Below are 72,089 nucleotides of genomic sequence, written 5' to 3'. Positions count from 1 at the left end.
AGAAAAAAGAAAGGGCAAGCAAACAGGAAAGGCAGCCTCAGTTAGCTTCGTGTATTGCAATTGTTTTCTTACCGTGAAATACCCAAGCCGCTCGAATGCAGGAATCGCTAATCATATTTTATTTGACCGCAACGTCGGACAATAAGGCATTAACAGACAGAATTCACAAGGAAGTCAACGCTGAGTTGTACAAGATGGCAGTGGTCAAACTGGTTTTTATATAATCTTTGTTCAACGTTCACAAAGGGATCGCCGTATGATTGACTTAGGCCTAAAAGAGATGAAAGAATTTTCTACGGGGAGTTATCGCACTGGTTTTGGTCAGACACTTTTGGCTCTTGCTGAATCACTTTGGCAGTTTCATAGCATACATACATACATACATACATACATACATACATACATACATACATACATACATACATACATACATACATACATACATACATACATACATACATACATACATACATACATACATACATACATACATACATACATACGTGGGCTTGTAATACGCTAGTTTCCCTTCTTTTTACGGTATTCCTCAATATTATTCGACACAACGCAAAAGATGCGACACCCATCACAGGCCCGAGAATATTGCAAACCAACGGCCCCCCAGATTGTCGTCCCATCGGCTCGATGTCCATATGGTCGCTTTTCTACCAGAAAACTCGCCTTCATGCATAGCATTCGTCGCTAGCGTTTTCCGCTAAACATTACGGTTACATAAGCTGCAGTTGCCGAGAAGCGTGAGAAGCTCTCAGGGATCTTTGAATGCCATTGTGTTCCACTCTTAAAAGTGAATGCTTCAGCGTCCACAACGATTCTGCAAGTGAAAATTGGACAAGATATCCCTGTCGAATATTAATTCATAACTAATTCGCTAACTACGCCACGCACAGTAAATATTAATATTAATTACGGACGTACTCACCTTTTTCAGCCCTGAGTCGTTCACTGCAATAAGTAATTGACTTGTTGAAGTTGTTGTCGTTCGCTCAGTGTCTTTGTTTCTGATTGGGCTTCGTCTTCATGCGGCATTGAATCAATACATAACCGCGGCTTAATTACGCCAATTAGGATTGTTTCATGTTGTTAAAATTTGCTAATAAAATCTTTAAGTGTTTTATTATTTTAATTTCAAACCTTATCTCCCTATCTGTTCTGACTCGCATACGATGACCACTTAGAGAGACAAAAATGAGTGTGATGTTCATTATTGTAAACCTTGTCGCATAATTACGCCAATTAAAAATGTTTCTATTCATCGAAAATATGCATCTCATATTTTCCGACCTTCAAAAGGTTTCATGGCGAATATTACCTCCTTGCCTCTTGCCGTTTGCCTATGAAAAACAACCGAAGGTTGTCAAAATCAGCATGACGTTGCTTTACTTTAATATAAACCAGGTTTCTGAAGAATTTAATGCTTATCCCAGCATTATTTTTATGCTCGATGTTAATGCAAACAATATGTTTTTATTTACAACCGTCTAAATAGGGCCTGCTATACTTATTACCAGGACGAATTCTTCCTCGACCGCGAAGTCTTTATTCTGAGAAACCCGTATGGGTTTCCTTTCTATCCGCGTGCTACATTCGGGTGGATGGCCAATTTTTCCCTTTCGTGATACTTCCTCCACCTTGCGGGATTCCGCAGAACTGATTTGCCGTAATTAACACATATTGACGCATGCAAAAGAAGAAGAGAGAAACAGATACCGAGCACTAAACTTAGTATGAGCTTCAATAACAATTTCATTAAACTAGGACAAATATTTCGCTCAACTTTTGAGAGAAGTGAAATATAAAATGTCGTTTCAGTGTTAATGAGCTTCATGGTGTATGAAGACACAAGTCCCGGCGCGAACCGAACAACGGGCTGCTTTACCTCAGCAGGCGTGCAAAAAGAAAAAGAAAAAAAGTGAAAGAGAACATTGGGATGTCGACGCTCTACGACTTTAACCAGCGACCTTTTTCACTGCGCCCCGAGCCGCGCGGCAAGGCGTCATTGCGAAACGGCCGCAGACATTTGCCGCCCGGTTTGTCTTAATTTGTCCTCTGCTGCACATCTCGTCGGCCAGTCCGCTTTGACACTCCGAACTCGCTCGCTTACCGAAGCAACACTCCGGGGTGCCGTACCTGATCGTCTTTGTTCCTTCCGTCGCTGCCGTATGCACACCTTTCAGTGTGCCTCGACGATGCTGCTGTGTTCAGTTGCCCACACTGTCTTCTTGCTGATCTTTCCAGACCTGAGTACACAAGAGCAAGCATTGCTCTAACAGCATCAGGCTCAACGTGGCGTTGCACCAACTACTTCAAATACAAACTTCCTTCGTACGGAAGAAAAAAAGGCGACAGGACATTGCGCTGCTTACAACCATTCAAATTTATTGCTCGCACAGCAATTCAAAGTAAGAGGCGATAGGGGGAAACAGGCAAATCTGCGCGTATTTGTTCCTTCCGTGTGAATTGTGCGCTGTGTAAGGCTTATCCTCGGGGAAGAAAGATTTCACCAACCAGCCCAAGCAGCTACTGTGTTGCAAACTTCAGTTATTGAAGTCGTCGGTTTGTTCAGTGGGCAATCGCTGAGGACTTGCAGCGCGCTTTGTGTGATTGCGTCGATATTCATCGGGCTGTCAACCTCTGAAGGATGCGTTGTATTTGCGCCTTGACTGTGTCACCTAATAGTGCGGGACATTCGTGGCAGGCGGCGAAAAACTGCTTGAGCACTGCCTGCAACGAAAGCGTTTCTGTTAGCTCTGAGAACTGCGGATCTTAGCAGGACTTTCTTCTCAGTTCGAGTGGATGCGTTTCTGTAGGTGTATGTGCTGCCGTTCGTATGTTTGTCTGATGCCTGTGCTTATCGTAACTTCCATCTAATGCCTGGAGCAGCATGCCAGGCCATCGGCATGGCATAGATATTCAGCCTATCATTAAAGACCGCATCTCTCTACCTCGCTTGTTCGTGTGTGTCGCTTGCTCAAACTTTACACTTGGAAGCCTGAAACCATGGCAATTACCTCAGGTGTCGGTACCTCACACTCTACCTACTCTCCTACCCTTCTTTAATGCTAGTAGCGGTCCTTGGGAACTTCATCCAAAATGCTGCATGTTGCTCTCTATGTATCTATGTATGTCCATATCTAACCTGTTTCTCGCCAACTTGGGTCCGCGGGTAGTCCATGTTAAATCGGTAGAGCAAAGGGCTGATGCGCTGGCAGAACATGGTTCCAAAGGAAGCATCGGACCAACTTAGGTCACTGGGCATGTAACGCTACGTATGTGGTGCTCTTCAATGAACCTCTTCGATGCCAGTTTCAGGCATTGCTTGTCACTGGATATGTGCCGCCTTTTCATAATAATCCCTACATAAAACATATCATCGACAATTACCCAGGTATCATGAAATATATTTCTAATACCATTACAGTCGGCAACCATCTCTAAAGGCCGAATACCCCGCCAATTCTTGTTTCGTTTAGATGACAATAAAAGAACGAAATTTAGTCACCTCACAGTGGTTGCGGCTGGTCTTTCTTGCCCTGAAATGAGAGAATGGGGAGGTGAACAATATAGGGAGGTCTAACTCCTGGGCTAGTTTTTCTTTGATAACAGAGTATGTGTTGACGTTTTTTTAGCGCGTTCGTCTCCATTTTTATACGTACCTTTCTTTAGCGATAGTCCTGCTCAACAAAATGACGCTTGTATTAAAGGAAGAAATGATATACAATAACAAAAATATCAAGCAAAACACACGTAACAAGAATAAAAAGTGCCCACGCGTGGACTGTCTTTTGCGAGCAAAGAAACACTTGCGGGACAGGTTGAAGAACATACTTGCAGGATAAGTATGAGGAACAGCTATGTCACTGCTAGATTACAGGAACGCGACTTTGACGTAAAGAGATAAACAGTTAAAAGCACACAACCTCAACGCCTGACAGAAATTTCCGAGCAATATTAAACTCGATGATAACAAAATCATGTCTGGCCTGCACCATCATCGCCACAGCCTGTTCCCAAATTGACAGGATGAAAATACCGCAAAACAAAAGCTTTTGCACCTGAATAATTCGCTCGGGAAATAATAACGAAGCAGTGAAACACGACGTAACGACATTGGGCCCCCCGATAACTACCTTTAAAGAAGCGGCTCTGTAAAGCGACAGGGATCGGCAAACATTTCAGCTCACTGTCAAAACTGTCTAACTATGCAACGTCTGAAGGATTACGCACGTTAACTTTTATAGAGAGAGTTTGTGAGAGAGGATTTGAAACATTTACGGAGGTATTGTGAGGAAATAATCTTGCAGATTAAACTACATACTTCCAATGTAAGCATTCCCCTGAGCCAAAAGCATACAGCATATAAGTACAAAACAATATCGCCAGCCTTGCAAGAGCGCGCTAAAAAAAAAAAAAAGCTTTTCTGCGATATGAGAAGAGAAGAATACCGTGCAGTTATAAACATTAATTAACGAGAAATTATAGAAACAGGAAGCGAGAACGAATTATCTCACGCTGCGCACATTCCCTATTTTCAAGTTTTCAGTATTATTTCCAAACATGACGTTACATTCTACTGAGAAGACCGAAACTGGGCAAGCGTCAATCATTAAGCCCGGCTCACTTTTGAGGCTGCAGCTTAATCTCCGAAATGGTAAATAATGTAGTACTAACTTGGCCGTCGTTTAGCTTAAGGCGTTACTGTAAACATAAGAGATAAATAGTACTCAGTTCTTACTGTTCACAAAAAGAAGTGTCTAAAAGAGATGAGCAGTTAATTTTTCTTTAGCAGAAAATGAGGCGGGAGTAATGAAAGCGCAGATATTTTCCAAATATTCTGACAGCGAAGCTGTAACTTTATTTTGCTTTTTCTCGCACCACGTTATATCTGAAAAAGCAAGCAATAAATAACGCGCACCTTAGAAAAAGATATACGCGCCAAATACAACTTCAGTTAGTAATTTAAATATTCACGAGGTAATAATCATGTAGTGATTACAATGTAAATTTTTGGTCGACAGTTGTGGTGACCGATTGGTGGGAGAGTTTGAGAGAAGATCGTTGATTGATACTTCAGTAACTAAAATTAACTAATACAGGTGCTTTAAGAACATGCTGCACTTGCGAAATTCAAGCCATTCACTGTTCAAGACACGTACAGTTGGTATATAAGCGACATCAAGTTCAAACTCGTCATTTCCATACTGGCGGGAGCATTTCACTGGTGGCGGGCTCAAACACTAGCGCTAGGTTATCTTCAAATATTGTTCGTGTGAAGCTCAAGGAGCAGCCCAGTTTTAATGATTGTCGCTTTCAATGACGCACGCTGGAAGAAGACATATTTTCATTGCGACAGACACCACCTGGTTGGAACAGGCCCAACTTCAAAAATACGCGACTGCATTCCCTGGACCCCGAATTAAGTCTCCAGGCACCATAAGGACAGCCCCGAAGCGAGGCGATCCTCTTATGCAGGCTATGGTTCAATGGGGCGTTCACCAATGCCTACGCTTTCCTCATAAGAATGGCCGACACCACAGCTTGTGGCCACTGTGGTGAACAGGAAACCATCTCCTATATTTTGTGCCAATGTTCACAGTATTGTGCACTGATATGTTCACTACTTTCGTGCTGGAAAAGTTCGACGACCAAACTCTGTCAGAAGAGACAATCCTACAACGAAGACATGACTTCATATCTTGCCAGAAGGCTGTTAAAGCCTTGTGATTTTTGCAATCTACGGGACTCTGTGAACCACTTCGTACTCCTTTTTCTTTATGTCTGTGTCTTCGCCTCCTTCTCCTTTTACTTTCTTTCTAAACCCATTTTTTCTCGCCCCACGTGCAGGGTAGCAGAAGGGAAATTTGCTTCTGGATAACCTCCTTGACTTTCTCTCCCACCTTAAAAAATAATTTCGTACACTTCAGAGCATTCAGGCCCAAGCTCTGAGGATATGTCTTGAATTACCACGCAGTACGTGAACGGCTAAAGCTATTGCAGTTGTTGACGATTATTCAATCACGACGCACATCGTCGTCGAGACAATGCGTGCACATGTCAGGCACACTGCCCGGACCCCTTGCCGCCACCTCGCCAAACTCACCTTGGAAAGACCCCACACGTCATCTAGCACAACTGTCGGTGCATATCGTGCCTCGCTTACATCGGGGTACACACCTGCGGCCAAGTCGGTGTCTTCTCCATGGTGTTAGTGCCATCCTCAAGCACACATGAAAATTCCAGCATTTCAGAAAAAGTCAGATCTACTACCGTCTGCACTAAAACGATTGAGCTTACTCATGTTGTACGAGAAATACAGTAGCCATGTACACATCTATATTGGCGGATCAACCACATCGACCAGTTCTGGGGTTACTGTGCTTACACCGACAAGAGGAGTAACACTGAGATTCAAGACATCGCATGTCGCAACATCCACGGCTGCAGAACTCGCGGCTCTGCGCAGTGCGCTTCAATTTATTGACACAGAGAGTCCTGGTACATGGGCGGTGTTTCCGACTATAGAGACCGGCTTTACACAGCATGCAGTCAATTCTGAAACGAGGAGCTCACGAACAGCTAAGCTACGAAATCGTCAAACTTCATCACGACGTCAAATACAAAGGCCACGAAATTATTTTCCAGTGGCTACCCGGCTATTGCGAGATCAGTGGAAATGATCAAGCAGATAAAGCTAATCGAGAGTCACATCAAGAACAACACAGCGTTCCCGTTCTTCTTCCCAGGACAGACGCTGCAAGCAGCTTCATCACCTGGGACACAAGCTCTCTTTAAGAAAAGTGGAACAACCCAAACATAAGCCACACCAGGTTGCACGGACTGAACCCTTCGCTCCAACTCCGACCTCAACCCGGGCGTCACCCACACGAGGCGTCGCTTCTATACTGGCTGTGGTTTGGAGTCGGTTTCACGTAAGCGCACACTACTTGAATTGGAAGGACAGACAGTGCTGCATGCGACGTCTGCGGCGTGGAAGAGAAAATGGAACATTTATTGTGCCAATTTCACCAGCGTCAGTCGGAAAGGCAAACATTATGCAATTGTGACGACTGGACGATTGGCCGTTGTCCGTGCAGATGCTACTTGAAGACCGTCCCCTTCACTCCACGAAGCTGTGAAGGCACTTTTATCTTTCTTGAGGGCTACTGGCCTACGTGAATGCCTCTGACTTACTCAGGCCCTTCGCGTGCGTGCGCGAGCTCACACCGGTCTTCCTCCCTTTCCCCTTCCTCTCTCTATCTCACATTTATATTCCCTGTTTCCCCCGTTCTGCAGAGTAGGTTAGTCAACCATATGCATTTCTGGTTAATATCCCTGCCTTTTCTCTTTAGTTCCTCCTCTCTGTCGATGTATTGTTCCTCCTCAGACTCCTGTATTCACTCCCGACATACTTGGGGGTTTTTACCGCGCGCCCAATGCGCTACACGGGGGCGTTCTTGCATTTCGCAATGTGGCTGCTGTGGCCGGGATTCAATCCCGTTTCCTCGAGATTAATAGAGCAAGGCCAAAGCGTACTATGCCAGAACGGCATGTGACGAGATTGACAGCCATTCATAGCAGCAGAGACAAGCTATAGCTTTACTGAGGGAAGAGGCAATATGCAAGGAGGTTCGTTCCACACACGTTCCCTTTGTACATGGAACATTTTTTAATGTTTTCCATCTTCGTGGCCGATCGCACGCGGAACGAGATTGCTAGTGCACGGTGTAGTGTTTCGCACTCAGCTCAGAATTCTTTAAGAGTACTAGGATTCACGGTGAAAAATGATGAACAGCTACATTAAAAACGAATAGTAGTAAAGTGCTGTTCGAGCAATGTTTTGCTCTCTGGTTGGTCTTGGCGGAAATAACGTCATCGCAAATTTTGTTCAGCCCGATATGTTCTCGCGCACTCCTAGCGAACTTTTATTCCCGTCGGGGATGTACCAGCCATTTATCACGCCTCTTCTTCGCTACCGCTTGGAACATGCAGCTCGTTTTTGCCACTTGATTGCTTTCGCGCGACGATCGCGGACTGGTTTTCGTTTAGGGAAAATTTTCGACAGTATGCAAATTGACGACTGCAAGAAGTGCAAGAAATACGAGTGAGCTCAGAGATGGATGAGGATAGCTATAGGGGCTTGTTGGTACGGCATATCTAGCGCTGTGTGCGTCAGATGCGCCTTTACGTTATCGTTATTCAGCTTGCGCTACAACAAAATAAGATGGAGGGAATGAAGGAAGGAGAGTGACGTGCAAAAAAGAAAAAAACGTTGATGAAAAAAATAAGAACGGAAATGATGAATAAGTGAAGTAATAAATGACGAACGTAACAAGAACGAACGAATAAAGAAACAACGAACCATCAGCTGAATTATATATGTAACAGAAAGACGCAGGTGTTTGTTAGCAGCGAAGCTTCGCTGGCACACTTAACAGCGTGAAGGGGAGAGTAGCTCACACAGTGTAGCAATAAAGATAGGCTGGAGTACAGGGCACAGAATTAAGGCGCAGGGGGCGAGCTGCGCTCGTAATACTCCGGAACAAATAACCGGCCATTTATATGGACGTCACGAGAAGCGCGTTCTCCAGCGTTTTTCTCTTTCTTCGCAACCGCCCGTTTTGCGTCTTGTTCAATACGTCCCTACTTTCAGCAAACTGCGGCGTAATGTTCGGAAGAAGAGTTGCTCAATCGCCTAACGATCTTCGCCGTACCATTCCCTCCCCGCCCCCGTTATTCCCTCCCGACACACCACCCGTGTAGCAAGGCCTTCAGAAAAAAGTATTATATATGTATATATATATATATATATATATATATATATATATATATATATATATATATATATATATATTCGGAGAAGTAATGTGTGCCCGTTCCGTCTGAGGCACAGTTTTACGGCCCCTGCAGTCGTTTATTCACGCACGCGACGTTCCATATGCACGAGGATAAATTTTGTTGGACAGGCACATTTCCCTCTCGTGCTGTATTGCAGAGAGGGCGGTTCCGTGGGAAAAGGAGAAAGTTCGCGTTATTTGCCGGCGGGCCGGAATCGCTATTACGCTGGGAGAACGAACGTCGGCCTGGTAACAATTCTTTCAAAATACAAGCAAGGCTGGCCTGCGGCAGATATGAACGTCATCTTTGCATGCGCGCATGAACGCCTGCTTATGTGTGCTGCTTGTTGATTAAATCATACTTAAACATGGAAAAACGGGCAACCAAAAAGCGCTTTCAGTGCACGAGCATAAAAAATAAAAAGTCGAGCACGTAAGAAATATCGCAAGAGGTGTAAAAACGAATTAGCCGAACAAGAAAAAGTAGGAGGGAAGGAACAATACGACAAGTAATTCGTGTTAATGCCCCTTTTTCAGGTTAAAACTAGGTAGACTATAGGCACGTTTGGAGTGCGCGATAGTATAGTCTATGATATGCGCGTGTGTTTGGCGTGTGATCTTGTGTGTGTGTACGCACCTTAGACAGCATGAAACAGAACACTCAGATTACCTTCTAGAGGCCCTAGTTTACTAGATATTCGTCTCAGAAATGTGTTCTATGAGAGTAGCTGTTCAACGCAAAAGCCGGCTGTTACATATTAACCTGCCAGATACGAGTACACATATCACAAGGCATCGTTGCTTGAAATCCAAGTTGGTGTTCTCTCTCATATTGCTCACGAATATACATAAGCGCGCGTTACTGCTTTACGCTATTCACATGTATTTAGGAGCTGGATATTTTCCTGATTAAACACCACGCTGCGCTTGGGCCATTTTATGCAACTGTACATAAATCCATAAAAAAACAACGTTATTTATGTTCACATCCCACCAACTCCACTCCCCTGGTAATAATCGTATCCAGGTTAGCACTTCCTGCCGTTACTTGGGTGTGGAACTTGATTATATCAACTTTTTTCAATGAATAGCTAAATCAAACAAAATGCGAAGTTCGGAGTAAGCACGCTTTCAAAGGTACGTTATGTATTTTGCTGAAAAGCATTTTGTCTTCATACTTTTCTTTCATGTTTTCTTTCTTTCATTCATTCATTAGTCGACTATAACATGTGGTAATATGCTGCGCTGTTGACGATCGCATCCTTTATTCGAACATCGCTGGTTATCATGGCCAAGAGGAACTTAAGAGTACTTTTTTAGGTTCTGCAAACAAATGAAGGGAGGGGGGGGGGGGTAGTGAAACTTGAAAAATGTGAATTTTTTCCAGAAGACCGTTCTTCTGACTCTTCGATCACAGCACACAAAAAGTGACAGGGACCGACGGAGTAGACGCCACAAAGCGCTGTAGCAAAGTCGTCCTGAGCAAAGTCGTCCTGAGCAAAGTCGTATGAGCTTCCCTAGCAAAAAGGGTCCTTTTAATTTCACCGATACCAACGAAGAATGCAATCAAATATCTTGCAGCGGCTTTCACTTCCAGCTGGATCATAGGAAGCCAGCAAACACTGACACCAAACACCATATATATATATATATATATATATATATATATATATATATATATATATATATATATATATATATATATATATATATATTACATGGGGGAAATTACTTGTGCTTAGTGAATGAAATAAAGAAACGATGAATTAATGGAAATGAAAGTGGAGGAACAACCAACTTGCCGCAGGTGGGGAACGATTCCACAACCTCCGCATTTCGCGTGCGATGCTCCACTAATTGAGCTACCGCGGCGCCGTTTGCCCATCCACTTTCTTGGGTATTTATGTTTCATAGCAGAACCCCGGGAGTGTTAGCCAGCGCCACCACTCACAAACCTTTGCGGCGGAAATAAATATGTAACACAAGCCCAACACGGTTACGTTGCATCCTCTCAGCAGGGGAATGCAGCACTCGCCGTCGAACCCCCTGCCCCCGTAGCTTCGCACGTCGGCCCTCGTTTCTCACTTGGCGAGTCTCCGAGGCCGTAGTGTATGGTTCCGAGGCCTACCACGCAATGCGCTAGGCCCCAGGCGAGCCTCCTCCATCGCCGTCTCGACCGCTGCGTTTATCGTATTGAAAAATTGATATACGATGCTAAAATCTAGCAGTTATAATTTTCTGTCGCACTTGAAGACCGTGCCGATTAATATTAGAAGGTTTACAACGATAGACTGGCGAATTGCCTCTGTGCAATCACTTCGCGATGGAGTGTCATTAGCCGTGAATTAGACACGCTTGAGATGGCTTTGGAGGCCATGGAGGCATTGCGGAATCAGGGTGTAGACGAGCCGTATGTAAAAATACTGAAAGATATCTATAGCGGCTCCACAGCCACTGTACTCCTCCATAAAGTAAGCAACAAAATCCCAATAAAGAAAGGCGTCAGGCAGGGAGATACGATCTCTCCAATGCTATTCACAGCGTGTTTACAGGAGGTATTCAGAGACCTGGATTGGGAAGAATTGGGGATAAGAGTAAATGGAGAATACCTTAGTAACTTGCGCTTCGCTGATGATATTGCCTTGCTTAGTAACTCAGGGGACCAACTGCAATGCATGCTCACTGATCTGGAGAGGCAGAGCAGAAGGGTGGGACTAAAAATGAATCTGCAGAAAACTAAAGTAATGTTTAACAGTCTCGGAAGGGAACAGCAGTTTACGATAGGTAGCGAGGCACTGGAAGTGGTAAGAGAATACATCTACTTAGGACAGGTAGTGACTGCTGATCCAGATCATGAGAGTGAAATAATCAGAAGAATAAGAATGGGCTGGGGTGCGTTTGGCAGGCATTCGCAGATCATGAACAGCAGGTTGCCATTATCCCTCAAGAGAAAAGTGTATAACAGCTGTGTCTTACCAGTACTCACGTACGGGGCAGAAACCTGGAGGCTTACGAAAAGGGTTCTACTTAAATTGAGGACGACGCAACGAGCTATGGAAAGAAAAATGATAGGTGTAACGTTAAGGGATAAGAAAAGAGCAGATTGGGTGAGGGAACAAACGCGCGTTAATGACATCTTAGTTGAAATCAAGAAAAAGAAATGGGCATGGGCAGGACATGTAATGAGGAGGGAAGATAACCGATGGTCATTAAGGGTTACGGACTGGATTCCGAGGGAAGGGAAGCGTAGCAGGGGGCGACAGAAAGTTAGGTGGGCAGATGAGATTAGGAAGTTTGGAGGGTCAACATGGCCACAATTAGTACATGACCGGGGTAGTTGGAGAAGTATGGGAGAGGCCTTTGCCCTGCAGTGGGCGTAATCAGGCTGATGATGATGATGATGATGATGATGAGATGGCTACTTCATTTATACAAAGGCCAGCAGTCTCGTGCGACTGGATCAATGCTGATGGCATTTATTTAATGGTTTTTTTTTTTTTTTTGCGGGAAACTCATCTCAGAGGCCAAATATACGCGTGAGCCCGCACGGGTTCATCATGACTCATAGCATGAGTCGAGGAACGAAAGGCGCAAACCTCATCGATATAATGCACGCAATTACAGCCGAGTGGGGAGTTGGATCTAATGCGTGGATCAATCAGTGAATGGAATTTCGTCGCCTTGCGCAGGATAATATGCGGCGAGATTATAAGGCTGTACTGCATGGGCCATTACGGGCGCTGGGCATAAGTAGAAAGCAGGATTCGGAGCAAGTGGTGGTACATACCAATGATTTTGTCGACAATCTGTGCCAGTGATTAACAACTGCAGCATTCTGTCGTACGAGGTCGTGGGTTCGAGTCCTGGTCCCAGCGCCCTCAATCCGATGCGCAGCGAACACAAGAACACTTCTGTGGTGCATATGAATGCGCGTTAATTCCCTAAATGGCACAGTAACAACGAGAAAAACGGGCGAAAACTGAGGGGCCCGATTTTTGCTGGTCAGAGTCATATGAAGTGAACGAATAGGAAGCCAAGGATAAGGAAAATCGTTTGGTGATTTATTTGCAATGTATATAAATGATAAGGGAAAGTGAAGTGAAAAGGGACGAAAGAAACAACTTGCTGTCGGTTCGATAATTAGTAACAGTAATAATTCACCCAGTGAAAGAGTTTTGATTGTTTTACGTTTTTCTTTGTTACTCTCGAACGTACATTAAGCGTAAATTGAAATCAGTCGAAAGCGAAATGGAGGAAATGCAGGGCCGCCCGAAATCCACGTAGCATTACGTACCTTTCACTTCCGCAGTGAAGCGTCATGCTTGCAGCCAGTGTAGACACTATAACGCCACAGTTCCCTCTCGTAATATTTGGGATAGATATTTACACTGGAGTGTAAGTGCCCGTGTACGGGCATATGTTTGTGCACTGTCCTGCTTTGATCTATTCCTCATGTTATTTTTCTATAGCCGTTACACAATTAAATGTCGTACAAAAGCTGGCGACCGAAGTTGCCACCATTTGTAACCCCGTCGATTAAAGAAAAGAAATAATGAAATATACTTTATTACTGAAAAACAACTTAATCTTCTGGAAGAAGCTTCATAGCTCGGGCACCCGGTGTAAGCTAGCAGGCTGAAACGATGTCAGCGCAGCCGCGGCCAGTAATCATTCACCCCCTTTTCCGTAGGCGCGCCGCTTCGTATACAGGAAGACAGATAACCTTGAAGTGCGCTTCACGTCTCGCGCGCGTTCCAGCTGTGCATGCCCCCCCTCCCCTTCCCCCCCGTCCGGGGCATCGACGGCTAGCGTACCACCGGCCCTGTACCGCTGGCTGTGACCACATGACGGCGACGGGGTGTAATTGAGCGTCCACGTGGTGTCTGCTGGAAACGAGCTTGGCGCGGAGTTCTCGCGGGTTTCTCGGGGGGCGTCGCATCGCCGACACTCCGGCTGGCGCGAGTCGTCCGGAAACCGCGGTACGCGCGCGGGGGGACCATGGCGCCGAGCCGGCTTTCGCGGTTCGTCGTCCCCGCAGTCGTGGCCTCGGTTCTGGCTCTTGGCGAGGGCCGAGAAGGCGTCGACCGGCTGGTGCCGAAGACCTCGCGAGTCTACACCGGTCGAGATCCCGACATTACGGACATTGTGAGTGTCGCGGTAACGTGTTCGGATATATCACCGCGACACAGTGACGGCTGCATTCATTACCGGTAGCAGTAGTAGCGCAACTAGCAGCAGTAGTAGTAGCTGCAAGTTGGCGTGACTGGCATCAGTATTACTTGATAGCATTATTCTAGCAATACTACTGATGGTACCCGTAATAATAATAATAATAATAATAATAATAATAATAATAATAATAGTAGTAGTAGTAGTAGTAGTAGTAGTAGTAGTAGTAGTAGTAGTAGTAGTAGTAGTAGTAGTAGTAGTAGTAGTAGTAGTAGTAATAATAAAATAGCGGGAGCAGTATCACAGTACTACTTGTACAATTATTCTAGCAAATGCAGCAATAGTATTGGTAGTGCTGCTACTCTTCATCATCTTCCTGCCGAAGCCGTTCCCAACTCCAGTCGTGCATTTTTCAAGACATTAATCACAAACATTCCCACTGGAAATGTCCATCCTCCATTTAGACCTCTGAATGGGGTAATCGAATGGACAACAAAAATAAATAAATGAATATATAATAAATAAATAGTAGTACTGGTTTCAAAAGTAGAAGACAATAATAACTCCGTGGAGGATCCATAAAAAAATAAAGTGAGAGTGTAAGAATTAGTATCAGTAATACTTTGATAGCTTTAAATACAATTGGTAGTAGTGCTTGTAGCAGTAGTAGCAGTAGTCGTAGCAGCATTAGCAGCCGTAGAAGCCTTACGCAGCAGTTAGTAGCAGTCTTGGTGGCGATGATGTCAGTGTTAAAAGTAATATACAGAACTGGTCGACTTGGTTTCGACGCATATTTGTCTGTGTATTCGATTGTGCTTGAACCCCCTAAAGCTACGCGTTACTAGTAGTAGTAGTTAGTCGTGATGGTGGGTGGTAGATGGTTAGTCGTTATGGTGATGGTAACATATTAGTATTTACCAAACCCAGAACATGGAAGGACACTAAGGAAAAACCAGAATGCGCGTATCAGGATTTAGCAAATCGTCGTCGCCACTTTAGAAAAAAAAATAAATCTCTCTGCTATTCAATAAAGCACAACGACTGCGCATCAAGCGCACCATAACTCACCTGTACCCAGGTGGGCATGTGCGCAGCTGTTCTCACTCAAACACAAATCCGACTCGGTTTGACAGAACGGAACCCACTCAAGGAACAGTAAGAATGAAGTGGTAACCATTTAATAAAAAAAAAGCGAGTGAGTTTGCACAGCGGGCACTTGGACACTGAGTCCAATTTCACTGATGTAATGAATATCTGTTTCCAGTTTTCCGATATTATTTTTCCCTTATAAGTTTATTAATTTGCCTCCCGCTTTGTTTCTTCGTAACAGGATAATAGGCATAACTCTACCATCAAGAACGACGCACTCACGCTCGCAAAACATCGATTGGTGGACCTAACTTTCATCTAACGTCTTTTTATCATTATCATTATTATTATAGCTTCACACAAAAGTACTTACCACTATGTTGTGCCGTATTGCAGAACGAGATTTCGTAAAGCTATTAGACGCCTGCCGAATAGTCGGGCCTAGTTATGCGAACCTCGTCTTGGCTTTCTCAACCATCACAACAAAGCTGAAATGTCACCGCCACGACAAAACCATCATGACATTGCAGTTTGATGAAAATTACGTTACACATATCTGTAAGCAACATGCAGTTTATTCAAGCAGTGGCATGGCGATAAAGTATACCACACCATGGCAACGTTAGCCATTCGCTGATAGCATTTCCCAGGATCTCATTATGTAATAAACAGGCAAAAAAGCAAATAAACAAACAAAAACCTGCTGGCAGAGTTTAATAGGTTTTGTGAATATGTTTACAATATTGAAATTCTAGAATAACTATGCAACAACAGGTGCTTGTTTTATGCTCTACAGATTTTTTAAATATAATTCGTGCCGGATAGCACAAATATAATCCTCGAACTGTGCTTAAAGAGGCAGGCATTACTTTCACAATCAATCAAACTGCATGTCTGAATAACTAACAAAGGGTCACTAAACAAAATTTAGGCACAGTCGAGCACCTTTATAACTAAGGCCTCCACAACGAAATAACCTGTATAACGAAGATTATAACACGTATCCTGTCCCGGTTTTATTGTGAGCTGTGCGGTACATCACGTTTACAACGAAGTTACTTGTATAGCGAATCCTTTCAGAGGAATGAATGAATTCTGGGGTTTTACATGTCAAAGCCACCATTTGATTATGAGACACGCTGTAGTGGAAGACTCCTGATAAATTTTGACAAATAGGAGATCTTTGACGCGTCCCCAATGCGTGGGACACGGGCTGATTTCGGAGGCCTCAGGCACTTTGTCATAAAGGCGTTTGGTGGTAATTACATAACAAAACATTGCAATTTGCATATCTTCGCTGGTGACATTGCAGAGCATGTCGAGTTGGAACCAATCCTGAGGATGGCACCGGTTTCGAGACATGCGCTGTCGAACTTGCGGCAGAAGTACATTGTTGATACACTTATTTTTTTTAAAGGCGATTTTATTCATTCAATCACAAAAATAAATGGAACGCCAAGGAATTTCATTGCACACTTCTGCTGTTTATATCTTTAAACTGATGTAATCATGAGAATTCCTTCCAAGTGGATAAGCCTTGCGAAAATACCGGCTACAACTCGTAAATTGCAACAGGTGCCGTTAAGATTGTTTAGTGAACTTTTCTTAATTAGTCAAACATTCATTTCGACTTCTCATCTGGCTCTTCAAGTAACCCAGCTCAAAGACTAGAATTGCGCTGTCTGCCACACGCGATTATACTAGCCTAAAAGAAAGCAGCCATATGGAAGTGCGCATTATGGCAGAAATTAAACCCGATTCAAAAGTAACTAGGATAACTTAAAAGTTTCAATTGTTCCGTGCGAAATTCACGAACTACGTACAGCCACTTCTAAGTTCCACCAGGCGGCACATTCTTGGCGAATCGCTGCTTTCTTGGCAAATTTTAATTACATTCATAGGTGCTCGTGACACTTACTCGACCCCTGTGCATATGGTATAAGAAATATCACCTGCAAAAGAACATTTCTACAACATACGGCATGTGAGGCTAGGCACGCATAATCAGTTTTCTCCAATAGCTGCCAGTTGTTTTTCTACGCGAATAAACACTTGCGAAATGTTTGTGCTATTAGGCCGCAAGCTGCAGTCGTTTCTATATATACTGCGACCGTAAAGGCGCTCTTTGTTGGTGTCGAAACATCTCTGTCAACCTGAACCCGATGTAAATGCCGTAACGTGGAAACCGGTAACCACCTCCTGCAGGAGACCCTCGTGAGGCGCAAGGGCTACCCGTTTGAACGTCACCGTGTCGTCACCGACGATGGTTACATCATCGAGATGCACCGAATACCCTGGGGCAGGATGGGCAAGCCGACCGGTTGGCCACCGAAGAGACAGCCCATCCTGCTCATGAGCGGCCTGCTCGGAGATTCCTCGAACTACGTGCTCGATTTTCCGGACCAGTCGCTCGGTGAGCTCGGTGACAGTCAAGTCTTGTTAATTTTATTTGCCTGATACGGACGGACGGACGGACGGACGAGCATTCAACAAACATTTAACAAACAAAACAAACAGATGTCCGCCGCAGTTCATTTCTGTTTTATGTACTAGAGATATCACACTTTGGTACTTACCCGCGGTAGCAATGGTTAGGTCGGTTTCAATGCTGACACACTTACTGCTTCCACTTCAAGAATAACACGCGCCCAAGTTAAGTAACAAAGCTAGGCTAGTCGGTTACACCGCAGTTTTGGGCACCACGGCTCATTATTGTGGCAACTGATGGGTCTGGGAACTGCCTGGAGCGATATTAATGATTCAAATATGAACCTTGTGTTCACAAATGTACCTCACCTCGAAGAGCGGAGCACAACGCCACCCCTCGACTAAAGAAAATACTGAGCTTCGATAACTCTCCTTGGCAATTCCAACGACCAGGATCGAATTGCTTGAGAAACCTCCATTAATTTCAGTGCACTAGGTCGCACGCTGCAGTCGTTCCTATATATACTATGACTGTAGAGGCGATCTTTGTTGGTGACGTCATGAGGTCTTGGTTACAAAAATAATATCAGGAATCGTCTTAGGGTGTTATTTCAGCACGGTTACCACTCCGGTCGAGAGATAAAGTTGCCATTCTATTTCTCGACTAGTATCACCGGTGCAGTACAGTCCCTGCCGGCCGTTTCCCCCTTTCCGTGGTAGCCAACTGCGCTCAGCCTGGTCAACCTCCTTTATTTCCCCTTACTACTACTCTTTTTCTCTCACATCTCTCTGTGTACAGACAGTGGATAGATAGCTTTCCTGTGCTTTCTTCTTAAGTTTCATTCTCTAGGGTATTTCCAAACACCTGCCAGGTGCAAATGGCATACCTACAATTTATCGTCATAACTATCGAGTCAAGGCGCAGTGACGAATGGAGGTACGTTCAAGAGTGCGTGGGTCAGTGAGACGGAGAAGTGTTCAAAGACCCCTGTAATAATCGAAGAGATAAAAACATATGTGTCAACGACTGTTTTGTCTGTGGGGCTGTCAAAGAAACAGCTGCGTTATTCCCGGTATACAATGTATATGCCTCGTGCTTAAGTGACAACGTTCTGAAGCTTGGCCGAACAGCGTTAGGAAGCGGGCGAAACGGAGAACGACACACACTTGAACTCCGACGTTCCCGTTGTCGTGTCTTCTGTGCTATTTGTTCTACGGGAGGTTTCGTCCACTAGCGCCGAAGTTTTCTGGCCCGTAAGGCTGCAGCAACAAGAGGGGCGCGGGGACGTCTCAAAATTTGGAAATCAGCTTACCTACGGCACTCATTAAATAATGCCGTTAGAATTTCCAGGTGCAAGGAACAAAAGGACAGCACCGTGTTCTATATCAATAATTTGTTACAGAGGTTTTTTTCCTTCCCTTCGGTAGAATTCATATATCCAGGACTGGCGGTGTCAATGTGACAGAATATGAATATATACTAGTCTGAAGACTCATAACTACACTGTCATCATAGTAATTATCGTGGCCGTCATAGCATCATCGTGATTGTCACCGATATCATAAAGAAGCATCATTATGCGATGACGGTGCTCCGAGACACGCGATAACTGGTCATCAGCCAGCGTTGCGACGCCATCTATTAGGCCATAGCATCGCGCAGAACCCAGGAACTCGGATTGAGCAAAGTGAGCAGGAAAATAAATGCTCTTGCATTTAAAGTTCACCTTGGCGTACCACATCCCGAACTCGTTACGACGCAGGGTTCGTACTCGCGGACCAGCAGTACGACGTTTGGATCGGCAACGTCCGCGGAAACTCGTACGGCAAGGCGCACGTAAACCTCAAGGTCCGCTCGAAGGCGTTCTGGAACTTCTCGTGAGTCACTCTGATTACATAATTTCGTCGCAACCCGCAATCGTACTTTTTCTCATATATTTTTTTTTCGCGTCTGGCAACAGTTTGACGTAATGCGCCTTGATGACAGGCAGCCCTTATGTACGCGAACATGTGGAAATAGCCAGAAGCAAGGCTGCGTGCAACATCACTGTCAGTAACGCCCATAGCATTGCAGCAGACAAAACAACAAGATACGCCCACCGACGGTTGGCGCGTTTGCTTATCGTCTTGCGTTCCGAAAAAAAGAAATCACAGTTATTGGGACAAGAACACTTCGTGCATAATATTAGGTATTTACACATATTTGTATAACAAAGACAAAAATATTACTGTAATAAAGTAAGATGCTACGGCGAAAATATATGCAGCGAATATTGTTGACACTTCTCGACTGAGACAAGGATGCCTCAGTAAAAAGTTGCACAAGAATGCTAATGTCAGAGGCTGATGACGCTATGAACGCATTGCGTGGTGTCGCCGCGCATAACGAACAAATGTTCGGATAAAAAAACGAAGTCACTTTGGTGAACATTTTCTAACGGCGTAAATAAAAAAAATATATATATAAATTATGGGGTTTTACGTGCCAAAACCACTTTCTGATTATGAGGCACGCCGTAGTGGAGGACTCCGGAAATTTCGACCGCCTGGGGTTCTTTAACGTGCACCTAAATCTAAGTACACGGGTGTTTTCGCATTTCGCCTCCATCGAAATGCGGCCGCCATGGCCGGGATTCGATCCCGCGACCTCGTGCTCAGCAGCCTAACACGGCGTAAAGGGGGGACGACGCAAATAATAGCGAACGTTGGTTCGGCAAAGCTGACGTGAGGCCCACTTGCCTTGGTAGCATCACTCCGCCTGTTTTCGGTAAGCAGATACGACAACCTCTCCTGATAAGACAGAAAAGGATAAGATCACGATGAAGCGTGGTGCAACTTGCATTTGCCTTTTATATTTATATGTTCATGGGTATATAGGACTGTGTGCTGTGGATTTCTGACCCTATGACGTGTTTTTTTTTTTTGGTTCTTACGCATATTCCTATGTTGTTGTTTCCGCTATGCGAAAAGGAGTATCCATCACCATTATTAGGCGACTACCGTCTCCTTTCTTTACTTAAATAAAAAAAAGGGGGGGGGGGGCATCTCGTCATTCAAGAGACGAAGAAAGAACCAGTGGCACACAGGTAAACTGGCTAACGTACGTGAAAAAATACCTGCCTTGAGATATATTTCACCCTAAGCGACACCTCAACGAATCGCAGTTAGTATCGCTGTCAGTATCCATCGGGTGCGTTCACTCATTACAGGCGCTCTTCCCAATAAAATCAGTTCGAAATCACTATTAGAAGATTAGAAGTAGCTGGTCACTCCGTTAAGTGTTTACTCCCTTTGAATGATTTTAATGGCTCGCTCCCTTACGCTCTCACGTGAATTCGCGCGCAGCTTTCACGAACACGCCGTGTTGGACCTTCCGGCGCAGATTGACTACGTGCTTCGCGCCACGGAGCGGCAGGATGTTCCTTACGTGGGCGTCTCACAGGGTACGCTCGTACTCTTCACCATGCTCTCCGAGAGACCTGAGTACAACCGAAAGGCGAGTGAAAATGCAGTCTTGCGTGTCTCATTTCTGTGTCGCGGGGAAGTGCTCAAATGCAGTCCGTATACCCGAGGCCCGCACCAATATCAGCCCAAAAGTGCTCTTCCACTTCTCCTACGCCAAGCGCGTACCGTCGCAGCGCATAAACTCGCTGCGGTGTCCCAGTGGCCATGACGTGGCGCTGCCAAGCTTGAGGTCGCGGGTTCGATTCCGGCAAGGGGGCGTTATGCATAAACGACCGTGTACTGTGCATTGAGCGCACGTTAAAGAACCTCAGGCAGTCAAAACTAATCCGGAGCTTCCCACTACGGCGTGCCTCATAATCAGATCGCGGTTTTTGCATCTAAAACGCCTAAATTTAATTAGTTATTCTAATTTAGTCATAACATGTCAACAAGCGTAACAGAGAAACTCGAATTTCCTCGTTCTACATCTTGTGACTTTAACGCGATAGTATTTTTGGCTTATCCTATATTTCGATGATTATTTATCGACATCACTTTTTGTTAGAGCCACGTCCACGCAGTGATAAGTTGGGTCGAGAGTAGTATAGTCCGGCACACCTGACGCACACCCATGCAACTACCACCGATGTGCCTGTCACGTGCCTTTGTATGTCGCATCGCTTCGAAGGCCCCCCGCCTCCTCCGTCTTCCACGCTCCTCTACTCTGAGCTCTCCGGGTGCTCTGTGGAGGACATACCTTCTTACATCGCCGAAGGCCAAATGGGTGGTGTCCGAAACATGGTGTCTACAACGTGTTTCCGGTTCTGCAATTGCTTCCGACGCAAACAGTTCACAAAAAGTTCACTTTCGAGATCTCTTTCTGTTACTCAGAGTCAGCGGTCACTGGTTGATAGATTTTGACACCACCTCTTTTCATCTTACAATGTTATCGTTTTAAAACCCTTGAGAGGGCACGTATCGTGCGTTGGTGTCAGTATCTACTCACCTATGCCTTTGAATCCATTGTCTCCGAGATGTACCCGCCTTATTTCGCACCGCCAGCAAGAGTGAAAGCCCAGAGTGCGTTGTTATAACGGTATGTATCAAAGGAATGTAAGAGTCACGTTGACAAGAATATCGATGCGCGAAATATAAGAATGCACTGACCAGGTGGCAACTGAACTCAGTCACATCAACCGCTGCGCAGGTGAAGGCATTCGCCGGGTTGGCACCGTTCAACAAGCTGACGCACGTGGAAATCGTCGCATTGACAGCGTTCACGCCGTACGCCGAGAAGTACTTGGTAGGCAAAGGTCTCATATTTCTGCGTAATACACTAAAACTAACTGAAGGACGAATAATAAATAACAATTTTCCATCAATCTCTTATTGAACTTTAGCCTCTTTTTCATTGCATATTAGTGGTTTTATTATGTATTAGTATATTAGTGCGGTAAAATTCGTGTTTTTGCATGCCTACCTTTTTTCTACTAACTCTTTTTTACTCTTAGACGGATAATTCTTCTTCATCATAGTCATCATCATCATCATAATTTATTGACCCTTAAGGGCCCCTGTTGGGGTATTACATAAGGGGGGAGCATACATAAGAAAAATAAACGCACAAACAGTCATGACTGAAGTAGGAAACAATGACAATAACATTCATAAGGGGTAAAGAAGGTGTAATCAAATGAATGTCAAACACAAAAAGTAATAACCAATGCTCTAAAAAAATGTGATGTAGTAAAAATAAGTCACATCCATTAAGCATCAATACTCAGAAAGTTCGTTAGTATGTTTCGAAACTTGGTAGGATTACGTCCGATTACTACTGTTACGTTTCGCCTACAACGCGCGGTAATGCCGGCGCGGATGCAACGGACGCCGGGGCTTCGTTCAAAGCGGCGGACATTTTGGCCCGTTCGACGCCGCCGCAACGCCTCCCCGCCAAGCGTGTCCAGGCGTGTTTCAGTGCCACGTGTCTTCGTGTGTGCGTGTGTGTGTGTGTGCCCACGGTTGTCAATGCGCGGCAGCCGGGGAGCGGAGCTCCCCAAGTGAGGTGCCAGGAGGTCTGTCCGTCGGCGGGTTGGCGATGCGTCACTACACTCGGCTCAACATGTCTCTCGGCTCGACCGTGCGCGCCGTCGCGTGGGCTCATGCTCCGCCGTCGCGTGGGCTCATCCCGTGACCTTCCTTCTGGCCCGCGACGCCGAGTATAAGAGCAGCTGCCCCCGGACGCCAGGAGAGGCTCCGATTTCTTCTGTTGAGTTACGTGCTCTCCCGTCTCTCCACGTCGGTCGACCTGACCGGCCGCTCTTTTGCTATGTTAGAATAAACAAGTTGTTCTGTTACCAGTCTACTCATGCTTTGCCGGGACCTTCGGATGCTTCCAGTGCCCCAGGCCGCCAGGCCAACGCTACCCTTGGGGCTTGCGACCCATTCGCAATAACGGGCGTCAGCACCGAGTCCCCAACACTACGCGGTCCGGTAAACTACTATTCCATTCTGCAATAACTACCGGCAAGAAACAGCTGTTGAAGGATTTAGTCGAGCCGTGAAGACGTAGAATACTGAGGGTGTTTGAGAGACAGCGTGAAGTAGGGTTGGGTGGCAAAAGAAGAGTGTCGCGTAAATGCGGGAAATTGTAATAGAGCTTTTGAAAGAGGCATAAGCGTGAGATTTTTCGGCGATGTGCTAATGATTGAATGTGGAGGGATGATTTGATGTTTCTAACACTTAGCCGATAGTCGTACTGGGATGTAATAAACTGGGATGCGCGATTTTGGACGGCTTCCAGTAGCTCAACAAGGTACGCTTGATGGGGATTCCATATTGCCGACGCAACAAGGTTGTTTTTTTCATCCTCAGATTTTTTCGGCTCCCCAAAACCGGTCCCTGCTTACTCCTTGTCTTCTGACAAAACAAGGCAGATCATATTAAAAACACGCTTGAAACTGTTTAAAAGCGAACGTTCTTTTGCCTCTTCCCTCGACTTTCTGACTGTTGCTGCTGCTATAGCTGCTGCCTGCTGGCTGCTGGCTGCCGCCTTGCCGATTAGTTTTTGACAAATAGCTGGGTCGTACAGAAAGTAATGTCGTCACCACGCCGTCATGGTCGTACCATTGCCATCCCTGCATGCTGGCTCCTGGACTCAATCTGAGACGATTGGCCGGTACCGGGTACAGAACAAACAAACACCGAGTGTAGTGCCAATCGAAGTGGTCCTTGCCGAATGCGCGAGTCATAGTGAAAGTGAGGTCGGTCTAATTGACTGGTATAAAACACATTTCAAACAAACACACACACGCAAGCACATAAAAAAAAAAAGCTCAGTGCCCTTCCACCGTAAAGGAAAGAAACAAAATAGGAGAGGGCTTGACGTCACGTTTTTGAAGCCGGAAATGCAGCCATGTTGGTGTGCCATCTCTTGTTGCCCCTCCAATCAGCTCGCCGGAGCAGTTCGGCGCGAACTTTGAACTTGCATTGGTACAAGCTGCCGGAAGTGTGTGCTCCTGAAGCGCGTCAGAACAAAGCCTACGAAACTTCTGTAGCAGCTTTAGTGAAGCAGACGCGTTCCTGTGCTTTTCCGTTGCACATTGAAGAAGTTGACGAAGACCCGCGCCGTGATTACTTGAGTATGTCTGTTGCTGGCTGACACTCGCACTCACAGACCCAAAACACAGCTTTCAAGCTTACACACCACGCTAAGGCAGCTTGTCTCGCGAACAGAACATGCTGCGAGGAAGACACGTGCCGAAAAAAACTTTTTTTCGGCCATTCCCTGTGACAACCATTCCACTCTGTGAAGATAGAATGGCAGCGAAAGGTGACGACAGTCAAAGCTCTCAAATGAAAAGCAATGTACTTTCGCTGCCATTCCATCTTATCAGAGTGGAATGGTCGTCATTTCTTTAACTGAATCTTGTGGTACTTGTGTAGCGGACTCTTCATCAGGTAGCCGAGTCACACCTTGATGTTCGTCTTCTTCACGAGACCCATTCTGTAGGTCGGCTTGGCGAGCAGTCGCCTCTTCACATGCATTTCGATGGCTATGTCGTCGTCGATGTGCCTCGGAAGACTCTGCATGGTCTGCTGAACGTCGATGGGCACGTTCACGGCTTGCGCCTTGATTCCCTACTGTCCCCGGCCGTGACGAGCCTGATGCACATGGACGGGATCCGCAGTGCAATCAGGCGTTCCACTACGGCGTTCAGTTTCAGCAGATACTCCGGAATGCGAGGGTACACGTATCCGTTCGCGATCGAGTACTGGGACACCACACCTTTCAGCAGAGATTCCTTGCACGTCCCGCACACCTTGAAGTCGGCCACGTCACCTGGAACGCCTGGAAACATACGGGACAGTACCTGTAGCGCACGGTCCCAATTAGTCACGTCTCGTACATTTCCGATCCTCGTCAGGTTGTTCTCGAACCACAGATAGTAGCACAGTCTGCAAGTGAATCCGAAATGTTTATCAAGATAATCTCATCGTAACTTGGCATCCGGCCGTACTTTTGAAGTCGTTCACTCGGTCCATCCGGTACCTCTGCCGCCGTATTGCGTTGCGAGTCTGGCGTCGTTGCTCGTTCGGTGGTGCCCAAGCTCGCGAATGTCGTCTTCGTTCAGCATCGCGCGAACGTTCTTCGTCACTGCCAATTTAGTTTAACATTTTACAACAAAGATTTGTTTGATGGATTAATTACTTGATCGATTCATTCATTCATTCATTCATTCATTCATTTTTGTTGGCTTGTACGAAACGATAGGCGTGAGAGGTGCCCTGTCCTTTCTGCAGCGCTGTGTAGGCCTTGGTGTTGTTTCAGTGGACGAATAAGGCGAACGCTGCGACCCGTTGCGCAGACGAGCGGCCACGAAGCGTTCCTGTCGGAAGTGCTGCCGCGGGGCGCCTTCTACATGCCGTGGGCCAGCAAATTCTGCGCGCTCCCCACGCGAGCGATCTGCTCGCTGATCGGCGACATAGTCGGCGACCTCGGGAGCAAGTACATGAACGAGGTGCGAGCGAGGGCGTGTTTTCACTGCGTGCAGATGAATCGCCAAAGGAAGATGGGCGTGAGCGTGGACAGGCACGCGTAGAAGAGCTAAATTCCTTGTAAATGTCACTGGGCGATACGACAAGATCACGAACACGGGGACGGCCTAACATCTTGAGCGAGAGAGATAGAGAGACGGGGAAAGAGAGGGGGGGGAGGGACCATCACAGCATCCGAAACCTCGCACTGCTTCATGTTACGAGGAGGAATGAGACGCCAAACGCCGGGGTGCTTCTGAAGTAGCTGCTAGCCTGGTGTCTGCCCACCTGCATTTCCAAAGGCCCATACAGTGATGGTCCCGTGTTTTTTTCTTTTAAAGTTATTTTGGCCAGCCCTGTGTGCATGATTGCGTAATTGTGCTTATTGGGCCCAATGATATTTAATTGCAATTTAGCATTTCTACGTGTTGGTCCTGCTGGTCCCTGTCTTAATTTCTCTCTTAAACTTTATTTAATACCGGAATACCAGTCCGCTCAATTTCTATACTCTTCCCACTTCCCTTCGCTCAGCATGCAAATTCATGCCTCAACCCACCCCGCTGCCCCTCGATCACCCTACCCCCTTGTATCCTAAATTTGATTCCCTCATGCTGCTTGTAATGCCTGTAAGGCATAATAACCCGCCCTACTGCACTCATGCGTGCAGAACAAAACATGGCCAAGAAAGTGAAGCAGCAGGGAAAAGAATGTTACAATAAAAAAAACCTTGGTGCGAATCAGAATGCGTGTCTACAAGGAGAGGAGATCAACGGTTTGCAGCTTTAAACAAGAGCACAACACTTTGAGTGAGCCTGCTCCGATTGAACTTACTGTTTAGTTGCGAGTAGTGCCTGTCGTATATTTGTCTTTCGTCCTCGTACAAGAGATTGGGAGAGGAAAAATAAAACATAGAAAAATGTCTGCCTTTGAAAACATGGTTTCGAGAAAAGTGTTCTTTTTTTATTTGACGGTGCTATCTAATTATTTTTAAGGTGCATCGAAATGTGGACTATGCCTTCGCTTAACTTTTTTTTTTCACTTCAAGCCGCCTAGTAGCAACTAACACAACTGTCGTATTTTTATAAGCAGTTTTTGAATAAATTAGGTTTTGTTAGGCGTGTTGGGCTTTTAGCTCTTGTGCCCTCCTTAAACAGAATTTAAGAAAAGCGTGACGTCAGTTTCAAAGTGATGAAGACGCGCGCGACTGTTTGCCCCACACAGGCTAAAAGAAATGCGGCAAAGCATTCTGCGTATTCCTAACCTAACCTAACTTAACCTACCAAAGTTTTCTGCAGTCGACGTTTAGCAGAAGACGCCCAAGTAGTGTAAAGAGATTTCATTAGTATAAGCTAAACTACTAGGTTCCGCATCCGTTTAAATTGTTTACGCGAGATTGCTAGCTGCGGGTCTCAGTATGTATAACCGCTCGTGAGTTTCGGCCCGATGTGGAACGAATAAAAGAGCTCTATTTTGATTATTCCGTTCCAGAAACCCCTCTTTTTCAGTGGAGTCGATGGTGCTTGACAACAAATATTCTCGCTCTGGTGGAATGCCATAAAGCAACTAGAGTTCTAACGAATTGGTTGAGATGAAACAGAGCTTCCTGATGCCTGAACCGAAATGTTTTGAAACATAAAACTTGAATAGCGACCACAACTGTTGCGCTGTCTACCGCATTTACTCGAAAAGAGATCGGTCACGAATATAGGTCGACCCTTATATATTGAAGTCACTGAGAAAGAAATGTATTTCGAATGTAGGTCGACGATATCCTATTAGAAAAACGGAGAACTTTGGAACATGGCATATCCTTATTTACCATAAGCTCGCTAGTCGACGCCCAAGCTACATCCTCGTTGGAACTGCCAGAGAATAAGCCGTCCTCTTCGAATGCCTCGCAGGCGTCCTTGGCACGCCAAGCGACGTCGTCCTCGGTGCTGTCGAGTGCATAGGTTATGCAGCCTTTTTTTAAGCCAGTCAGGATAATCTTTAGACTGGCCTTAGGGCGGGCGCGATGGAGGAACTTCGTTCGCTCTTAAGTCGAAATGATTTGTTCATGAATATAGGTCGGTAGTTCATTTAGCGTAACAAATTTAAAAAATATATGATAAGAGAGCTCAATATATATTCGAATAAATACGGTAGCCTCGGTCGCAGCACTGTTGTAGAAGACAGAGCTAGCTCTACTACCTTGTGTATTTATCAGAATGCGAGTTCTGTTGGCAGAACTCGCGAACTGTTGGCTGAATAATTCATTGCTAACCTCGAACATGTGAGCTTAGAGTTTCTCAATAAATGGAGGCAGCGCACCTGCAGCCAAGTGTCTGTCAGGTTTCTTCATCGCACTACATTACCGTGAAACCACGCGTAAGCAATGGGTGCGGTGAAGCGACGTAGCAGACTTTCTTGTACTGTAGCAGGAACATCCGACCTCGTCTCTACCCATCTGTCGCACACCGTTGGTAGTGTCTGCTTCATTTCCCGTCCTAATAATGAGGAGGAGGAGTAGATTTTAATGAAGAGGAAGGAGGAGAGGTCGGCCTGGAGAGCGTGCCTCTAGCCTGCTACTCCTCGCTAGGGAAAGGGGAAGTGGGAAATACAGGGAAAGGTAGGGGGCGGGTGATTATGTTATGGTACAATGAGATACTATATACACGTTGTCCTATATACGGATGCGCACTGTAGACGCAATACACGTAAGAGCAATCTTGCCCATACAAAAAGTAATCTTGTCACAAAAAGTTATTGCGCAAACACATTTCGCACTAACTGCACGTCTCACAGCTTCTAGAGGCGATCGTCTAAACCAGACTCACTTAAAAAGTTCAAAACCTAATAATGATGATAACGTTGCACCTCGCAGACGAGGCTTCCTGTCTACCTGCATTTCATGCCTGGAGGTACGTCCACCAAGAACATCGTTCACTTTGCTCAGGTACGCGTAAAAGGCAGAAATACGGGAAAATTAAAAGAAAGCGTGAATGCCAAGAGTGCGATCCCGCCCAATTAACGCCTTTGAAGCAGAGAGCGGATGAAGCCTTATGACGTGTGACTTTCTTGGTCCTTTCACCCAGCTGGTGGCTTCTGCGAGACCTCAGAAGTTCGACTATGGGCCTCGAAGGAACATGCTTATCTACGGTCAGGTAAGACTCAAAGAGGATGTGTACAGGGAAGTGAACCACACTCACGTCCGGTTTGCTACGCTACACCAGCAGGAGAATACACAGATGAAAAAAAAAGGTAATGTGGAGAACAAGAAATGAGGCAGACACTCATCTAGGAGTGGTCTAACTATGCGTAAGCATTGTGCCACTTGTTCATCTCCACGCAGCCCGGTGTCATTATCAATGTTATGAAACTGGATCTGGCCAGTACAAAGGACCAGCGCTGCGGCGACACAAACTGGTGAAGACGGTGGTGCAAGGAGCGTTGATGACGCAAGCAAAGTACTGCAGGTGAAGGCGCTAGGTACGCTGATGACGTTCTGATCATTTATAAGCCGTTATCGCTGTTTAGCGCCTTTTCCATTCGCGTCGAACCATTGACCAAGCGTACTCTGGCGGTGGCTTCGTATGGCACCACCGCGCAAACCGCTCCTTGAAAGCGATATGCGATGCCGACAAAGAGTGCCGATGACGGATAGATGCGCGCGCTGTGTTCTCGCCGCTTACTTAGCGTAGAAGAAAAATGCGTGAGCCCGTATCTTGAAAGCGATCTGCGAAAGTGGCAGAGTGAGGCGTGAGCTGAAGGCTCCGTGAGCGTTGTGTTCTCGCCGCTTCGTTGGCGTTGAGGCGAGAGGCACCACCAATGCGACTTCGCTCGCTGCTGAGGGCGCTATCTTGAAAGAGGTCCTCTTACGGGACGGACCGACGTAGGGACGGACAATTTTCTTGTTTGGTAAGCACAGAAATGCTTACGCATTTAAAATAGCATTAGTTACTTCAGTCGACAAATCTCTGTGATTGTTTATAGACTTGGTATGGTCAGGTAAGGGTTTGCGCAAAAGCTTACCCGTATGGAAGCTATGCAAGCAGGTCTGACATTGCTAACGGAATCAGCGCGAACTGAACGTAAGGTTTTTGTTTGCTATTAGGACTACAAAAACAATATGATGTTCTTTTGTTGGATTTACGACTGCAACAACACGACATTCGTTTGTTTGCGTTAGCTCTACAAGAACAATACGACATTCGCGTGTACGCATACCATAGCGTTCTTATGGCACAGGGAGCATGAACCTCAATAAACGCGAATGCATATGCAATGTTTGTTCTTATTCTCTTTCTTTTCTTTTGTATTGTGTGTGCGTGCGGCTTTGTTTTATTGTTGTTCTTATTGAGACGTCGTATTTTCTGGAGTGTCGGTGGAATTGTACGCGTTCTGTAAAAGGAAAGAGGCAGCTGCAGTTTCTCAATTGGTGCCGCTGGCCGGCTCACACTTAGTTTTGACAGTTACTAATCAACAACACATAACAACGAAACAGCGCAAGGTCCTTAAACAGAAAGGGACACGTGTGGACAGACACATCACCTGCACATGTCCATGCATGTCAGCTTTTTTTCGAGGTTGTGGCGCCGGTTCACCGTTAACGTAAACTATTTTTTACTGTTTTCGCTGAAGGTAGAAGTGTTGAAAGAATCAAACTTCAGAAAGAGCGGCAGCGAGCGGTTCAGGAGAAAGCTGGAGCCAAGAGCCCTCGCAGCGGCGATTAAGTGACTCGTGTATGCTCAGCCCCGATACAGTACAGTGTACTGATGTATGCGTTAGCGATAAATTTGGTACAGCATACCCATAACGCGCCAAAGACAGGAACCGCAAGACGAGAGCCACGTCTGCTAAATTTAATTTGGTGGTCTATCAACGCATAACAAGGCGCAACCTATTATCGCATGACATCGCCGCTGTTTTTGTGTTTCTATTCTAGCGTAACACGCAACAATATTACCCATGGGTAGCGACAGTGCGATTGCAGAAACTATCAGAAAGATTGAATGGAAAAATTGAAGACTTCATTTAAATAACTTGTGCCCAGAAAGCAAGGAACACCGAGTCGTGTAAAGTCATGTGGCAAGAAAGATGTGTGTTCCAGGTAGCCGTGCAGTTTATTTTCACTGAAGTAGCGTGTTGAGTTGGGCTGATTGGCACGGGACGGAACATAAAGGAAACCGCGCTAAAAACAGCACGGTGACGAAATGAAGCGCCGCGTTTGTCCGCTCTCGTGAAACATCCTGTTTTTAGCACTGTTTCCTTCGAGTTAAACCACACTAATAAAGCGTCATCGTCAGTTCCAGAGCGATCGTTGACGCTTGCGAAGTTTCGAAATTGTGCAACACATTTCAGGTGGCGCGTGCAATGTTATTGAATTCGGCCGTCTCGCAATCGTGATCGGTCGACAACGCTCGTGCAGTTTTCGGTACAACAAGCGCATCTTGTGTGAGAACGACAACGTAAGAGCGATAATTATGTCAAAGCAATTCCCAGCAAAAGTTAAAACAGCATAATCTGGCAATATAACACAAACCACTATTATACAGCGAAGCCACGAGGGGCGCTGGCTAACACTCCTAGAGCTAATTTTGTACTTATACACGAATACCCAACAGAGCGAATGGGAGGACGGCTGCCGTGGTCAGGGGGTCGAACCAAAATCTGTCCGGATTTGGTTGGGGCTCTGGCTCAATCTTTTTGCTTCGGTTCAGGTTCAGCTCCGGAGAGAAAATCGTAATGGTTCGAACCGGTTCGGAGCTTCCTGAACCGGTTCATTCGGGTTCAAACAGGTTCGAAGAAGAAAAGAAAGCGTTCACGTGCCTCCTATTGTAAAAAACGCGCGATGTTATCGGAGAAACATTTAACTTCCCCTGGCTACTAGCTGTGTGAAACTACCGCAGACCGTTTTCTTTTTCACGGGCATTAACTTAAAAATTGTCACGAGGATGGTGGGCCTTTACAGTTGCGTTTAGAAGTCGGAACTTGTACATTCAGGGGGGTTCGTGGCACCCTGTGTGCCTATGCAGCGATTTACCGTGCGACATGTGTGTGCATCTTTTGAAAGATCTTTCTGCCTCCCCTTACCCCTTGCCCAGTGCATGGCAGCAAACTGGATATCTACCTTCCGGTTAACCTCCCTGCCTTTGTCATCTCTTTTAAATATATATATATATATATATATATATATATATATATATATATACCGTGTTACCCCTCCGTCAAATGTTATCCTTTATTGGATTCTTGAAGTTGCCCACGCTTGTTGTCCATAATGTGCAAAATGAAGTTCCCAGTCTACTGTTACCTACCCATATATTACGCGTTCATAAAATTTAATGAAAGAACGCAGCTAGTTCTAAGAGAACACGTAACATATTAAAATGAAATGCTGGACTACTTGGTGCACGTTCATAGGTAAAAATCGAGCACGATAACAAGGCAGGACAAGACAGGCGACAAGACAGGTGCTTTCGACTGACAAGCATCCGTTCCGCACGAGTTGTGCGGAATGCACCTAGGGTGGTGTTTAGGAGTGGGCGTTGTATGCCGGTCAGTTTTGAAGGGAACTGAGATGTTGGAACCACCAGGCGGGTAATGGAAATGTTATGAAAGGCGGATGTCGGTTGTGCATACAGAGTAATGCTATAATAAAGAAGTTAACGAACGGGAGCAAAGAATTTCTGGTTTTGTTAACAGGTGGTTTATAGAGGAGGAGGAGGAGGAGGAGGAGGAGGAGGTTAGCCAGTTCTCAGACCGGCTGGCTACCCTGCGCTGGGGAAAGGGGGTAAGGGGAATAAAAGCTAATAGAAAAGAAATGTTACAAAAAAACAAGAAAAAGGAAATAAGAAAAGAACGGCAAAAATAAAAGAGAAAAAGGAAAAGAGCATACGGCACTGCTTACAGTCTGTCTCTAAGATCAGTCCCACGCAAGAAGCGCAACGACGCTTTCAAAGCCTTCTGTGCTTAGGACGGTCTCGGCCAGTGTCTCAGGACCTTTTCCTCCGACAAAGGGCGCTTGTCAAGACTATCTAGCACTCTTGAAAGTTATTTCCTGGGCGCACTGAAGCGGGGACATTCACAGAGGTGGGCCATCGTTTCCTCGCAGCTACAGTTATCGCATGTAGGGCTGTTGGCCATTACGATCCGAAACGAGTACGCATCCGCAAGGCCCACGCCAAGCGGCACAAAAGCGTCTCCTCAGCTCTCGGTAGTCCTGACGGAAGGTGGAGCCGTTGATTCGGATCCTAGTTGTGCAGACGAGCGTTGGTAAATTCCGTCGATTTCCACTGTACAAGTATAAGTTCACGTGCGAGCTAACAAAGCCCTGTAGCTGCGTCTGTTCTCGATAATGGTATAGCAGTGGTGCCCACTGCGTAGCTATACCATTGTCATGAGCAGATCGGGCGGCCTCATCTACACGGTCGTTGCCGTAGGTACCGGAATGGCCCGATATCCACTAACATGCTATGTTGTATCTTTTCTCTATTGCGTGGTGGTGAAGAAGTCTTATGTCAGTGACTAATTGCTCATTCGGTCCATGACGAAATGGCGACATGATGCGCTGGAGAGCGGCCTTGGAGTCAGATGTTCAGTAAAGGTTCGAATAAAAAAATTACGCCGAGCCTTTTTATTCTTTGTTTGCATTTCAGGGTGACGCCGTTTAAACCAGCAGTGCGGTTGCGAATTCGGGTGGAACTGTTGACATGACTATTGGGGATCTATTCGAAGCATTATTTTCTGTGCTGATGATGATTTTGTAGGACGCGCCCAGCTGGAGATAACACGAGTGCCTAGCGGGTATTTGCTTCTTGATCCGAGCTGTTGGTCGCGGAAATGACAGCCAACTATGGTCGGTAGATGCCTGTATTGACTCACCGGGCGGTAAAGGGAGACTTAAGGGTTATTAATAATAATATATCACTGTTGGGGCTTCATTAGTGGGCCCTCAGGACTTCCAAATGAGGGTGTGGCTTACGCCTCGCAAGCGCTATACCGCTAAATGACAGTGTTTAAGGAAATGTAAAACAACTGAGAAAGGTTTTGGGGCCAGTTGTGAGGAACTATAAAAGTGTGGGATAGCCAAACGCTGTCGAAAGCACCTTTTAGATTAAGAGAGATGAGTAAAGTTTTGTATCTTTAACTGCCCCGAGTGTTTACCAAGTGCTTATAAGACGAGGGCCATGATATCTGCTTTCAATGGACACTAGGTCGTTGCGGTATCATTGGAAATGGTGACGCAGATAAGGCAGCTCGGACGTCAAACAAAGAAGACCGCTGCGTCCCCATTCCTCTCTCAAGGACCGACGCTGCGAGACAACTTCGCATTCTAGCACGCACACTCTCCTTCGAAATTAACTAAAAGTTAACTTCCGGAGTTTTACGGGTCAAAACCACGATGTGATTACGAGAACGCCGTAGTGGGGCACACCGAATTAATGTCGACCACCTGGGGTTCTTTAACGTGCAAACAGGGCTCGAGCGTTTTTGAATTTGGCGCCCATCGTAATGCGACTGCCGCAGCCGAGCTAGATCGAACACGCACCCTCTGTCTCGGGTAAAAACAAATAGGACGGGTAGCAACAAATACAAAAAAGTGGCCATTTGACAAAATGGCTCATTCCATACGAGTTCGGAAACGCAACTTTCTCGCCAGCCACCTTCGAGAAAAGCGATTTTTTTAACGAAAGCGATGTCGAGGGGGTGCTTCTGATGTCCTCGCGCGGAATATAAGCCACTTTGACAATCAATCGTGTGTTGTAATTGCTTTGCATAAAGTATGACACAAGTGGCATCAAAATATGACCTAGAACTACATTCCTGAGTGAAACTGGTGAATTGTCCTTTGCTTTCTCTCCACAGTGTATTAAAAAGAAATCTTTCATGAAAACGGGTTCATTGAGTCATCACATACATTATCTCATCTGCTTGTGGTTTCTTACTTCCTCTGTCTTCTCCACGCTCAAAGTTATAGCCACGTAGTGGTAGCTTTATAATGCGATGCCATTGTTTACGTGCTCCCCCCTGCACCCTCTCCCGCTTCCCTTCGTCACTCTTCTTTTATTTGTCTGCTGGCTGGCTGTTGGCCTTATTGCGATGTCTTCAACAGGGACGGTACATGGTGTTGCAACGCAGTACAATTTAATGTCATAAAGTAAGCAAATGCACAGGTCTCACAACGATTTAGAAGCAACACTACGAATAAATCAGAATAATGGACCTTCTTATACTCCTACAGACACTCATTGAAACGCTGACCGAAATTTGGGGATAAAAACGGAAAGAAATACATAGAAAATATGGACGGGTTCATTCTCAGAATAACAACGTCTTCTCGGAATATACCATACCAGCTGCTTCATAAAGGAACGTGCTATACAGATTACTCCGTAATGGAATGACTAGCCAGTTACTTGCTCCACTTCCCTCCATCCCCATCCTTTTGTTTGCGTGCCTTCAGTAAGACCCCTAGCCGGCCACCTGCCGTACCTGACACCGGGAGTAGCTCCTGATGTCAAAGAAAGTTCTTGCGTGTTAAAAGCATAGCGACTTTTTATCACCTTCTTCATCGCTGTGTAAATATGAAACAAACAGCACTGCTCAAGGCCCGTCATTGAGCACGACGCGATATTTTTTGTAGTTTCTTCATGGTTTTCATTTCGAAGTAAAATGAAGCAACTCGCCTGTCGCTTGAAGCTGCGTTCGGTTCTGAAAACAAAACAAAAAAACTAAAACGCGGAGCCGGTACGTACCAGAGTGATGTTCTCATAATGCGTTACTAAATTTCGCCACTCCGCCGAGATTATATGTCTTCCCTTGCACATAACCGAGGTACATTGAAATCCGATTGTGGGTGTCTGTGCTATGTTTGTCTTTCACTGAACTAGGGGTTGGGAGGGAGGCTGACATGTCTGCCTGTGTATTAAGTGAAATGAACACGGGTATTCGCCGCTAAATAAACAAACAAAGAAGCTCCCGCTGCGTCTTTTTACCGCTTTACTAACCTCGTCATAATTCGCGTCATTCGTCGCAATCCCTAAATACCCTCTTTTCTGCGAAACAAGCACCGTTCCTAAAATCATTCGGTTTATTCTTGTCGCAGAGATTTCATGCGTGTTTGTTTGTCTATGCGGGGCGAAGGGAGGAGGGGATGGCATGCTTCAGTGTTATGAAATTTATTGCTAAAATATGTAGCAGTTCTTCGAAATACGCTTGCCAGTGTTTTACCAGGATCTTTATTATGTCGTACTTAGGAATGTTGTCGCGTTTAGTTGGCACCGGCTACTCCTTTTCACATAGAGGTTTTAATATAAATCTACGCGGCTAATGAACACCACTGCATGCACAACCTCTTAAGTTTCAATAAACGTTGTGATACAGCTTGGTAGGCTCGTGGATTAAAGACACTCCGCAGTGAAATTTTGGACTTCGTAAGAAGGATAATTTCAGATAATATAGAAATGGAAGAGGAGGTCTTCGTGCAACATTTCATGATTTGAAATAAGAGTGAATCGTTAGCGAAGAGATAGCACAAATGTGCCTTTTTGATACCGGAACTAAAAAGAAAAAAGAATACACTGTCACTACCACTCGCCGGAAGTAACAGAGCCCAGAGTGTCGAGAACAAGCACAGCTTTTTGCTTCCGAGATTGGGAGGCGCCTGCGGTGCGCCGATAGTCTCGGAAACCATGCTTTTGAATACGCGTCATATTCACGAGCCACCTGGGGCACGGATCTTCTGCTTAAGCGTTTTTGAAATACTGTTAATAAGATAACCGCACAAGTAAAAGCTCTACAGCACTGCGAAAACTGCTTTAATATTTTATACTACTCAATAATACCCAATTCACCTAAGTCAAATTTTGTTGCAGTTGGCCTTTAAGTTGTTGAATGTTGCAACTTTAACGTTACAAAGTGGAACTGGTCCAGCAGAACATAGGTTACATGGATAAGCGTTCATACTCGTCTATTTTTATTGCGAGCGCAATTATATGGGCATTCCAGGAGCATCTTCGCAACCGTCACCGGCGTCGGCGTCGGAGAGATGTTCCCTATAGAACCCAAGTGCGATAACAACGTGACCGCGCGCCGTATTATGTAGGTGCGAGCGAAAGCGTGCGAGGGTGAGCCGAAGATAGTGGCTTTTGTTGACCACGTCCCGCTCGTCGCTGTAGCATTTAAAGGGCAACTCACCAAACTGATGGCTTTCTTCTGTTTAATACATCCATCTGTGCAACCACCAGTTGGTATTGACGGGCACTTGCTTTGCAGCGGGTACCGGCCGAGTACCGCCTCGGCAACGTTCGAACGGACGTGGGCATTTTCTGGAGCCGAGGTGACCACGTGATCACCCCGCCGAACGTCCAGGAGCTCATCCGGGAACTGGGGCCGCACGTCGCGATGGACCACTTCATCGACGATCCCTACTACACGCATGCGCACTTCTTGGTTGCATTGAACAACCCGGACGTGTTGTTCGGGCGCCTGCTCGCCTTTCTGGAGAGATACACCGCGACTGATAACGGCTGATTAAAGGAAGTTCCCAGAAATGAAGACCACTGTAGTGGAACGCCTGGTCGAGATTCAGGTGTTCCACTTGCTTAGCGCCACTTATCTGGAACAAAATCGAGTGTTATATATCAGCAGTAGCTACAAGTTCCACTGAAGAAAGAGCCGATTAACGCTCACGGGCATTCGTTACTCACATGTTTCACTTTTAACGAGGGAAATATATACCCAAATATGTTCGACTCACTTATTGGATGTTATGTGGATCGAGATTGAGAGCACAATGCTACTTCGCTGCTGTGTTCTTGATTCGTGCTGCCAGTAACAAACCAAGCAGAACACAAGAGAAGACGCACATATGTAAGAAAAAAAAAAGAGAAATGGAAGTTACAGCAGAGTCATGATATCTATGTGACAATCACTGTCGATTACGCAACTGTAGCCCACTTGTTTTTTGTAATATACGTTGTCTACGTTGTCAGTTTATATCAGAACCCAACAGATTGATCTTCGATGTATTGAGCATCAACAAAAGAGATAAATGTCCTGGCACCGCTTCTGTTCGTATCACAAGGAAAGAAATGGAGTTTCTTAGTCGGAATATGAGTGACGTGCTGTAATAACTCTGAGTGCTATCGTTCTTGTCTAGTATATAGCCCTGTACTTAGTAAATTTGAAATGTAGCCCAGCGTACTCGCATATGGTGCCTGTCTCCGCTTTCTGTCCCGTTTGAGGTCGCGCTCGTAAGATTAAAAAAAAGGAGAAGTCAGAGTGTTTCCGTTTTGTAATTTGCAGAATCGGCAAAATAGTGTGAGGAAGATGACACTGCTTACATAAAGGCAAAATGAACAACAAACACTGAATAAGTTTACATTCGTAAGTTCTTACTTTTGGACTTCTATAGCAGAGTTTGACTTCTATAGCAGAGAGAAGTTTGACTTCTATAGCAGAGAGAAGGAAGTCAGAATTTTGATTTCTCGAATTTCGCACCGGAACAGCATCGCCTACGTACTAGTGTGACGTAACAGATTTTAGTACAGTTTCTTGCATTTGGCAGGTTCCCTGGAGAATTGCTAAAACGTTCTACGTTTATTCTCTGGTTCGTAGAATTCAATGAAATATGTTTTCACTGTTTGTAGACGTAACCATGCCGGGGACGTAACCATACCGCACGTCGTCATAGGTAGGCGGGGCGGGAATTTCAAAGCGACGTCGTCCCTCATCCCACGTTTCTTGCGCGCGTTGTCTCGCGACAACTGTCTGCGGCAATGAAGGGAAAGCTGCGGAAGCAAAGCGCGCACAAGTGAGAGTGCTTCTGAAAAGAGTACCGTGTTTTCATGCACGTTATTTTAAGCTGGGGAAGAGAAAACATAAACACCCCATTAGCAACAGCTAAGTAAGATAAAACGCGCCACTGAATGTAAACGTTTGCTTATTTTGCGGCTTTTCCCTTCCGCGTCTGACCAAACGCGAAGCCGTCGCACAAATCTGCGTCGTCGATCCAGCGTCTGTTCCGAGCAACCAAAAGCACTGTCAAACGCTGACGCACTACTTGGCGCGGTAACACAAGTGCAGAAGCTCCGTCCCCGTAGCTTTCCCTTCATTGTCCCAGAACCTTGTCCGCGAGATTCCATTCCCGCTCGTGCGTGTGAGAGGAAATTCCGACCGCGGCGGCTGCATTTCGATTAGGGGCGAAATGCAGAAACGCCCGTGTACCTTGCTGTGGGGGCACATTAAATAACCCCAGGTGTCTTAATTCATCCGGAGTCCCCCCTACGACGCACCTAATAATCAGATCATAGTTTTGGTGCACGTGAAGCCCCGGTATTGAATGTATTTTTAAATTCCATTCTCGGTGAGAGTGATCATTTTGCTTTTGCAGAAACTCAACTTTACAAACATTATGTTTAAATTTACATTCTTAAAACCGTTACTATGCTCAATTTAATTATTTTAACAGGCTGTCTTAGCACAAGCTTTACAAATCTCTGAACTTAAAGTAAGAGCGCGAGGAAGGGCCGCTGCAAACATTATCGAAAAATGGGTACTTGTAATCGGTCCCCCTGCAAAATACGCCTAGCGTTTAGCGTGAGTAGACACCTCGACCCGCCTCGGTAGTCCAACAGATACACGGAGTTGCGCTGCTGACTTCGAAATCGTCGTTTCGATCCAGACAACGATGGCCGAATTTCGATGGGGGGGGGGGGGGGGGGGGGGGGGGAATGCGACAGCGCCTGTGTATTTAGATGTAGGCGCACCTTACAGAACCCGAGATGGTCGAAGTAAATCCGAAGCCACCCCCCCCCCCTCCCACACACACACACACGCACACTAAGGCGTCCCTCATAAAAAGACTGTGGTGCTTGCAGTTATAACCCCAAAATTTAAATCATTACATTTTGATGATACACGCTTAAAGGACAGCATTTCAGAGCTGGGTTTTCTTTTCTTTTTTTTTTTCAAGCCTGTGCTTGTTTCTATGTCGATGATTTCTGCTCCTGGATCCCTCTGTTTACTGCTCACATGCGCGTGAACTTCAATGCCGACTCGCTGGTGCTTGATCGTGGCTGGGGAAACAGATGTAGCACAGAACAGTCACAGTGACACGTCAAAAACTCATGGATTACGTGCTTCGTCTAGCACTAGACCAGTCACGCGTTTGAAAGCACGTTTGATGCTAAGGAAACTCGTTTCATGGCGCCGTGAGATTCAGCTGATCGGTCTCGGCACTTTTCCGGGAAGAAAGCTTTTCCTTTTATACTTCGTGGATGATCGAACGCTGCTAGCGGCAGGGTTTCTCCGACGAGAACGATGGGCAGGAGATGGATGCGCGTAAGATTGGCGTAGTGGCATGAAAACGCAGAGAATGTGACTCCGGCGTCGACTCAAATTTGCGCTGTTTTGTTGCTCAATACAAAAGAAAGTCGTCTACGCTTCAAAGTGGTTCCTCTAAACTAATTTTTTTCCACGTCCATGTAAATTCTTCAAAGCAAAGTAATGTTTGCAGTTCGCAGCTAAGAAAGGTTCAAAGTATGCTGTTCTGAAGAACTTAACCTAAACTTGTTGTTCGGTCCAATAAAGTTGCTAGTTGTTCCCCATAGAATAAAAAAAATTGTGATATCCACTGGTAACCTTTAATTAATGAGACAGTACAGCTTTCGGTCGGGAATATCCCGTCGTAAATGTCAGCTTAGTTTGCAAGCAGGCATAAACGCAAACAACGTTCCTCCAAAGGATATTAAAGAAGCAATTACACGATATTTTCGACTTCTTATTTTGTGCTTTTAATAAATACTTTGGACCCCGAAACCCTAAAGAAAGGCAACCCTAAGAACTGTCAAGCCTCAGAACGCCCCGAATAATTTATTCCAATATATTTTCTACGAACCAGTCTCCATTTCATTGCTCAGAAGGTGTATGTGCCGTGACGTCATGACACAGAGGGCTATCACATGATAGCAGGGCATAACGACATTCTGGCACTCGCTTCGGCTCGCTCGGTCGTCCGCTAGGCTGTCACTCGTTGCGCAGACCTATGTTACGTCATACAACGTCAGAAAAATTTTGCTGGGCCTCGTAACCAGTGTCAGTGAGGGCAGGTCTGGCCTTTCTAGACAACTTCACTATAAAATTAAGATGTCTTAGCTTTCCTAGAGATCCTAAAGCACTGGCTTTTAGAGACCGGCTGTATTGACGGACCCCGAAATATTTTCGGCCACCAGGGCTTCTTTAACGCGCACCTAAACATACCAAGTACGCGAGCGTTTTCGCATTAAGCCAACGCCGAAAAGCGGCTGCACGGACCTGGCACCGAGCCCGTGACCTCGCGGTGAGCAGATAGATCAGCGCCACAGCCACTGAACCACCACGGCCTCCTCCAAAATTTTTTTCGTTCGTTAAAGTCGATGGAAACTTCGTATAAAACACGCGTAACCAGCCGCATTTGCCGTACTGGTCTACCTGAATAGTTCACTTAGAAAAAATTCGCAGTTGCGAGATTACCTTTTTACGGCCTCGTAAGATTGGAGCTTCGCGCGCCTTTATAACGCGACCCCGTCGGTTGCGTAACTGGAGGCGATCGCGTCACGCTTGCTTTCATTTTCCCCGCGAGGGAACGCATGGCCGACCTGCCGCAGGACATGCATGCGAGCAAATCGCGTTTCTTTATGCGCTGCTCCTTCACGGGCATTCCTTTGCCGCACTCCTTTGTTTGGCGCAACGGCGACAGTGAGGCTTGCGCAACTTGGGCCAGGAACGCGACTGCTTTCCCTTAGACGACTGGCAGGCAAGCCCCATTCATAGACGAGCTCCCTACTTTTTCTTTCCTTGTTCTTTTTTTTTGTTGGGAACACGTAATATGTTGGCGCCTTCGTCGTAACCAACCCTTTCCTTACTGCCCCCGCGCTGTTTTTTTTTTCTTTTTCGGTGTTGCTAAGGGGAAAGGAGAATGTGGAAAGAGGGACTGGGGGGAGATTGATGGGGATCTAGGTGGGGATCTCTGTGAGCTAGCAGGCCCACGGCGCAAACGTGACGAGCGCCTCACGTGCGTCGGCATTTTCGAACGGCGCGCCGCCAGACGGACGAAGACGTCCACAACGGTGCATGGTCGTCGAGAAGGTTACGACGCGATGTTACGCCATTCCCGATTCCGCAGAATTTCACTCGGTGAAGTCAACAGAGGGTGCATAGCACGGGAGGGAGAAGGAATAAAAAACCGCCGGTGGCAATGTTGACGAAGAGAGACTAAATGCAATACGAGCGAGCGAGCTGCGCGGCAGAAGGTCGAATTAGCTCCGTCTGTAGTATATTCGGCGCAAGTAAAGGGTCCATTACCTCAGCTTCGCGTGGTGACAAATAAAGGCGTTACGAGTCAACTCTGTGAAGGAACCGCGAGAGAAAGACCGCCAGAAATACGTCCGGTTGCGAACGTCCGGCACTGAAAGAGGTCCGGCAGTAAACGCACCACGCACACACACAAGCACACACTACGAAGCTGCACGTAGGTTCTCGTGCAGATGAACGCAGCGTGTTCTTGTTTTAGGCACAGATCGTAATGAGACCGAAAACGCATTGACTCCTTCGTTTGAGAGTAAAGTAGGCGAACCGAGGACTAACGTGCGCGAATGGAAATCTTCGGAAACTTCTTAGCTGCCACGTCCACAGCATAGAGTGGCGATTTGAATCAGTTCTCTTCTTTTTTTTACGTCAGCGTGAATGCTGTCGTTTGTTAGAAATTAAAGTAGGGGCGCAGAAACTCGCGTAATTATTGCACGTTAAAAGGACGACCGAGCACGAAACAAACTTGCGAAAGAATAGGAAGAAGTCAACGCAAGCCTAGTCTCTTGATAACGATAGACGAGGGCTGTATACATAATGGCTATTGACATAATCACCCAACTGCGGACCCACGCTGCAGAGCACGTGATCGTGGGCTCTCCCTGCGACTCCGGAATACACATAAAAATATAATCGTTCCGGGGTTTTATAGGTGCCAAAACCACGACCCGATTATGAGGCACGCCGTATAGTAGGCGGGACGGTCCTGTATAATTTTGACCACGTGGGGTTCCTTAACGTGCGCCCAATGCCCGGGACACGGGCGCTTGTTGCATTTCGAACCCATCGAAATGCGGCCGCCGGGGCAGGCATTTCATCCCGCGCCCTAGGACTTTGCAGCGCAAAGCCATATAGCCACCTCAGAACCACCACGGCGAGTGGGTCTGAACGTAACAACACCTGTATTCTATATGGAGGCGTACCGAAAAAAAAAAAAACCGTGCCGTTGGCGTCGCGTGAAGCTCGAAGCCAATGCAGTGCTCAGCGGCATTGCGGAAAAGGACAAATGCATCGAGCAGTGTTAATTCTTTCGAGTAGCGTTTGGGATCGCTGGTGTCGCGGAGCGCGGACGCGGCTATTTTGATATTTGGCGCGTTTTCTTTATAAGGCGAAAAAAAAAATATTAATTACGCCAGACTTAGCCTGCTGAGAGCAACTGAGTCGGGCGTTTTAAAACACAATACTTCTCCATCAAAATTCGCGTCCTCGATTAGTAATTAAGAAGTTCGTTAACTATTCTCATCTTATTATCCACAGCTCAATTGCGAAAACAAAAAGACCTCCTAGTGCGGGACATGACTTCTGGCAGAATGCCAGTACGTGCATCCTCGTATATGCTACATTTTGTTTTTAAGATCTTGGCTGACGTTAGCTGGGACACCCTGTATAGGGCACCAATGGAAACGTTATACGGCACTAGTGATAACAGTTGCGTCTATTTAGCGCTTATCAAAGATGTTATTGGTTTTCCTCGGTACAAGACGAGAATCCCCCGCAGGGCCACCTTCCATTACGATGGCGATCGAAGGATTATCGCACTCCATGAATATAAAGAGAGAGAGAGAAGAAATACGGCGCACGCAAGCCCCTGCACAACAGTGGCCTCTTGTTGACTCTTCCACGAAGATGTTCCTGACATATCTTTCTGCACGTATATCTTCTTTTCTTGTTCTTCTCGTTTTCGCGCACATCCGCGCGTTGTCCGCTCTTGCTTCTCCCACGAAACTGCGCATGGAGGCGCTCACTGTCAACACAAGAACTCGCCGCCACCGCCGTCCTATCCGCGTGGACTTTTTCCCTGCGCAGCCGCTGTTTACCGCGGACTTCGTCGATCGGTTTCCAGTGGTTGCACCCAGCGGCGATACCGCTCGAACTCGAACTTGGCCACGGGGACGAGCAAAAGAAAGAAAGAAAAAACGAGAAAACCTGGCCGCTACAGCTCGTTCATATTGCGTTTCAGTATCGAGCGGAATCGCGACTCGCGGCTTGCCTCTATTTGCCAAAGTGTTTGCCGAAGTAGGTGGAAGCAGGGAGGTTATCAGATGTTAGATAAAATACAGATAAACAGAAGGCAAAGTAAAGAGAAATGTCAATAAATAAAGGAGGATAGAGGCTAAGTATACAAGCGGAACACGTTAGGCAAAAAAAAAAAAAGCGGTAACCGAGCAAAACAAACACCCGCCGCGCTGGATCAATGGGTGTGGCGTTACACTGTGGCGCGCGAGGTATCGGGTTCGATGCCCAGTCGCTTCCGGACGGGGACGGAATGCAGAAACGGACGTGTAGCGTGCCGTGGACGCGTATAAAAAGAAACTGCGCGGTATAAATCAATCCGCGAAGCCCTCCACCATTCCACGGCCCTCATAAGCCACTGTGCAGTTTTTAGACGTTGAGTCCAATTTCAATTTTAAAGCCCAGTGCAGTAGCAGACGGAACAGACAAATAAAGAAGAATGCGCACTGAGCATAGCAAAAAAAAAACAGAGAAATATGATTAATAGTGGCCCGAACGAAACAAAACAATGTACAAGGGAGAAAAAGTGAGAAGTAACGTGTGTATACACGTGGAAGTTGATATGTGTCGTCTGGCAGTAGTTCAGACGCCACTTCTATGTTCGAGACGTAGGGTTGCGGCTGCAGTCTCTCTCTCTTTCTTTCTTCTTTTTTCTTTCTTTTTCTTCTGGTGCCATCTGGATCTCAGCCTTCTGGACGAATGAAACACGCTAGCACGTAAAAATGAAGAATCACACAAGGGGACCTAGAAACGCGAAATACCACGTCGTTCCGCCAGTATATTAAACCTGTCCGTGAGTTGCGAGTTCTTATTGTCATTGCCAATCATCTCGGACACAATATATATATATATATATAAACACAGTTTCAGCCACGTCTGCTGACGCGGGTGAAACTGTTCGAAATAAAACAAAAAGTTGGTCGATACATTTACTGAAAAGCTTAGCATCACCTGCGAATTGATTGGAAGAACTCACCGGATTGGAAAACCTAGAAAGCAAATACCAGTTATAATATTCTTCCAAAACTACAATGAAAAACAGGAAATTATGAAAGACGCTTGCAAACTTAAGGGAACGGACTGATCGGTTCAAAATGATTATTCGCGCGAGACACTCCGCAAGAGAAAGCTTCTATGGGCCAGTGCCAAACGCGAGAAAAAAGATGGAAAGAAAATAATGCTGATAAACTATAAGCTGAAAGTGGACAGTGAAATTTACGCTTGGGACGAAGCCACGTGTGCGAGGGTCCAACTGCCCCGACGTCAGTCCAGTCCAGGCAGTGAGTGATGTCAGGCTTCCAGCGATAAGGAGCTACGCCTACTGAACCTTAATGCCCGTAGTATAGCAAATAAAAGCGACCAACTTGAAACTCTAATCATAGATTATAATCCACACATTGTGGTAATCACCGAAACTTGGCTCAAAGATCAAATAAATGAAGACGTTTTTCTTCCATCGTATAACGTGTTTCGCTGCGACAGACCTTATGGACAGACTATCAAGGGGTGGTGGCGTAGCTGTGTTGGTGAAGCAGGGCATCCAAGCTCTTGTTTTACCGCGTCTCAACGATCACAAGAGTGCGTCTTTAAAACTGTGCTGCTGGGGCCGGTCTTTGCTTTTATTTGTGGTTTACCGACCACCTGATTCACCACGAACGTTTTTCCTCGACTTGGCTGATCACATGTCTAAGTACATCAACGATAAAATAATTCTTGCTGGCGATTTCAACCTGCCTCGATTGGATTGGAATTGTCCTGTTTCTGGTTCTGCCGTTGGCCCGCATTACATTTTTGATATTATGTTACAACATAACCTTCAACAGGTAGTTACAAAACCCACCCGTGTCCAGAGTACTTGTGCTTCCATACTTGACCTGGTGTTTATCACCCAATCGATTGAAAATTTTCGTGTCTCGGTGGACGACGGCCTCTCCGATCGCAATATGGTGTATTTTTCATGCAACATTCAAAATCCCAACAACTCTCCACGTACAAAGCCTGTCTGCGTAAAAGACGTTTCGCGTGCCAGGGACGAAAGCGTGCTTGATTACCTTGACCTATGCGTGAGCGATTTTAAAAGTGTATGTGTATGTACTATGGGATAAGTTTAAAGAAATCTGCGCGTACTGCACAAAACATTTTATTCCCAATAGCATAAAGAAAACGCACAAAGGAAATCCCTGGATCATGCGTAAGGTCTTGCATTTAAAACGAAAACTAAAGCGATTAAAGCGATCACGTGTCTGCCGACACGCTATAGCAGCTGCACAACTTGCACTGCGTCAAGCTGTGAGCCAATCAAAAGGTCACTGCCGAGCTTTATTCAAAACTCTCCGCAGAAGTTTTGGAGACACTTGTCCCGGAAAAACAAGCCTATCGACCAAATTAAGCACGATGAGGTTCTTGTTACCGATAAAGCAAGCATTGCTGAACATTTTTAATACATATTTCTACAATGTTTTTTTTTTGAAATCCAACTCCCGAATACGGCAAACAGCTCCATCATGTCGTCCCGAAGCAAGCATCATATCTTCTGCAGGCGTGTTATCCATGTTATTGCTTATTCTATCCCTTTTTTCCTCTTTTTATTCTCCTTTCCCCCACCCCCAGTATAGGGTAGCAAACCGGATGCTCTTCTGGTTGACCTCCCTGCCTTTCATGTCCTTCTTTTCTCTCTCTCTCTCTGAAAACAAAAGTGTCTCCTGGTGCTGACGGTCTTCCAAATATGTTCTTGCAGCGTCATAGTGAAATAATATCAAAATTTCTTGTCATAATTTTTCGTGCAAATCTATCAACTGGCAGTGATCCTTCGGATTGGAGAGTTGCGCGGATTGTGCCAATACTTAAAGGGACACGAAAGCGAAACAATCTAATGAAGCACTGTTTGAGAACCCTGTAGGCAGTCATTTCAAAAAAATAGTTTGATTATTAGATGAGAAACTGAAGGTCCAAGTATCAGTATTTGAATTTAGCGCCGAAACCCCAGCACCGGAACGTCATCGTGATGTCAGGGATTCCAAAGCATGTTTTCGCATTTGGGCCGCGTTGGCTGAATAAAGGTTTCCGAAACTTGCCATGTTTAACATTTGGTTCCTTTAGAACACAATCTAGTCAATCTGTACCGCTATATATAATTAGTAGGCCTTAGAAGATGCCATAAAAATCCATGACGTCACAGCCCCTAGGTGCGGGAACTTATGTAGGCGTCGCCACCCGTATTTCGTTCTTGCGCTTTTTCTGGCTTAACAAACGTCTTATCGTTGTAAGAGTGGTGTTTTTGGTGCTGTAGAACGGTAATTTACTGATGCAGAAGAAATCATTTTTCACTTTAGTGTCCCTTTAGAAAGGTACCGCATCATCTGTCACAAATTTTCGTTCAATATCGCTTACATGTTCTTGTAAACTTCTTGAGCACATTGCAGCCACTTATAAAATTAAAATTAAATTACGGGGTTTTACGTGCCGAAACCACTTTCTGATTATGAGGCACACCGTAGTGGGGGACTCCGGAAATTTCTACCACCTGGGGTTCTTTAACGGGCACCTAAATCTAAGTACATGGGTGTTCTCGTATTTCGCCCCCATCGAAATGTGGCCGCCGTGGCTGGGATTCGATCTCCCGACCTTGCACTTCGCAGCCCAACACCATAGCCCCTAAGCAACCACGGTGGGTAGCCACTTATTTAACTACCTTTGTAAGTGACAGAGACATTCTATCGCCATTTCAACACGGATTTATAAAGGGACTTTCAACAGTCACCCAGCTAACATCTGTAGTTCATAGCTTTGCTGATACACTAAATAGGTCCGGGCAGATTGACGTTATTTTTCTAGATTTTAAGAAAGCGTTTGACCTTGTTCCACATGCAAAACTAATATGTAAGCTTGAATCTACTGGGCTTCCTTATTTCATAATTAACTGGGTGTCTGCTTACCTTTCTAACCGTGCACAGTTCGTCAATATTGATTCTCATTGTTTCAGCTACCTCCCAGTAACTTCTGGCGTACCGCAGGGAAGTGTGTTGGGACCATTACTCTTCTTAATATACATAAATGACATTGTTGGTATGATTAGTGAACCAGTGCAGATTAGGCTTTTTGCCGGCGATTATGTATTGTGCCGGCGAGGGAACAAACGCGACTTAATGACATCCTACTTCAAATCAAGAAAAAGAAATGGACATGGGCCGTACATGTAATGAGGAGGGAAGGTAACCGATGGTCATTAAGGGTTACGGACTGGATTCCAAGGGAAGGAAAGCGTAGCAGGGGGCTACAGTAAGTTAGGTGGGCGGATGAGATTAAGAAGTTTGCAGGGACAACATGGCCACAATTAGCACATGACCGAGGTAGTTGGAGAAGTATGGGAGAGGCCTTTGCCCTGCAGGGGGCGTAACCAGGCTGATGATAATGGTGATGATGATGATGATGATGTGTATTGCTTAATGATATTAGGTCTTCTGAAGATCAAGTCATTCTTAATTCTAACCTTCGGAACATTCATTCCTGGTGCAATCGATGGGACGTGAAGCTTAACAATGACAAAACAGTCTTCATGAAAGTTACCAATAAAAAGAGTAGCCTATCATTTTCATATGACCTTCAATCTCACCCGCTCGAGGAAGTTAATGAATACACTTACTTAGGTGTTACTATAACCAATAATATTAGTTGGAATAAACATATATCAAACATATGCACGTCAACTTTTAAGAAACTTTGCCTACTCAAGCACAAATTAAAAGTTTCCCCCTACTAGCGCAAAGCTCTTAGCCTACACCTCAATCATCAGACCTAAACTCGAGTACGCATGCACCGTCTGGGACCCTTACCCAAAACATAACGTCGATGCGTTGGAAATGATCCAGCAACAATCTGTTCGATTTATCTTTTACAAATACCGCTCTACTGACTCCCCCACCACTCTCATGACGCAACATAACATAGAGACATTGGAAATACGAAGAAAAATTCAAAGATTGAAGTTACTTTTCTTAATCAAAAATAACAAACTCTCCATTAGTCCTGATCCATTTGTTAAGTTCACGACTACACACCCTATAAGAAATCATCACACGGAATCCCTAACACCGTACAACGCTACAGTAAATGTTTTTAAATACTCTTTGTTTCCCCGCACACTAACTCAATAGAATTTACTCCCGAATGACGTACTAACCAGTATTGATGCCTTTGACAAAATTTCTTATTGACAGTTGCAGAGTTACTGCTTCCTGTTCCTGCTATGTGTCATTGTTTATATATTTTCTTTAGCGCAATGTAAATTGCTGTGCTTTTTGCAGTTCTTATTGTCGTTCTCCGTTTGTTTTGCCCCTCCTGTTAGGACCCATTTAGGGTCCGCAGTACGCTGTAAGTATGTATGTATACATATATATATATATATATATATATATATATATATATATATATAGCAGATGTTGTTTCCTAAGGTCCAAAATTTAAAAAAAATAGCGTGTTTCAGGTAGCACAATTCGAATCCTTGATTGAAAGTACTCGGCGAGGCGGCTGCCATTTAATTCTACGAGACATCAAAGCGTCTTGTGAAATAATTAAATATTTGGCATAATTACCCTCGTTTTTATCTAATTATATTACGGTACATACTTTTATCTACGAGTTCTAGCTAATGAGTTCGCAAGGCATATCCACTTGCAATGAATTCTCTGGACTGCGTCAGTTTCTAGACGTTAATTTTCGATGTGTCCGACGGAATGAATCGGTGTTCCAGTTACTTTTGTGCTTCAGTGCATAAAAGAGCGTTATCTAATTAGAAGTAACTCGAGCGCCGATGCATCTCGTCGGCCACATTGAAAATTAATGTCTCGAAAGTGGTGCAGTCCAGAGAATTCGTTGCACGCGGATACGCCTTGCGAACTCACCGGCTATAATTCATAGAGTAAAATATGTGCCATCAAGTAATTATTTAAAAAGTTAGTTAGCGTCATTAAGTCAATTATTTAATGAAGCATATTGATTTCTCCTAGAACTACTGGCCGCCTCATCAAGTAATTCAGATAAAGGGTTAGAATTGTCATCTACCGCAGGCAATTTCTGAATATTTAACATTTTCGAGCCTCCTAAAAAACACCCGTCCAGTGTATATATATATATTATATATATATATATATATATATATATATTGCATTCTCGACTTAAATAGGCAGGGAGTGTGTCGAGTAAGCTCCTGAAAAACACTTTGCAATGCGGAATGTGGTGTATCTCATGGATCCGGAACTTGAAAGATGTTCGTCGAAATGCCTAACTCATTTCTCCGGCATTTACCAGTAAATCGGCACCGAACACTTTTTCGCCTTGCTATAGTCGCCATTTCGCTTGCACCGAGGGAAGGGTAGCAAACAGCACGCTCGTCTGGTTGATTTCCCTCTCCTTTGCTGTCGCTGCTCTATCTTTCTCTCTCCCCTCGAGTGTGACGAAATCGCATGTAACACTTATGGCACTGCGACACCGTACAGGAAGGAAGGAAGGAAGGAAGGAAGGAAGGAAGGAAGGAAGGAAGGAAAAAGTGGAGAAGGAAAGGCAGGGAGGTTAACCAGTTTAGCTCAACCGGTTTGCTACCCTGCTCATGGGAGCGGGATGGGTGCAATGAAAGATGGGGAGAAGAGAGAGAGAGCACATAGCACAGCACACACATCGTCTGTTACCGTATAGGTGCATTCCTGAAGAGTGCGCAGGTAAACACGGGACGAGCGTAAGAAATATTACACTGACGCCCGTTTTTGTTGAGTTTGTTGCGCTCACCATTTGTTTAACTGCGCAGTTTTCAAGGATGCACCGACGCTGTCGCAGTACTTACCCTCTTTAATTAAGGGCTCGGTTTTTCAAGAATGCAACCATACCAACTTGTGAGCTATCCATACTTTTGTAATAACTTAGGTGTTACGGATAATTCGTTTTACGGATGGCTCGTTAAAAAGATTCGCGCAAGTAAGTTGCTGCAGCTTCATAGGAAATTCACGTGCAAGGCCACTTTCGTTCTACTAAAATTTTACAATAACCTTTCAAATCGAAAATTAGGGATTCTGAACGTTCTTTGATTATCATTCTAAGCCCGTCACCGCAAATTGGTCTTCCCTGCAGCATGAAAACGGCCGTCGCCCCTGAACACCTTAGCTATGAATTATGGGCTGTTTTTACGCGCCAAAACCACGTTTTGATTATGAGGCACGCCGTAGTGAGGCACTCCGGGTTAATTTTGACCGCCAGGGGACCTTTAACGGGCCGCCCGATGCACGGGACACGGGCGTTTTTGCGTTTCGCCAACCATCGAAATACGGCCACCGCGGCCCGGATTCGATCCCGCAACCTCGTGCTTATCAGCGCAGCACACCAAAGCCGCTATAAGTCACCGCGGTTGGTCAGCTTAGCTATAACACGCGAGAAGAGGACAGCCCCGCAGATTGCCAAACAGTCACAAAGTCTAGCGTCTGTAAAGGCATCTTGCAAAGCACGAAACAAACGCGGCAAAAAAAAACATATAGGAATTTACGGCGGCTTCCGGTAGGAAGACGCCGGCGCGCTGAGCACAGCAGACAGAGACGGTGCCTTCGGAATATCTCTTGCGGCACTGTTGACCTTGCGTTGCGCGTGTATTTGCAGAGCTGCGTCAACATATGTCGGCACGGAGCCGTATATAGTAGGCATACGTAGCGTGTGTCGTGTCTATACGCATAGAACTACATTCTCCGGTGTACGTATCCATTATTCATTCGCATTTCCGCGTGGCCTGTCATATGCGAATGTGAGGGGCCACGCCTGGTCAGCGGCACGCAAACGCATGCAAACATGGGCGTCATTGGCACGTCATCGTTGCTCTCTTTCTCGCCGATAAATCTACTCTCTGAGCGTGCAGCACGCTTCACGGCCGCCATAGCGTGTCTAGTATAGCAATTAACGAGGATCCTTGTGCTTATCTTTCGTGTATATATAGGCTGCTCACCTTTTGTGAAGATAACTGCGTTTCTCCAGTTCCCTGCGAACGGTTCAATGACAGAACGTCCATGTTTTTGGTTTACCGAGTGCATTTAGTCACTTCGGCGTCTCACGTCCTGAATATTTTTACTTACTTTTCACTTTTGCGTGATTTTTGTATTTTATTAAATTTCTTTTTCTGGTTTCCATTTTCGTTTCATTTTTTTTTTTCTGCCGCACACATTCGCCCATAGTTCCTTCGGCAGGCGCGATAAAGACGTAGAGCACGCCACATGACGTAGTTTACATCTACTGGTCTAATTTCCTTACACTTACAAGAGCCTGCAAAAAATTGAGTCCTCACACACTTTTGAATTGTAACACACGAAAAACGTGACACATCGTCGAAGTCCAAAGCACACGAAAGCGCAAGATCACACTTTAGTAATCTACAAAAGAAAACACACTTTGAATATTGTTAATTATGAAAGAAACACAAAAAAGAAACCAACGAAAACTAAAGTCACGTTACCACGGCGAGTTTGCGTGGGAACGTCAAGAAGGCGTCGCCACCGCCTTTTGTGATCGCTTCTTTGTCGTCTTTCTTTTTTTTCTTGCCTACCAATATTTCTCTGTATTGTATAGTTTTAGACTCCGCGCGCTTCTCTCTCTCCTTCTTTATACTTCTCCGCCAGGAGTGACAGGAACCTCTGAAAAGTATCTACGCACGTTTATGCACACTCGATAATTAAAATTATGCAGATACAACATACGTGTTGGAGTCTGCGTGAAGCGAAACAATCGTGAAGCGGTTGAATAACTGCTGTAAACGTGCTAATATTTTAAACCATGTTTTTGGAGCATTACAATTACGTCCGCTCCACAGATCCCTGTTGGGCTTAATTGAATGCGACAACTGATACGTGTAACATCGGCGTCAAACGAAGCGCGAACAGCGCAGGCGCGTGTCGGAAACATAACTGAAGGTACAGTGCGCGCTACCGACAGGCGCGAAAATCCGGGTTCGGCGTGATGCGATGATGCTCGTGTTATAACTGCAATATTTCAGCTTCTGTATTCACGCTTTCAAATAGAAGATAACCAAAACAGAAACCAAAATATCGCAGTACAGGGGGAGCGTCATCCCGCAGCGCGGCCAGACAGGATGTGCGCGCCTGTCAAAGGTGATGACCGGCTGACGGGGTGCATTGACCTTCAGCTATGCTTCGGGCACGCGCTGAAGCATTTGACGCAGCTAGTGGGCATATCGTCTATGCTCCGTGCATGAAAAAAGAAAAATAAGAGAAAAACAAAGGCTCCGATGCCGTACCACCGGAATTGGCTGTCACTAACGCCTGTCTCTTCGCCATCGAAAGAGGGTCGATCGAGAGTGCAGTCAGTGACCACGACATCGGTGGACACATTTCGGCCATCCGGCGGCCAGCTTGTCACACAGCCGGGACTCTGTTGCGTCAATTTTGTTGCACGACAACGCTGACTGGCCTTCAAACTCGGCAGCGAAGACATACTTCTTTGACGGCTCTTTCCACGAAAGAAGGAAGGAAGGAAAGAAAGAAAGAAAGAAAGAAAGAAAGAAAGAGAGAAAGAAAGGAAGAAACAGAAACGTAGCCTGGACGTTAGCCATCGTCTAGCACCGCTTTAACAGGAGAAAAACAACGCTTGCTCTTGTTTCCGGGGTCTCGGTGACACGACTGCGACGTAGGCGGTGACAGCGCAGAGGTTTTCTTTCTGTCTTTGAACGTCGATGCGGGCCTTGCTGCAACCTTGTTCCTTTTTTCTTATTCCGTTTCCTTCACTCGAGTTTCACTCTGTGTTCCTTCGCAGGTGCACAGCATCCAACAGAATTCTCTTTTACTTACCTAACTCGCCTTGTTATTTTTTTTTGGCACTAGTACAAAAGAAAATATAACTAAACGACGAGAAAAAAACAACAATCAGAAAGCCAAACGTCCACCCAAGATTTTCGCTGGCCTGCTACCCATCATCCACCTGCGGAAGACTTATTACCGCTCGTTTTCTCCTCTGGCACACCCGACAGGCAGAACGCTTTTCTATAGTTCACGCACAAACAAAGCGAAAAGAAACTCTGGCTTATTAAGGGCCGCCTATTGTCGACGGTAACTGGTGAGCTATTCTTTACCAGGCACGTGGAACAAAACAATTACCGCCCATGCACCCCGTACAGATGGTAAACCAGCGAAGCTGAAATGTGCGGTCCCGGTGTTTATCATTGGGTCAATTCCGACGGTTTATTAGACTCTTTCTCAATTATTGGTTACGTCTTTATGTTTCTTAATGAGGTTATGCACACGTATGGCTTGGGTTTGTCACTTTGTTTACTTGAAATTTCACACATCGTGCTTCGTATAATCACCATCATAGAGGGGTGCAAAGAGCGTTTCATTGTGTTAATTCAGTGGGTTAATCAAAGTCTTTGTTAATTATGTTACGCATTTATGTTTTCTAATAAGTTAATCATATTGTTTATGACTCGCTCATGCACGGTACTTACCAAGTAACACACCGGGGCCGCAAATTTCATTTAAATACAGAAAGGGACACATTTTTGAACTTATCGCGAAGTCGGCGAGAGACTGCTGTGCGTGCGCTCTGCTGCGAGATAATTATGTCCTCATGATATTGTTTTAACCCGGTCCACCTACGTGTCCCTTCCCATATAGAGACATATATACAGCTTCGCTGTAAAACGGCTGCCATGAGATGCGGTAGTTTCGAGAGGGTAACACAACGCTAGAGTACGTTAAGCGAGTGTTACATCGGACCATCACTAACAGACTAACCAACACTATCAATACGAGATTTTCCTCTAACAACAAATTTTTTACTGCCTCAAATAAACACTAATTATGGAATGTTTACTTCCATTTTTACGGCCATTAAATACTGGAACAAACTACCACCCCATATTAAAGGCTGCCGCACAACATTAACATTCAGGAGAGATACGAAGAAATATTTACTAACGACACTACTGGCTACTGATTCATTACTATAAGTAGATATTGTGTACAAATTTATTTTCCAGTTCTCAGTGATTCTGCATTTGCCTAATGTATCGATAGCTTTTATTTATTTTTTATTTTATATCTCCTTTTGTCTTCTTTTTTCTCCTTTTCTAGGCGTTTTAAATGTTTTGTCGCATAGTCTATATAACCTGTGCACTTTGCGTATTGCAAGCATATATTTGTTTCTAATTATCTGTTACATTACCCTCGTGTTCTTTGATATGTGTCATTCCTATGTTTCCATAACGTGTCAGTTACTACATATTTATTTATTCATACGCTGTATTGGTTTCATTTGCTTGTGTTTTGAACTTCAATTATTGTAAGCACCTTTTTGTAATTGTTTATTTGCTTCATTACCTTGGTGTTTTCTGATGTCTGTCGCTGCTATGTTAGCATAATGTATTAATTCCTGCATTGTTAAATTACTAATAGGAGGTCCCCCTGACAGTTCTTGTAAGTCCGGGACCGCCTTCTGTACTAAGGATGAATGATGAAATAAAAAAAAAGAGCTTGACAGTTCACACAAAACGACGACGCACTACATTTTATAATGCGCCACCACGCTGGAGTTTGATCTTACCATGTGCCGATGCTTGTTGTGTAATCCTCTTCCTTATAATGAACGAGAAGAAAGGGGGTTAACCGAGGGGCCCAATTTTTATTAATTATATCTTAAGAAGCCAACAAACAAGGACACCAAGAACAACACAGATGAAATTACTTGTACTTATTAATTGAATTAAAGAAATGATAAATTAATGGCAACGAAAGGGGATGAAAAAACAACTTGGGAACGATCCCACCTCTTCGCATTACGCGTGCGATACTCTACCAAATGAGCTACTGCGGCGCCGTCTTCCCAGCTACTTTCTGGGGTATTTATGTGTTACTCCTAGAACTAACCTTGGGAGTGTTAGCCAGCGCCACCACTCACAAACCTTGGCGGCGGATGTGGAACATCCTTTCTGCCACAGGCGTCACGAGTATGTGATATTTTTCGGTCCCACAAGGCTGATGCGGTGGAAACTGCACTGAACAGGAGTGGCTTGAGAAAAGCTGCCGTATCCCTCTTCTTGCATCATGAGGACTCGAGAGCACCAAGAAATAACTATCGGGAAAATTACATCACCAGCCAAGCCGTAAGATAATTATGCAGGTACGACACACACGTGGGAACCATACGTGTAGCGGAGCTTTAGTCTGGGCGTGTATAAGAGATCCTACCCAGCTAGCGGTGACTCCTAATGCTGCATTCGCATATGTATAGTTTCGTCCTACGCAGCGCGCAACGTCATGCAATGTTCACGTTTATCCACACCAAGGGTCGTAACATTAACCTCACGCAATTGTTATATACGTTTATGTACTGCACCGATCTCGAGCTACACCGAAATGAAGACACTAAATCTGCAGGACGCACGTTGTGAGACGTATCCGCAGCGATGTCATGAGTACGGAGCCAATCAGCGAGTCTCGTCGAGGGAAGAATGGCGATGTCAGAGAAATGCGGCATAAATCTAGCTAATTTATGCACCCCATACACATTGTGCTGCAGCGGAGGATTAGCCAAGAATGGGCCCTCGCAAGAGTGGCACGTACTCAATGGCTAAACCAAAGAAAACGACGTAAATACAAGAATCCGTTGAACCCGCTATTCCATTAAAAATTTCGGTGGGCTTTAGAGATAAGTACGAGCCTAGGAGGTTTTCAAAAGTTTTTTTAACCTCCTCGGCATTGTACGACCGTATGAGCGAACCTTCAAATGTGCGCGAAACTGTGCTCTCTCTTTCCCCTCTTTCACTCTCTCTTCGTCCCCACACCCCTTCCCCACTGCAGGGTAGCAAACCGGACGTGCGTCTGGTTAACTTCCCTGCCTTTCATGTGTTCTATTTCTCTCTCTCTGTCTCTCTCTGTCTCTCTCTCTCTCTCTCTGCGAGCCGACATTATAATCACAGGTTTATGCCTTTATGGTCCATTAGTAGCAAACGTTTCAAGAACACAGTTTTGAGTCACACTTGCCTTGCATTTAGAGGCATTAGCTTAAAAGACACAAAGGAAGACTGAAGATTTTTACCCGCAAGCCTCGTAAGATTTGCAGACGAAACTTGCAGCCCAACCAGAGCAATCACACAGGCTTTTCCAGACTGCGAATGCTAACAACACGTGGGTTGATTGGCTCCATTAATAAAAATGGCTGTGGCTTAGCTAAGGTTAAGCCCAGGATGCGAAGCATACTAGCCTTTATTTTAGTTGTTGAACCACTGTTTAGCCTGGTGAACTGCTGTTGCTTGGCTATATTTGGTTCGGCTAGACGAAGAAACAACTCATGCGTTACTCTGCTTCGCATTCAAGAGTGGAACGCGACAGCGTTCCCGTCGACCCGCCAAGGGGTGTAAGACAATGGGCTACGGCGCAGCGACTACGCGCCCCGCATTGGACGCGGTGAGCGTCGAGCAACAAAGCGTTCGGCGCGGCAACGAAACGTGCGCCTGAGCAAGCGACGCACGCCTGAGCCTTAGAAACAGCTCGTTTCTAAGGCAACACCGCATTCACTAGAGGCGCTTTTGTACCGCTTTGAAGCATCGTACTCGTGGCTCAGTGGTAGCGTCTCCGTCTCACACTCCGGAGACCCTGGTTCGATTCCCACCCAGCCCATCTTGCAAGAGTTGAGCCAAAGCCACCTAGAAAAAGCGCAGCTGCTTATATACCGCCGCGACGCCGCGAGCGACGGCGCGAGTTGAAGCCCCGTTTCTCCTCTGTCGTGACGTCACGGTGTCACGTGGTATTCAAGGCGACACCGCCGCGCCTGAGGAGCTGGGTTGAGCTCTAGTAATATGCTTCGCATAAAATCGTAACATATCGTATCCTACCTTGCCAAAACCACTATCAAATTGTGATTCCCGCAGTAGTGGGCAACTCTGGAATAATTTTGGCCACCTGGTGTTTCGTAACGTTCACCCAATGCACACGGGCGTTCCTGCCTTTCGCCCCCATCGAAATGCTGCCGCCGCGGCCGTGATATATGGCTCCATTGGAAATACGTCATAGATCCCTGCTGTTAATAAAAACATACATTCATTAGCAACAGCATAAAGAAATTGCACAATATTACGCAGATCCAACGCACACGTTAGAATCGATGCGAAGCGCAGCTTTCTTGAAGCGCCTAACGAAATACTACAAATTTGTCCACTTTGTCCCTGCATCTTTCGCGTAAAGGAAACTGTCGCGCACGTATACGCCATCGCGCACCCGTGCTAGGCAGCGTTACAGATGTTATATTAGTTCATTTTTCTTCATTTTGTCTTATTTATTTCAAATATATTGGTCGCTTGTTGGCCGATCGCCCGTTGCCGGTATGTGCGATAGAGTGGGAATTACAGTAATGAACACGCGGCGAGCATGTCAAAGAGTTAGTCGGCAATGGCACGATGTGTACTGCCAGCTTCCTGGGTATGTGCCATTGTATGGACATCATCATCATCATCATCATTCGCACGCGTGCATGCGTCTTTCCCGATCCCCTGTTGTAGCTACGACTGCCATAGTAGGAAATCATAATCGTCGTCAGCTTTTGTTCGTACGAGAGAAGCACATTTGCTGATGCTTTTGCTCCATAGCCCCTTTGCTATATTTGGGCGGGCAAAGGCGTGTAATCTGCTCCTGGCTACAATTATATATACCATGTACTGCAGAGTCATCATTGTGCCAGGTCCTATATTCAACGTTTCCATAGAACATTTGCCGCCTATTACGTGGCCTTTTAAATTTGAACCCATGAAGCAAGGCGACCTTTCTCTGTACAATCGCGGTTGGTTTCTTTGCATCTTTGCAAAGATGCACATCAAAACATCAAAGATGCGGAACAGATGCACATGAAAGTGCATCATTATTTTTTGCGACTGATACTATATCGCTTATTATTTTTTCCCTGACAGTTCACATCCAAAAATCCGATTCTTCATGCAAGTAAACCCAGTCAATGCTTTACCCAGCTTAGTGGTGTCATATTGATATTCTGAAGGTTACTGTTTATGGGGTTTTACATATGAAGTTTATTTTGTGGGGCATTCTTTTGGTTCATTGTTCCCATGAATGTAGTTACACAGCATCGCGGAAATCGCTTTACAATAATTTAATATCAAAGCTCTGTACCCTATCCTCCCTTTAACTTTGTCTACCAGGCTATGACATACTTGAGCAAGTGTGCAAGATGCCTCTTTCTCATGCACAAAATTGTTTTTCTATAAATTACACACATAAACGTTACTTATTAAAGCATGGCTACACCGAAAAAGTATTTTTGTGTCCCATATAAGTCAGCCTTTACGATGTACTGGTAACGATAGAGCGTTGTTTTACCAGTTGTAAAGATGCAATATTGTTTTGGGACGCGCTGCAAAGGGCTCTGAAGGAACGAATCCGCATACCTTTCGATATTTTGATATTTTATTGTGCCTGACTAAGACTGTGTGCCTTATGATATGTTTTTTTTTTACTTATTGGACTACGCAGTGTATGGAATGCGAGAGTGATTCTCCATAATGATGAGTCTGTTGTTTCTTCGTCAATGTTATTTAATCGAATAATTGTTCACCTGAAGGACATCCATGACGAAAGAGAATTTCAACCATAGTGGTACGCTCGATTTATTAGGTGTGTCGTTACCTCCCTCTTAGGGATAACTATCGTCGTTTTCTTTATCGTCTTGCACTCATACAAATCTATCTTCGAATGTGGTATTTACAGCCTTTTGGTTATGTAGCTTACATACAAAGTGTTTTTATTTTAGCTCTCATGGCTAAATTTGTTGGTCAGCTTGTAAATAGCCTTCGTTATTCAGTATATCTGAGTTACTAGAACTTGCTTTGACTTCAGTAAGATGTACAAGTCTTTCATTAGGAGGTGCGCTGGTCTTCAATTATTGTTACATTTTAACTTATTAGGTTGATAAGTATGATTTTCTTTTCAGTATTTCCTGCCTGCTTTGTTTCGTGCCTTTTGCAGGATATGTGACCCTGACGCGGCTTCGCCATTGCTCGTAGAAGTCAATATAAGCTCGTTTCAGGCATTGCAAAGGCAGAGACGTCAAGTTTCAAAGGATTGTACTTATGCTTACATATGTGGCAGTGCTTAATCCAAGCTGTCGGAATATCTATATTCAAACTATGTATGAAAAAATCCTGAAAGCTAGCCTCACATACGTGAATGTTTTACGCAGCTGAGGATACTTTTTAGGCTTCTAACATGCGTACAATGCACTGGAGAGGGCTGCTACGTATAGGAATACATAATAAACTTTCAGTTACTATTCGCCTTAACAAGCAGGGGCAAAACTGCCTCAATCACCTGCAATAGAGTAAAATGTGCACCATGGCAGTTCTTTTCTTTTATTGGAGAATATTTGCCGCAAATCATAAAAAATAAAGCGAAATAACAGCTTCCAACTCTGCAACGTGCAAAAGCTGCAGCATTGTCTATAAAAAGTTGTTGTCCATCACCCAATGGTCGTAGTTCTCAGGCAACTCTGGTTCCAGTCCAGCCTTTCTTAAATCATTACTTCTGATCGCCCGCGTTCCAGCAGGACACATCCAAAGCAGGTGTCGAGCATCTGACGTTGCCACAGGAGCCGATCAGTGAGGCACGTTACTTGGTCGTCTTTTGTCGATCTCCAAGAAGAGGTGAACGACGGTGTAATGGCCGCTGCAGCACGAAGCCTCCGAAGGGATACTTCCTGCGCCCTGATAAGGTTGCGCCCTGATAAGGAAGAAAGCAGACACGCGGGGAAATCAAGACGCGCGTGTTCCATCGGAGGCTGGACTTCAGTGCTAGGTGGAGAGCGCGGGAATCCTATGGAAGGGATGTACGTGGCTCAGACGCGTAGCCAACCGCACACTTAATCTGGTTAACCTCTTTGCCTTTCACCTCTTGTTTTCCTTCCTTCCTTACTCTGTGGATCGCTTGACAGATTTGTAGGGTTGTTACTTGTTTGCTCTAAGAAGCTGCAATAGAGTAGAACCATCATAGCGCAGTTACTCTTTTTCCACAGAGTAGAATTGAAGTACTATAGTGCTACTCCCATTTCCGGAAGAGGCAGCGTTGGGAGTACATTGAGTGCATGTATTCTAAGAAAAGCTTATATTTTGACAAGCAGCTACTCCTCTGGCAGAGTCGCTTTTACGATTTTAACACACCACTTGTTCTGTACAAAAAGGAACAATGAAAATATTTTAGTTCTGAACGTATTCTAAGTACAGTAATAAATCAATTTAGTAATTGGTGGTTAGAACTATCCACAACTTCACCGTATGGTCACGTAGCAGTGACGGGAAGAACATGGCAGCAAAAATTGTGAATAACCACATTTTATTGTGTGACCTTTTGCCCACAAGAGCAACTTACACTCAAAGCACAACGATAGCGGCGAATAAAATCGGCGATCGTCGGAATCTCCTTTCTATACGGGGCAAGCGCGTCGGCTTTTAAACGCGAGTCATCGAAGGTACCCGCCGTGGTTGCTCAGTGGCTATGGTGTTAGGCTGCTAAGCACGAGGTCGCGGGATCGAATCCCGGCCATGGCGGCCGCATTTCGATGGAGGCGAAATGCGAAAACACCCGTGTACTTAGATTTAGGTGCACGTTAAAGATCCCCAGGTGGTCGAAATTTTCGGAGTCCTCCACTACGGCGTGCCTCATAATCAGAAAGTGGTTTTGGCACGTTAAACCCCATAATTTTTTTTTTCATCGAAGGTTCCACAACAATCGCTGGTGCCCGCGTGTCTTCCAGAAAGCACTACTCAATTCGCGTCGCGCATACAATCAGATTACACGAGATTCGGTGAGAACAGACGACGGATAGAACCATCGATAACATTCGAGACACTTCCAATGCATGCTGGCGCGCCCTGCGCTGAGCGATAACGTTTAAGCTTTGTTAGCCATTGAAGAAGTAGCCACCGGAGAAAGATAAACAAGTACAAAGCTCAGCGTAGCATAGATTGTATCTCGGGCATTAAAGGGTTTCGTTCATTTTCCTTATTGCCACCAAAAAATTCACTACACGCATAAGAAACACTGTTGGACCGTATAGGTATCGCGGATAAGGGCACATCCATTAAATTAAATGCATATTTTAAATTTTCAGCACATACATAAGGCGCGCACAAATTTTATAAAAATTGCGAGATATACACAAGAATCTCATAACTCACAATAATAGTTACTCACATATTTAATAAAAAGCGCTTAGCGCTGGTGAAAAGTAATTCGCTTTAACATTATTCGGAAAAGAATTCCCAATCAGGGGCCCATTAAATTCGCATAATCACGTTCCATAAACATTTTTCCAAATAGGCAGGTCAAAGTGATTAACAGTGTAGGCTCTCGTATTCCGGGTAGGTAATGTAAACATGCTTAATGTAAATGATTCGTTTTTAGCTAACACTTCATCAATGACTTCGGCGAACTTGTATATGCGTACAATGTTTGGTGGCAATATCCAAAGTGATATAAAGAAATGTTCCGTTATGGAAACGCTGATGACTCGAGGGTCATTTCATTCCGCCTGCGGCTAGAAGCGGAAAGTCTCGTCTCCCAGGAACCACCCCCAACTCTTCGGCGTCCCATCAGGGCGACAACGCCGCGCTCTTTTGCGTCGGTGCTGCCCAAGATTGAAGCGCAGCACCGGCGGTGCCACGGGATCCCCCGATGGAGCTGAAAGAACGTGCATCATCGCGCTAACGTTGTCGCGGGTCGGGCATCACAAGGCGGCCGGCGACCCGTCAAACAAGAGAGGCGGTGCCGTCGCTAACGCGGCGTCGACGTTGTAATGCGTGGCCCTCGTTGCCACGGTGGCCCGTTGGTTGCGGCGTCTCTCCTTCCTGCCGAAGCCTCGGTGACCAATTAGCGGGGAAAGGCCCTCGAAGTCTCCTTCTCGCCTCTCGTGTTCCCCTTTGTTCCCCACGGACGACGTTGTTGTCTCTCCCACGTTTCGTTTTTCCTTCGGCCGTACTTTGGTGTCACCCAGAGGGCGCGAGCGCCCGACCGCGAGCTCGTAGCGCGGGCGTACACAAAGACACCGAGGGCGCGACACTCTACAGACAGAACAAGCACGAGCTGGAGCGCTAACGCGGGCGCTATTCATTACAGAACTCGCTCCCAACCACTGCCCCTACCTCCTTTCTACATTCCCCGGATCTCCCCCATCCTCCCGTTCCATCGCCACTAGTGGCGTGAGGGGAAGAAAGAGAGCGGCGGGTGGTATGGGCACAAGAAAAACCAATCGATAGGGGTTCGTTCCGCGCTCTCTCCCGCGGTGGCCGACCGACCCCTCCCCCCACCCCCCCAAAAGCGGGACCGCGACGTCACCTTGACGTCACGGCCCCGGCGCGCAGGCGCGCTTCGGGGGCCGTCCGACTATTGATCTGCGTTCGGTGCGTTGTGTGGCCATCTTCACCGCCGGGAGAACAGAGCGGGCATGGCGTCGGTGCTGCGGCTCCTAGTCCTGCTCGTGTGCGGCCTGGGGCCCGCCGTCCGCGCCCTGGAGCCGCGCGAGGTCTTCACCAACTCCTTCCTGGTCCGGCTAAGAGGAGACCACGAGCCCCGGGCCGCAGAAGCCGTCGCCAAGCGCAACGGATTCCACAGCATCGGGCCGGTGAGTGTCCCGTTCACTGCGTGCAGCGGCAATACGCGAACGGCCCCGCCGTTGGCCAACGCGTCGGTCCCCAAACATAGCCGTGCTCGCCCCCGGGCCCCAACAGCTGGGATTCCCGAGAAGGCACGCCTGGCGTTCGCGCGGCCTCGAGTCGTTGTCACGTGCCTCCGACGGTGGTCGTCGCCGAGTTATGCACTAAATGCGACCGTATAGCGTCGAAAGCGAAAGTTGTCACACACTCATCGGCAAACGGCCGGTCCGTGTGGGACGCCAGCTGTCTCCGGGCTTCTTTTTGCGGTCTCTCAACCAGCGAACGTCAAGGGCAGCTGTGTCACTGTCACTCTCCAAAAGAAGAAGCTGACTCGAAACGCGGACGTCGCCAGCAGAGAAATGTGCAGATGTGTTTTTTTTTTTCGTCGATTGGTCCCAGCGTGCCACGTACGTGCACTGCAGTTCGCTGTGCAGCTGCTCGCGTTGCGCCGACTCAAGACGTGCATAATGTTGGCTCGCCAAGCTGAACCTGTGACAAAAACAGCTATTGTATCTTCATGGTTGACCGAGAGAGCGCGTTATATTAGCAAAACAAAGCGTTTTCTTGGAAAAAACGTCTCGAAAACATTGAACCCACTGGCTACTGAGCGCGGCAGATGCAAGCCTGGGACTCGAGAAGGTTATCACAGCATTATTTATTACAGTAATACAATTGTTACAGTAGATAATATATTACAGACATTGCTGTCGTGGCATGAGTCGTTCTATTATTCGCTCGAGTTCCACGACCTGCAGATTCCTTACGAGCTTGTCTATTCTAGTGTGACGAGCTGAGGGAAACTCCCCAACAGTCATTCGACTTGAGCCCGACAGATTCGGTGGTGCCGTAGGTTGACGTCAAGAAATAACTTTTTGTCTCTAATAATGCCGTGTCAGTACTAAACGCGGCGTATGCCACGAAAGATATAACAGGCGCTGTATACATCGTCTATCATTGACGCTCGCTCGGAGCAGTTCCACGCCTGTGCGGAGAAACCGTGCAGCGTCCGGCCTCCGCCCGCGTCGTTGTCCCCCAAGATCGTCTTCTTCGTTGTCTGTGAGAACCAGAAGATGAAGCTGACGGCTGTCATTTCCCCCATTTTGATCTCTGAATATGTCGACATTACGAAATTTATTTAGTCGTTATTGAAAGGGGCGGGGGGGTGCCATGGTAAACCTTTGCCTGTGCGCGCATCAATAAAAATAAAAACTTCAAGGACGCTCAAACTTCGCCTTTAAGAATGCAGAGCGGTAGTATTCAATGATCCCTGGCTGCCTCGAACGCTTCCCGGCAGCTGCAACTTATGTAACCATTATGTTTACCATGAAACGCTGGCGGCGAGCGCTATGCACGAAAGCAAGCTCTCTGGTATAGATACGCGGCCTCTCGCGTGCGCCGATCCCGGAGGTAGTGCACAGCCTTGACAAAAAATTACATAATTTTCAGGTTTTTGTTATTGCTTCGCACTTTTAATATTTAAGTCTGACAAGATTAACATAGAAGACATGCGCTGTCGGCGTTTTGTTCCATGGCATTTGTTTGTGGGTTGTCATTCTCAAAATTTCGAGGTACAACTTGGTCAAGAATGTAATACAAGTTATGAGCAACTTTAGCGATCGAATGGTGTGGCAATATAACCGCCTATACTGTATGTCATATAGGAAGGCGTGGCATATACATATGCCTAAATATACACGGAAATTTTCGCTCACGGACAACTCCCACCGTCGCCGACGCCAACACCGGATATTCTGGGACACGGGGCCATTAACGCTCTCGTGTTAAAATTCACAACACATGAAATATGAGCGAACACTGTCGTGAATGCACTGGTGCTCCAAAATATTGAAGGTTAAAAAAATGAAATGGTGAGGTTTAACGGTTCCGAAACCGCACAGTGGATTATGAGGGACGCCTTAGTAGAGGATTCCGAATTGATTTGAACCCCTTCTGGTTCTTTGCACCCGAAGTACAATAAACGACTGATTTTGTAAACACCTGCATCAGAATGCATGGTACACGAGCGTTTTACTGGGTAGCAATCAAACCCGTGACCTGATCTCTTACAGCGAAGCTGTACACCTCTACCATCCAAGGAAATTTCCGTGTCGTTGTTGTAAGCAAACAAAAAACTCCCCATACGTGGGCTGATCCCGGGGAGAGTGCGATGCCTGGCCGACCCGCGGCGGAGGTGAAGCAGGCGTTAAGCACTTCCCATACGTGGGCCGATCCCGAAGATATTGCAATGCCTAGCCGACCCGAGGCGGAGGTGAAGCAGGCGTTAAGCACTTCCCATACGTGGGCCGATCCCGAAGATAGTGCAATGCTTAGCCGACCCGAGGTGGAGGTGAAGCAGGCGTTAAGCACTTCCCATACGTGGGCCGATCCCGAAGATAGTACAATGCCTAGCCGACCCGAGGTGGAGGTGAAGCAGGCGTTAAGCACTTCCCATACGTGGGCCGATCCCGAAGATAGTGCAATGCCTAGCCGACCCGATGTGGAGGTGAAGTAGGCGTTAAGCACTTCCCATACGTGGGCCGATCCCGAAGATAGTGCAATGCCTAGCCGACCCGAGGCGGAGGTGAAGCAGGCGTTAAGCACTTCCCATACGTTGGCCGATCCCGAAGGTAGTGCAATGCCTAGCCGACCCGAGGTGGAGGTGAAGCAGGCGTTAAGCACTTCCCATACGTGGACCGATCCCGAAGATAGGGCAATGCCTAGCCGACCCGAGGTGGAGGTGAAGCAGGCGTTAAGCACTTCCCATACGTGGACCGATCCCGAAGATAGTGCAATGCCTAGCCGACCCGAGGCGGACGTGAAGCAGGCGTTAAGCACTCCCCATACGTGTGCCGATCCCGAAGATAGTGCAATGCCTAGCCGACCCGAGGTGGAGGTGAAGCAGGCGTTAAGCACTTCCCATACGTGGACCGATCCCGAAGATAGTGCAATGCCTAGCCGACCCGAGGTGGAGGTGAAGCAGGCGTTAAGCACTTCCCATACGTGGACCGATCCCGAAGATAGTGCAATGCCTAGCCGACCCGAGGCGGACGTGAAGCAGGCGTTAAGCACTCCCCATACGTGTGCCGATCCCGAAGATAGTGCAATGCCTAGCCGACCCGAGGCGGAGGTGAAGCAGGCGTTAAGCACTCCCCATACGGGACCGACCCCGAAGATAGTGCAATGCCGGGCCGACCCGAGGCGGCGGTGAAGCAGGCGTTAAGTACTCCCCATACGTGGGCCCAATCCGAAGCTAGTGCAATGCCTAGCCGACCCGAGGTGGAGGTGAAGCAGGCGTTAGCATTCCCATACATGGGCCGCTCCCGAAGATAGTGCAATGCCGGGCCGACCCGAGGCGGGGGTGAAGCAGGCGTTAAGCACTCCCCATACGTGGGCCGATCCCGAAGATAGTGAAAAGCCAGGCGGACCCGCGGCGGAGGTGAAGCAAGCGTTAAGCACTCCGCATACGTGGACCCATCTCGAAGATAGTGCGATGCCGGGCCGACCTGCGGCGGAGGTGCAGTTCGCCATTAAGGGGCCCACATACACAGCTTCGCTGGTCATCCTTCTTCATAGAGTGGAAGGACGCTGAGATTTTTTTAATGTTAGCGAACTAGTTCGACTCATACGGCGGAGCAAAGAATCACGTCTTATGGTAAATGAACGTAACATTGGCAAATCCGGCAGTATGCTCGTATTATGGTGCATACAGAATTGTCGTGTCTGAAAGTACGTCTGTCAAGAGAGTAATCACGTGGTGGTCCATGACAAATGGGTTAGCACTATAAGTCCCCGCCAGTGCATGCGCAGACAGTCTTTTTTTTTTTGTTTCCTTCGTCACCGCCATAATGCGATCTTCCAGATGTTGGCCGAAGTTTGTGTTGTCCTTTTCGATTCTCCTATGGACGCGTTTTGTACGCCTTTCTTTTGAAACTGCGCGAATGAACTCGCCTTCGAAAATGTGCAACGTTTCGATAGGCGATAAACTGTGTTCTTGTTTTAAATAAAAGAACGAGATCCTGTGCATGCGCTTGACGCCTAGTTTTGTGCTCTTGGACAATCCACAAGTAAGCTGTCACTTGCGTCCTTCTTTTATGTAAGAGTAAAGCGACAGTTATTCGGCGACCCGTTCGAGGCAAATAAGTTTGCGTAATGCCTCTTGGACTGTTACGCTGCCAGCTTAGCACGTGTGCGCCACGACAACGTCTTTTCACTTTAAACCGTTTTGTTAGTGCTTTCAAGCACAAACTTATTCAGGTCAATGTCACACGCAGACCTCAATTTTCAGATGTCTTCGGGTTGGCTCGAGAGCAGGACGCCTTGCGCAATCGCGAAGGACGAACCGAGGAAGGCTGGCTGTCAGATTGCTTTTTCTCGCATTCTAATTATAACGCATGTTAGCGTCAAAGTAATCATGGTCTCTGATTACATAAAGTGTTTAAATTCTTACTTAAGCAGAGCTTGCGTTTCCAGAAACCAACGACTTCCGTGCTCTTAACCACGAACAAAAGAAAAGGAAACCGAATCGCTGCGAAATAAGGATAACTTTACATTGCGCTAACAAGCAGTTGTGTATGGTGTCATTGCAAGGTCGCCAGAAATTTGCTGACTAACGTGTTTATCTGATGCAGTGCTATTACAGTAGGGCCAGTTTTATACTTCAATCACTTCTTCTTCAACCAAGAGATAATAAAATCGTTAACTGGAACTTGAAATTACGAAGAAGGCTTATTAACTCAAGCGGAAGCTTATCTAAGGAAACGGCCTGACATTTATTTACACGAGATCATGCACCAGCTAAACACGGACGCCAAGTAACGTGGCTTGGAACCTGACAATACGTACGGAGCAGAACTGTCATCAGGCTAGTTGCACGCAATGCGTATTTTGCCTGCACGGCAAACGAGGTTGGTACTCAAACGAAATGGACCACGCTGTATGCCCAACAGCGCGTGGTGGTGTTGTCTATTTATTCGTGTTGCGTTGTCCATTGTATGTTGCGGATCATTATATATGGATATACATAATGACCTGCAAATACATAAAGCAGCGTTGACACGGAGAAAGGGAACGAGGATACGTAGGAATATGGAACTTCGCTTTTGTCAACGCACTTATAAACGATTCATCCTTGGGATTATATTAGCTATATAATATCTCATATTATGGGTGATGTGTGTGTCACGTGATAATACGTTGTCCCCTACAGTAAAGGGCATATCCCTTTAGCAACAAATACGCATGTGATAAAAAAATCATGAATGCGAATGTGGCTTCAAGGCTAAATTGAAATAGTGTAATATTTTTTTTGGCGAAAAAATAATATGGTAGGTAGGATTGCTTAGGGCCGACTATTCCAAGCACTTCTCGGGAAAGAAAACAGAAGGCGGAATCAAGCTCAAACTAAGAACCAACACGACACGCACAATAAGACAAAATACAAAGCTACAATTAGTAGTGTCAACACAGTAATTAAACACCGTAAGCACGGTCTGTAGTTATTTCGTGCAGTCATAACATCACACAGACACACAATTAAAATCCCGGCCGCGGCGGCCGAATCTCGATGGGCGCGAAATGCAGAAACGCCCGTGCCCCGTGCATTGGGAGCACGTTAAAGATCCCCCGGTGGCCAAAATTAATCCGCAGTCCCCCACCACGGCGTGCCTCGTAATGAAATCGTGGTCATGGCCCGTAAAAATTCTAGGATTCAATACAATTCACATCGCATTGCCAGAAGTCCCACATAGCTCTTATCAAATTTTCCTCTGCATAAGTATTTCACTTCTTCAACTTTCACCTAAACTTTGCAAGTGGAATGTGTAACATTGCAATGGCTCTCTAACAACAAGATCTGGTTCTCGGGCAGTCCATGGGAATCTCTGTTCGCTGAGAGTTCGTGAAGGGCACTGGAGGCACGCCTCTGCCTATCAGGACGCGAGGCCGGCCTCAGCACTACGTTTCACAGATAGAGCCAGAGCATCCTTCAAGAAGGTTCAGAGAGGAACGCAGGCGGACCCACTTTTAATCGTATAGGTGACATTATATAAGGATATGCTCCACCGAAACGTCAGAGCTACTTCAAAAACTGTAGCCTGGGAATGGACGTTCTTAATTCTTTAATGCGACACAAAAAAAAAGGGAATGACCTGTCAATGCAACAGCATCTGTAACTAAGTAACAGTCTTTAAAAGGAATATTCCTCCTTCTTCACAGTCACAGACCATGTACGAAGAATGGGGTAACGCTGTGTGCACATATTAGAGACTTTCAGCTTGTCTGTAAACCTATTAACTTTTAACTGAACACTGAACACAGAAGGTATTCAGAGACCTGCATTGGGAAGAATTGGGGATAAAAGTTAACGGAGAATACCTTAGTAACTTCCGATTCGCTGAGGGGAAGGAAGACGAAGTGATTCTTTGATAGAACGCTTGTGCTTTTGTCTCCGCTTTTTCGCTTTGTTTATCTGCATTTCTGGGAGCTGCCGCTCCCTCCTTGCGGCAATGGATGAAGAAATCTCCGAGGACTTTCCTGATGTGCAGCCGTCAGGTCGGCTAGCGTCCAGGAAACGTGGAAGTGCGTCAAGCGATACAGACAGCGAGGCCACTGAGATATGTTCGGACAGCTACGACTCATCGGACGATGACTTCCAGGTCGTGATGAGTAGATCAGCGAAAAGAAGACTACTGCAGGCATCTTCGTCGCCAAGTGCTTCTACCGTGAAGAGTGCACCGCTGCGCTGGCCGCACACTGTGCTCTTTATGCCCGTGGACCCAGCGACCAATTTGCGGCTCCTCAACAGGCAGGTCCTCTCTTCGTTACTCGAGAGAATCGCACCAAATGAGATTAAAGACGTGCGAATAAACTCGCGGAAGAATGTCCTGGCAGTTGATGTGCTACATCGCAGTGCTCTACAGCACCTACGTAATATAACTGATATCGACAAGGTAAAGGTGCGATCAATGATCCCTACAGGCGGCGATGGTACTGCGGGCGTCATTTATGACGTCGACGTTGCCATTCCTAATGACGACTTGCCAACGCTGATAAAGCCAACGACAGAAGGCAATTTCATTACAAGGATTTCCAGATTGGGAAACAGACGCTGTGTGAAGATTTTGTTTGAAGGAGACAGCCTTCCTTCCCACGTCAAAGTAGGCCATGTCCGCCATCCAGTACGACCATTCGTACCGAAGCCCCTCCAGTGTTTCAAGTGTTGCAAGATTGGCCACGTGAAGGGTGTCTGCGTGAACAGCGTAGTGTGCCCGCGGTGCTCCGAGTCCCATTCAGAAGACGCCTGCAGCGCACATGTTCTAAAGTGCCCTAACTGCAGTGGTCCTCACAAGGCCTCATCAAAGGATTGCCCGTGGATGCGGAAGGAATTCACGATTCTAAAACGCATGGTGCGGGACAATTCAACGCATCGAGAGGCTGCTACCGCTGTTCGGCGACGTCGGCATCGACACCGAAAACGTTCAAGAAATTCCGCAACTGCAGATAGGTACACGCCAGCTACAGTCAGAAGGGCTGCCGCATCTCCACACTGCGCCACCAAGACAGATACAAGGAAAGCGAACAAAGAGGAGAGGCTCGCCCGCCCTGAAGAATGGCCTGAGCTACCGAGGGCACGACTCCCTGCTAAGTTACCTCAAAACGCACCGACTGCAACGCCTTCTGCGACTGTTGAAGCGACGCTGGCTGATGATCTCCAGGTCATCAACATTCTGCGGTCGCTCATGAGTGCCATTCGCGTTATACTTACCAACATGAAGTCTTCGTCTGCGCAAAGCGCACTACAGGTGTTGGACACTTTGAGTCCAGTACTTGCAGCTCTTGGTTAAAATCATGGCTCTCCAGAAGCCGTCGTTTCGTGACGAAGTCCGAAACGCGTCGATATTTCAGTGGAACGCCAGAGGACTGAAGTCACGCATGTCGGACTTTCGACAGTTTGTGTTCACAAATAAGTTCCCGGTCATCGTCATCTGCGAGCCCCTATCAGATAACATGAGACTGTCCGGGTATGAGTGTTTCATGTCCGCCACCCACGG

General features: G+C 46.1%; 2 protein-coding genes across 2 annotated transcripts in view; both read left to right on the top strand.

Annotated features, from left to right (window-relative positions):
• The first annotated feature begins 13,850 nt into the window (after positions 1-13,850).
• LOC126543703 (lipase 3-like) lies at positions 13,851-37,538 on the top strand. The gene is made up of 9 exons (XM_050190809.3): positions 13,851-13,997; positions 17,316-17,523; positions 19,301-19,415; positions 20,883-21,033; positions 22,189-22,284; positions 25,847-25,999; positions 28,879-28,950; positions 29,090-29,158; positions 37,272-37,538. Exons 1-9 carry the CDS (start codon positions 13,851-13,853, stop codon positions 37,527-37,529), a joined length of 1,269 nt encoding a protein of 422 aa, XP_050046766.1. The 3' UTR covers positions 37,530-37,538.
• A 26,258-nt stretch (positions 37,539-63,796) lies between these two features.
• The window catches only part of LOC126545057 (neuroendocrine convertase 2-like), a 211,525-nt gene continuing 203,232 nt past the window's right edge, over positions 63,797-72,089 (top strand). The window contains exon 1 of the mRNA XM_050192689.3: positions 63,797-64,010. Coding sequence (XP_050048646.1) covers positions 63,834-64,010 — 177 coding nt within the window. The 5' untranslated portion in view covers positions 63,797-63,833. The remainder of the gene's footprint in view (positions 64,011-72,089) is intronic.

This window comes from Dermacentor andersoni, chromosome 10 (assembly GCF_023375885.2).
Source record: "Dermacentor andersoni chromosome 10, qqDerAnde1_hic_scaffold, whole genome shotgun sequence".
NCBI classification, from domain to species: domain Eukaryota; kingdom Metazoa; phylum Arthropoda; class Arachnida; order Ixodida; family Ixodidae; genus Dermacentor; species Dermacentor andersoni.
This window is presented reverse-complemented; position numbering and strand designations above follow the sequence as displayed.

What these genes read in the sequence shown, in the direction of transcription:
- LOC126543703 (XM_050190809.3), top strand. Translation starts at nt 13,851, where the DNA reads ATGGCGCCGAGCCGGCTTTCGCGGTTCGTCGTCCCCGCAGTCGTGGCC. An exon ending in AAGGCGTTCTGGAACTTCTC is followed by an intron (nt 19,416 to 20,882) that starts GTGAGTCACTCT and finishes ATTCGCGCGCAG; the next exon opens with CTTTCACGAACACGCCGTGT. An exon ending in GACCTGAGTACAACCGAAAG is followed by an intron (nt 21,034 to 22,188) that starts GCGAGTGAAAAT and finishes ACCGCTGCGCAG; the next exon opens with GTGAAGGCATTCGCCGGGTT.